Here is a 57,586-nt window from a genome sequence, read left to right as displayed (position 1 = left end):
GACCGGCGGGTAAGCACACTCAGGGGTGAAGGGGACGCCGTGGACCTGGAGACGGACACCTCCTACAACAACCGGCCCCAGACCGGATTTGAAGCAGCGACGCAGAGCTTTAGTCCCATGGTAGAGGCCAGCACACCTAGGAAACTGGTTGTGTCCCTGCAGGCTGCAAACAAGTATGCTGCAAGAGGAATTGTGAAAATCACCCCAACTGTAAAAATAATTACTACACCGAGGACTCCATTTCCTCGGGGAAAGCAAAACTAGTACTGCTGCGGAAGAATCTGGATTTCATTCAAACAAGAATATCTTGACCCCCCCGCTCAGTTACCCAAGTGAAAAAAACCATCAGAGACTATTCGGAGGACCACAACCTGAACATAAAGCACTACCACTGCTTCATCCACAAGCTTAGGACCCTCCAGAAGAATCTCCGAAGCATTCGACTCAAAACCAGACTGGCTGCGGGACAAGACCGAGAAGCCTTTATCCAGCGACTAGCCACCTGCATCCTTGCCAGGATCAGATATGAGCTGGTGAAGATTCGCAGACTGTGCAGGGTGGATGCTACATTTCTACGTCATGCACATAATGCTGTCCTCAATGTGTTACCCTGCTTTTCGGGCATACACGACAAGTGTAGAAGAAGTTTATTTACCTGGTGTACCCATCTTCCTGTCTACACTACCTTCCGTATGGAAAACACATGGACCTGGACTTTGCCGACATGGATGCCATTCAGTCCGTCATCTGCAAGCATTTCCGCGATGATGGTCTCCGGAAAGTCTGCAAGCTGGCAACCACTAACAGGTGTGAGAACCTCCACCAGCGTGTCTTCACGTACGCGCCCAAGAACACCACGTGGGCCAGGAACTTCACAGCTATGTGCCACTCTGCAGTCCACTCCTCCTCGCATGGCACCGGCAAGTCCATGGTGATCCTAGCGGGAAAAATGGGGCCTGAAATGGAAGAAGACAAAAGAACCATTTTACAGGAATGTGCTGCAGAAAGACCAACTTGCAAGCTACCACGGTCAACGAAAACAGTCCTCACTCTACAGAACATCTCGATACCTGTCGAGAAAGAAGAAAACAATTATTAAGTTATAATGATATGGTTTTGCTGGGAAAATATTCATCTAACGGTTTGGCAACTCTATGTGACTGACTTGAATGATGTTAATATTGCACATATTTTGCATGAATTAGAAATAAAAATAATTATTTGCGCAGTACCCTTCATGTTAATAAAATCCATTGAATGAGTAAAATGCATGTTTCACTTAATTACTTGGCATGATAAAAATTAGATGTTTTATTTCCAGTATTAATATATCACATACTCCTCTCTTCAACACAAGATTGAACATTATTTACAATGAAAGAGCCAAGAAAAATGATACATGAATATTTTGCATAACCAACTCAATTTCAATAATTAGTTTGAAAATATGCACTTAGTTTGAAAATAAATAAATCTATAAAGAGGGTAGGGGGTTATGCATAAATAGTCAAATATGATTTATGATAATTGATTGTCCTTTTTTTATTATGTAGTTACCTTTAGGGGTCTTGGCCAAGAATGAAAACAAAATGAATAACATGATCGAGATACTCAGATATCTACAAAAATATGTCCCAAATGAAAGAACTTTAGAGGAATTAGACAATGTGAATGTGCGGTAAACATGCATAGAAAGATATAAGCAATTTTAGAGATAATGAATCGGACACATTAGTTTGTTGCTGTTTTTTTTTTTATTATGTTTCAGTATTTATTGAAAGAACTGTGTTTAGTTGTGTAGTTTATAAATTAGGGATGACACAAGTGCTGAAATGCGACAAATACATGTAGGAGGTGATCAATTAACATGTGAAAGAATTCGAGGAGCTTATATGGCACGATTAGATGGAGATACACCAGAAGAGAGCCTGGAAGGCTTGTTTCGCATGGTGGAAGATTTTCATGAAGGTAATTTTTAGGCCATTTCAGAATATACCGTCTGTTGCATTTTTGTAGAGGTTGATAAAAATTAGGCTATCTAAGAATTGTTCAATATAATTTATTATTTATATAAACTCGGTATAATATACAGTGTTTTTGCACCCCTGATATGAGCAGTGGCATGCGCTTTTTTCACACAACCTGAATCATCACCCTTTATTACACCTTTCGTACCATCTCGGATTACCTCGGACCTTAACAATCTTCGGTCCACAAGCTGATACATGTATTGGAGTCTTGTGTTGATATGGAATATGAGATAGATTTTGTGATTTGTCATGTTTATTCTCTATATATTGATTTTTTCATAAAACATAAAACTTTCATAATTTTTTTTGGAAAAAATGCATTTTTAAAGAAAAAAAACTGTCGGTGACAAAATGTTCTTTTTTTAATACTGTTTCAGGTAACTGATCATGTTGAAGATTGCACTGTATTTAAATGGTCTGAAAATTATTTAAGAGTGGAACAAAATTGATAATTTGGTTTTTTAAATTGTCTATGGGCGTCATCACTGCAAGTCTTATCCTTGATGCTGTTTTTGTACTGGGATACTTGGACATATTTTTTTCAATAAATTTATTGATTTTTTCAATGGAAACTCATTTTTGATGAATCAATACAAAAAAGTTAATGTTAATGCTCCATAAACTATTGACAAATGCATTGATACGTTTTGATAAAAAATTTGAAGGTTGTTTACAATTGTTCGATATGATAATTGATATAAAATACAAATGCCTGGCACTGACTTGCATATCTTAAATAAAAATTTCTATATTTTTTAGCATTGTGTCCAAACTAATATAAAATAAGAAAAAATATATTTCAGCGAGTATTATTATAAGTCTCCAATTAAATTACATCACTTGTTGGGTTCAGATCACATATCTGCTTGTTTGGTCTTGCTAAATATATCGAATGTGCTTTATTAATCCGTAATTACTGTTTGCGAAATTACATGTTACTCATTAAATGTATATTTAAGAAATATATTCTCTTGTGTGGTGACATCTGTTATGCATTTATACTACTAAACTACTTTTGTGTAATGACTGTTGACTCAAAACTGTAATTCAAACCAGTATATATGCAAATTCACATTTAATTTACTTTATGTAATGTGTGGAACTGTAAAACACTTGTTCAGGGTATTCAGGTAATTTATCTTGTTTCATACAAGCGCAGAAGAAAGCATTCAGCAGCGCGTGCTGAAGCTTGAAGAGAGCTTGGAAGCTCTGAGACAGGAGCTGCAAGGGAGGAGAATCCTCCGGAAATTAAATGTATGCAATTTTTGCAAAAATTGAAATGTAAAACAAATTCAACATGTTTTTTTCAATTCTATTAACTGTTGAAACAGTCTGTAGCAATGTACTCAAAATTTACAAAAAACTACTGACACAATAATACAAAGATTACAAATAATTCAAATATTTATATTTCGTTTAATATGTTTTACGGTGCGACCGTTGGGGCGAGCGCAGCATGTGATCAAATAATGAATTATGATAAATCAATATAAATAAATGTATCAACGTAACGTAAATGAATTTGAATGCAAAATAAAATATAAACATGCCTATTTTTTCTAGTAAATTTTCATTATTCATAATTTATAAGATTGTTTATTTATTTAGATAGAATTTATCGCAGATATAATGTTATTGAATAATAAAGATTTTAACATAATGTTAATTGCAGTTTATTTCCTCTTTTCTTGCAGCAAACATTTTTCTTAAACTTACATATAAAAAATTGACATATCAAGAATTTCCCTGATTTTGAGAATTTCTTTTTCATTTTGCTTGTAAATATTTTTTGAATGATGCTGCCGCGCCCCTTTTAAAAAACGTTCCTGGAAATTAATTACTGTAAATATATAGGGAATTTAATAAATGTGAGCATTCATCCAAATGAGAGCAAGTTACAACTGCGTTAGCTTTGCAAGATTTTGAAAAGATTTTGGTATTTATATTTCAGCAGATGTACAATAACTACTTAGAGTTATTTCCTCTTATTGTGACGTCAAAGTTCACGTCGGTCAAGTGTGTCTCTTTAAAAAAAACCTGTTATGTTTACTTAAAAAGCATGATATATCCATACAATACCCAATTGTGTTTTGGGAGTTCCTGTTTCTTGATCGGGTAATCGTAAGTCTAAAAATAAGCATTAGTCTTGATTTGTTGCCACGCTGTTTCTTGGTCGGGTAATCGTCAGTCTAAAATAATCATTAGTCTTGATTTGTTGCTACGCGGGCACCTGTCCCCAAATGTAGGTCAACCCCCCCCCCCCATTGTTCTCCATTTTGTTCCCTCAGAACAATAGGCTCCAATTGTTTTCAGGATCCATACGGACGTATATACTACTAACAACATCCCGAAAAGAGGAAACTACATAGTTCTATATCACTGCTAGAAGAACTTACGATCAGAGAAAAGGCATTCATTTTCCAAATTGAAAAGTTTCATCAAGAAAAAATGCAAAGGATGGATAGATTTTTCGATTTATTCGAGAAAAGTCTTGAGAAGAAATCGGCTCCAATAACTGAATGTGAAACAACGAATTAAGAAAGGTTGAGAGCTTTACATGTTCAGCCGAGTATACATTTATTTTCAGTATTAATGTTCTCTTTTGTTAAAAGAACATTATAAATATCCCAGGGGTTTTTTGTTTGCGTTTTGCTAAATAGGTTTTTACAATCATACTATTTTGTCATTTTTGGTTTCCAAGAAGGTTTGTGCAATAAAATTTCTTATTTCTTTTATTACAAAAATTGTTGACATATTGTTGAATGTTGATTCAATTTGAAAGTCTTGATAAGTGTTCATATTGTTCAAAATTATTCTCTTTAGTCTACATGGAATATTTACTCTCTTTCTTATTTTGGTTTCAAACTTAAAGAATTGTGTTTTTTTGAAATATTAGAAAACTAGAAACATTCATATATGTATATGCATATACTGTTATGGTCAAGAAGCGAGTAAACAGTTAATGGCTAACAGTTTCCAAATCGAAGGAATGAAAATAATTGACACAATTGCAGGAAAAATAAAAAGTGTATTTGTATTAAATCATTGATCATTATTAATGCACATTTGAAACATATTGCTATGTTAAGAAAACACTCAAATAGATGACAACAGATACAGTCCTTTTAATTTCTTTAAGCAATGTTAACCAACTGCAGTCGTCGTACAATTCCAGCATGACCATTTTGGTAAATGTTTGAAAATTGATTTTGATATACATTATTTACATGTCAGGCACGTAGCATCAAGGGGGGGGGGGGGGGGCACTTTTTCTCGCAGCAACAAATTTTTAAAATTTACATATAAAAAATGGAATGATCATGGAGTTGCCCCCCCCCCCCCCTTTTTGGGAGTATGTACAAAATTGATATGAGAATAAGGAAATGAGGAGTGAAATTGAAGTTATTTATATAGTACGCCCCCCCCCCCCCTCCCGATTAGGATTTTGAAGATTTTGGAAAACTTAAAATTTCCCTTTTTTATTTTTTTTGCTTGTCAAGATTTTTTGGATGAGTCTGCCCCCCCCCCCCCCACTTTCAAAAACGTGCCTGCATGTTCAATGTAACCATCAACATCATCATTGTACTGTACACACAAATTCTGTAAAATGCAAGCTGCATAAATCATAGTACATGTGTCTTTGTGGTCATGTAGTGGAACATCCCCCAATCTTCGGAATCTCCCCTTCATGTGATCGAAGGCTCTCTCTACATTTTGACGAACACTTCGAAGTCTTTTGTTGAACTTTCTGTCTAGTGAGAGTGCCCAAGTTTTAAAATGGTGTTATCAATCAGTTTCTAAGGGGATAAGCAGTATCACCTAGTATGAAATGAATTTGTAGAAAGGTCTCCATTCTCTGCCTTATGGTCCGTTGAAGAGTGGGTCGAGAAAAATGGTTTGAACAATCACCGAATAGTTGTAGAACAAGAGGCCCAGGGGCCACATCGCTCACCTGAGCAACTTGCTAGGTAGAAGCCGAAATGAGTTCAGTATTGAAGTGAGTGCAGGGGAGGTCCAGGTTTTGTACAAACTGAAATCTATAGTTCCTACCGATGCTTTTAATTGACAATTTGTAAGTATTTCTATGTACTGTAAAAGGTTGATCTTTCGACAAGCCTCGGCTTATTTCGTTACCTTTTTCTTACAGCATTTCAACCAATGAAATAATTCTAAAAAAAAATTTCATCATGCAATTTCTACCAATCTCAAAAGAGAGAAAATGCATAGGCCGAAGATTGTAATCGGGAAATGGCAAATAGAAATTATAGAATACAGCAGGATTTACATTAAAAATTAGCTTTTAAATACAAGTACAATTAATATTTTTCTCATGAACAATATATTTAACTTTATATCAAAATACTTATATAAAAGAATACAGCATGGAAATACACTATTATTTAACCACAGTCAGGCAGCTGACATTACTTATTTTTCTTTTAATAATAAAACATACCCATACCTAGTATATATTTTTTATTAAAAGAAAAATAGGTAACGTCAGGTACTTGTGGATTTAAGTTATCGTTGGTACATGTACCTATTTAGTACTGAATTTATCATGATAATAGATAGAGTTATTTCCCGTTGGCCGCCACATATTAGAGGTCGACTCGGTGAGTTTTCGTCTTTGTCTTACCAAGTTTAAGAAAATATAGCAGAAATATTTGCTTGAAAATCTTTAATATGTTGACAGTGCGACCGTTATGGCGAGCGCAGATATTTATTTTGTTTTTTAAAATTAAGATCAGGCTTGTCAAACTGCACGTGACATTCGTCTAGACTCTGGCGTCACATGACGTCGTAAGTTACATTTTTTAAAAAAAAGGCCCAGGGGCCATATTGGTCACCTGAGTGGAAGACATTGACTTGCTAGAATTATGCATGTAGATGTTAGAGTATGGACTTCCCCTTTTTATTCATTTTCTTTAATTGGGCTTGATCTAAGCACAATGGCTTTCTTTCCAACCAGTGCTTTTAAAATGCCTACCTCATTATCAATTTAGTCATAAAGAGGTCAATCTCAGTATTTCTGCAGAATATAGCACTTGTACTGTCAACTCTCAAGTGTAATATTATGCTTTAACATTTCTCTCCTTTTTTTGGGGGGGGGGGGTGTAACATTACCTAAGATAGTTATAATAAAAACAGAAAATGTGAATAAGATTTTACTTTTATTTATTTACAAAATTCAAGAGATTTGGTGAAAATTTATCAGACAATAAGTACATGTAGATAATATAATAAAAAGTAAGAAGCATTATTTACTAACAATGAACTATCTAAATTTTATATGACTTAAAGACATTTTTATGTACACAGTATCAAATAATGCAATATTGCAACAATTTTGTGACAGAAATGCAAAAGTTCTTGACAATAACATTACATGTAAACATAGATGCTTTTTAAACAGTTAAGGTATTAAAAATTGAAATTAACCAAATTCACAAGACTCATAAGATGAAAGGAGATGCATGGTCATTTTGCACATTAAAAGTTTTTGAAGACGTTTTGCCCTTGATGAAAAGTAGAAAAATGTTCATTTCTCAAAATTTCTGCGGTAAAAAATTCATTTATTTCATATTTTAATGAGGAGGGTGTTTATGCATATTTCCAACCAAGAGATTTGTTTGAAATTCAAATCATATTTTACAATATCATATAATTCATGCACTGCCCATAGACTTCAATGCAAAATTCAATGTGAAATTATTTGGCCAATAATCAAAATTTTGTAAAGTCCTTTGGTGGAGCATTTTTATTTGATAACATCTTCAAAATGCTACCATGATTAAAAATATTGGACCATTCATTTATTAGGTACGAAATATGGTGGTTATATATTGAATACCTTAATTCAAACATTTGTTTAGAGAGAAGTTTAATACATCAAAGTAATGATTTGAAAGATATGAAATATACACTTTTTTTAAAGTTCTCTCGGTAGTAAATCTTTCCTATACATAACGAAAGCGAAAACTGGAAAGATTGCAACTGAAAGTAATTAATTATATGATGGTCAACAGACTTTGACTTTGAATATCAAATATTATTTTTAAAGAATTTTTAATAGGTAACATTTAATTGGAGTACCTGCAGGAATCAGATCACCTAAACTTGATGGTAATATTCCAAGATGGAATGATTAAGATCTTTCTGCAATCAATAATTTTGATTTTAAAGACCAGTCATGAGAAATTATAGTGATCCACCTTTTTTCCTCTCTTTTATAGGAAAAATTGTAATGTTAAAAAGAGGTAGGTTTACCTCCCTTTACGGGCTGTCCATTGACCCCCTCTTTTGATACTTACCTGCCTATACGTGTTTAATATATAGTCGATTCTCATTAGAGAATAATATAATGGTGGTCACATATTAAATATCTCAATGCTGGAGAAAATTAAATATCAATTAATATGGAGTTAACTGAAATCAGCAATATACTAGTAACTTAGAATGAGATGTAGGTATCTCTCTGATTAAGCAGGTTGCATTCCTATTCTACACAGGTAACTAGAGCTAGTAAAGGTAAATGTTTAAAGGAATTTCTGACTGTTTTGAAATACAAAAATACAATAAACTTAAACATATAAGTTCATATATACAATGAACATTATTTCAAAATAAAATGATGTAAATGATATATATGAGAAAAAAAAATCTCTAACTGAGCTGCACGTGCTTTCAAAATTCATGTATCAAATTCTAATTTAGCTTCAAGAATAAACAAGTGACTTAAACAAAAATCAATAAGTATGCTGGATGGTCATGATAAGTAATCTAATTTCTGGGAGCTCTGAATAAAATCAAAGATAATGGTTTTTAATATAGTGTGTGAACTTTTGCAAGTACATGTATTTCATTTTCAGGTGCATCTATTGAATTTGGTTAATTTGTAGACCACACAGCCTGTTTAAAGCCTCAGCAATTGGGATTTGTACCATACTGCATTAGGTTGATTACAAAGTAATTACATAAAGACTTGAATTTCATGTATGATAAGAATATTGACACTGAAATTGTTATTATATTTGCTCTGGAAGAAATATGAATTCACATACACTGTAAAAGTTTATATTCTCATGTTCTCTAGTATTGTTCTGCAGGGACTAAATGACACATGACACAGTAACATTAATAAATTTACAATTTTTCTATACAGCAATTATTTCATGAAGAGGTAATAGTCGGTGAATTTACTTCATAAAACTATAGAATACAGTGTTAAACATATATCAAAGATACCAATTACTTGATGCAAGTGTATATTTCTAGTACAACTCTAATCATTATTTACCAGAAGTCATTAATTTCTTGAAATTAAACTTTGTAAACAATTCATGTAATCTCAAAAAATTTCATGTATATTCAAAGTACCAAGTTCATGATATTCATGTATCATTAAAGAAAAGAATATAAAAAGCAAGGGTAAAACTAAGTCACAAACATCAATACAGTATATTCATAATTTATAAATATTAATTAACATATAATACAATGATCATCATTTTTTTTACATGAATGATTGTCATTAATGGCACATGAATTTTCAGTAACATACAATATTCAATTATTTTGTACATTTATTAATTGTCTGTTGAAAATTAATAAAAAGTCATATTGAAGAATTCCTGTTTAGTACAACTGTTTTGTGATTATTAATGAGTTGTTTGCAATTTTTTAAGCTATTCCATGCATGCATATAAAATTAGTTTAAGGTCAGATGACACGTTCCTCAAGAATCTTTTTTCTATCTCCTCGTAATAAAGAGTTCCAATAAAAAATATTAATTTTATAATTACTTTAAGAATGTTCAAAATTTACTTGGATTTGGTTATGTGTCTAGATGGTCAAGTGGTTAGAACCGTGGCCGCACACAACCAGAAGTGTATAGGTTCTAGAGGTCGTGAGTTCAAAGCCTAGCCCCGGTGGAGATATAATTCTTATATAGTAAAATTCATTGTGCTGTACATGTATTTATTTTTATATTAGCAATTCAAGTGTATTTTCAAGAAGATTATACAGGAAATTGCATACTCAAGTATTTTGCAGAAATGCGTGGTAAGGTACCCTAATTTTTTGCAAGAAAGCTTGTCAAAGTAGTAGTAAATCATTAACATATTCCTGGAAAAAGTTATCTGAAATTGAGGAACGTGTCGTCTGACCTTAAAGTATACATATGTTTAATAAGAAACAAGATTTTACATCAAGTAATTGGTGCCTATCAGATACTGTATACAGGGAAATATTCGCCCCATTTTATTTTCCCCCGTCATCCATCTTAGAGGTAAACAAATTTAAAACGGGGTAAATTAAAAGAACATGGTATGATTTCTTCAATAAAACTGCGACTGGGGAGAATTTTAAATGTTGCAAAATTACGTGAAAGGGTGAAAATAATTAACACAGCTAGGGCGAATATAACCCTGTATACAGTAATCAATGTACCAAATGTCACTAAGTGACACTGGCACTTGGTAGGTGGGAGAGGGGACAAGATGACTTATCTCTCCCAAATAAATACTTGTGCGTCCCTTATATCAGATTTAAAGAAGTAAATGTACAGTAAATCATTTTATGGTCTGACCAATATGCCTCAATCACATCAGTTTCACAATGAGGAAAGTTTGTGAAAATCAAATCAAGTTGTGAACCCGACTCATGAGTTACCTTTTTTACCAATTGTGTGCATTTTAAATTCAAGTTCATAAAGTTCAGAAATTCTTTGTGACCTGTAAACAAATCAAAATTGAAATCTCCAAGAATTATCAATTTCTTCTCTGTGTCTACAAAAGGTTTTAAATGCAACATAACTTCACGTTCAAATTCTTTAAAAGAACATGCAGGGAACCTGTATAAAACAATTATCTGCACTTCTCCAAGGTCTCTGAAATGTATTAAAGCTATGATGAATTCAAGCAAAGTGTTGCTGAATTTTGAAATACATTTCATCAAATGGTCTTCTTTAACGTATAATGCTGTTCCATGATGAGGACGATAGCTGTGACTTCTCTTTTCATGATTAAACAAAGTCAAGTAACCTTCCATCATAAAATTCTGTTCATCATTGATGGTTAATCTTGTTTCTGAAAAACCAATAACATCTGATGCTAAAACATTGGGTTCATTTTTAATTTCATTGAAATGTTTATGAAGAGATCTTGCATTATTAAACATAATTTTTAGTTTGTTCTGCTCTGTTTTGTACAATGGAAGATAACACAGTTTTAGAGGTGCTTCCTTCCTCATTCTTTCCATTTCTTCTACAACTTTTTTATCAACAGTTAATGCTTGTTCATTGAAATTCAGAATATGCAATTTGTCAACAGATCTAACTCTACTAAGAGCTACATAATGAATGTGGGGTGTTTTCCTTACCCTTGATTGAGACAAATCTACTACAATTTCATCAACAGTGCAGCCCTGAGCCTTATGAATTGTCTTACCAGCAGCTGGTCTTAAAGGAAACTGTATTCTTTGATATGTAGTTGAATTGAAAACAAAAGATCGCTGACAGTCAAATATTGGTGTCCAATCATCCATAACATCATCATGGAAAAGATGTCTGTATTTCTGTCGAGCTATTCTTCCTACTGCAGAATCTAAAAACTTCACCCACACAATACTTGGCCTTGATACACCAGGTAATCTGTTTTCAACAAGAAATACAGTACATGATGAACCATTTGTCAAGCCATCAGTAACATCAATATTAACCGTAATGTCATATATCATTCCAATGGCTAGAGTTAGTCTTGTCATGAGATTTGCAGTTTTGCTTACATCATCTTGATATTGCAATGATCTGAGTAGTCGGTCTTTCACAGTTTTACTGTGGTCTTGAAGGACACTGTCAACAGCTTTAACATTGACTTTTTCACCAGGAAGTTGCTCTATAAGTTTATTGTTATATTCATCTACTTTTGCATTCATTGTGAAAAGATGGGGAGCATTGTGTGGATAATTTGGACTATTTTCAGGAATGATGCGCCTGTGAATTATATCCAAGTCCTCAGAAGTCATCTCATTGTGACGAAGACGGTTCAAAAGCTGTGCAAATTCTAAATCATCCTTTTGTCGCATTACTTCATCTAACTCAAATAAGGTGAAGTTTTCTTTCCAAAGATTACATGCAAGTGCTTGGGCATTTTGTTTTAAATCTTGAAAAATCCAGCCATCCATGATTGGTTTAAGTTGAAAGAAATCTCCAACAGCAATAATACTAATGTCTCCAAACGGCCTCTTCAAACCAGTAAGAAGCTGAAGTCTGTCATTTATAAATTCCAACTTTGCGTTGCCAACCATTGAAATTTCATCGATGATGACTACTGACAAATTTCTATACTTAGTTCTAAATGTGTTGAGTTCATCACAATGCATGTTTTGCTGCCTTTGGTTAATTTTCTGGTGAAATGCAGAAGCAATTGTTTGACCACCAATGTTAAATGCAGCTTTTCCAGTGTATGCACAAAGAAGAATTCGTATATCATCTGGATTCTCACCCTCCTTAGCAGCTAAATACCGATGTAAAGCTTGATAAAGCGCTCTGATTAACACCGACTTTCCAACTCCTGCACCTCCTGACAGATATGCATGAATAGGTTCCTGTTTAGACTTGATCCATTGCATAACATGATTGAAGAATTCTCGTTGCTTCAAATTTAAACTGGCTACAAGCTTTAAATACTCATCATCAGGTAATCTAACAGAACTCTGCTCATTCAGTTGTCTTGTTGATGGAATTCCAACATCACTTCCTATATCATACTCTCTCTGTTCAATTGGCCTTTCTGGATTAAAGTGAACAAATGTTTCAGAGTCAACAGTTCCTTCATATTCATCATCTGCATCAGTTTGTTGAGCACCAGGAGCTAATTCATCATATGCTTCTGTCAAATCATCCTGCGCCATCTGTTCTGCCTGCTCAAGCATATCAGCATTATGTTCATACTGTTTGATTTTCTTAGCTAAGAAAAAATTTTTCTGGTTAAATGATTGCTCAAAGCTCTGATGTCCACACAGAAGATCAGAAGTTTCATTTCGCCATGGAGTGAACAGCATTAGTTTTTCTCTATAGTAATTTTCTGGGTTTGTCTTTAAGCTATAGCGCACATATCGTATAACTCTTGGTGTTTTTCTGCGCTTAATTTTAATTCCATTTCTCAACACAACTAATGTGCTGTCGTCTTTAAATTCACCCTCAGTATCAGATCCACTATCTTCATTTTCTGACTGGTGTCTTTCATCATCATTTGTTTCCATTTCAGATAGGTCAGTTATACTTTCCTTTGGGAAAACTACATTTAACTGTGACACATAGTCAGCTAAACACCAGTTTTCAAGTTGTTTTGGACGTTTTGCATATCTTTTGACTATGTTACTGCATTCTATGTCTGTGGAATTAGCATTCAACTTTTGAAGTTCTGAATCAGGTTTGACAAGTATTACACGGTCATCAACTGGAGATGTGTTTATAAACATTACATCTCTTGATGCTTTTGTAAGGGGCATTTGCAAAACTAGATATGCTGCTTCTTGTGCTCCAATTTCAACACTGTTAAGAAATTGATTTCCAATATGTCTAACTTGTCTCTTAATGTCAAGATTGCCATCTCTTGCTTCTTTTGCAGCTCTACTCAGCAGATCACTCATGCCCCTTTGGGATTTACTTATGTATGAGACAATGTACATTGCACAAGCATATGGATCCAAAACATACTGAATATCGATGTTTGCTGCCCATCCATGAAGAAGAGTACTGTTGTAAGCATTCACTCTCAAGTCACAGAGTTTACGTTTTAAAAATACCTTGGGTGTTCTTAAAGAACTTCTGATGCATTTTATATAATCATCTTCAGATAGTTGTAGTACATTCTGCAAAAAGTCTTGGAAAGTGCAGCTGATGTCACATCCATTTTTAAAGGCATTCACTTTGTCTTGCATAGTCTTATACAATTTTTTGTATTTCTCAATGTCACTGTCCAAAGGTTCCAATATCATAGTAGCTTTGAGTGGGGGAAGTGGAAATCCAAATCTGCAAACAGCCTTTCCTTTTTTTTTGCATGTTTGTGAGTGTTTATGAACTTGCAATTCTATCAAATTGTCTTCTGTATTCCTTTCACACTTCAAGTAGCTGTCAACAAATGCAACAATTTCCTTGTTATCATTTTCTAAGTATTTTGGAGCATTTTCAATCCAAACAATCATGTGAACATGTGGTGATCCCCTTTGTTGAAATTCAACTCTATAGAAAAAGTCCTGTATCTTGCCAATAGGATGATGATCACTCTTAAGCACAGTATTTAAAAAAGTTCGAAAACGATGATCAAAATATCTTGTACATGTAATTGGGTCTTTCTGAACTAACTTTGACTTTTCAGTCCATGTCATGCTCTGAATTTCAGAATCTGTGTACTCTTTGCCATTGTTTAAAACTCCTAGTGCTCTGATCAGATCATTCCAACGTGTATCTGCAGCAGAAAAGGACATAAACCAAGTTGGTAGACCAAGTTGTCGTATCATTGCAAAAACATCTTTCTTTCTTGTTTCAAGATAAGGAGGAGAATTTCTCAATTGTTTGAAAACATAAAATCCCTCATTGTGTCTAACAATGTCACTGATTTGATCAGGATTTCTTATTTCATTTGCAGTAAAGGTTTTCCCCTTTGTTTTGCACTTCCTAAGGGCTAAATTGCATTTGTCTGTTACCTGTTTTAGTTGAATCTTTTTCAATTTGAAAAACAAATTTGGTACCGACTGTGCAGCACGTCTATCAGCACTTCGTAATTCCCACTTGGCAATATCAGCATATGAAACAGGTACTTGACGCTGATCGTTTTCTACTCTTCCTTCACCACAAAATATTGTTGGAAATGACAAATACTCAGCCATTTGATCTTGATACAAACTAATTGGACGCTGTCCCTCTCCTGGAGCAAACGTGAAGATCTGATTCATGTCATATGAGTCACTGTCTAATAGAGTATCACGATTTCCATCCTTACCACTATCAACTTCACAGAATTCATCAGAGTCTGATCCATCTGATTGGTCATGCATTGCTGAATCTTCATTGGTGTGACCCTCTATAAACTCTCTCATTAATTCGCTTGCAGATTTGGTGACCTCATGGAACCAGTTGTCATCTATGTTTATGTTTGAATTCTTATAATATTCACTGTTTTTCATTAACCAATGTAAAGCAATCAGAACCTTTGTAGGTCGGATATTTTCATGACAATAAGAGTGCTGAAATGATAGTTTTCTTTTTAACTTCACAGGTATTGTAATATTTTCATCAAGTCTCCTTGGAAGACTATTGATTGTTGGTTGAATGTCAACTGGCACATTTACAACATTTCCTTTTACAGAATACTGTCCTCCTCTTGGTAATTCTCTAATCTGCATGAAGGGAATTCTTAAGGATACGAGTCTTTCTTCCAATGGTAACAGATTCAATTCACTTGGTTTTTGAATCCATATCATTCCATTTGCAATAGAGAGTTTTGGAGTTCGACTTTCTTTTAAACTTGAATTGCATGTGTTGCATATCCATTCCTGCTCGTTTACAGACTTTGTATTAGTAAAATACTTACTTTTGATTTCAGCATCCAACAAAATATTATCTACATTTGAAACACTTTCCTGAAACCATGTCTGTTGGCAACATGTGCATACAAACACCGGACCCAATCTTACATTGTTGTGAAAATTGTCAACACACTCAATTGCATCAACTCCAAATTTACTTTTTCTGTATCTTTGTTTTTCAGTTTCAATATAGTCCAAATTCCCCCGTGAGTGTGCTTTTGATTGTTTTGCAGCAATATTTTCTGATGTTCTATAGTGTTCATTTTTTCTCTTTTCTTTCATCTTCAATCTCTCTTTTTCTAACTGGTTAGAATTTTGTCTCATTTCTTTTTTCTTCTTTAAATCTCTTATTTGCTCATCATGCCTATATTCTTCTTCTTGCCTTTTAATTCTCTTACTGTCCCTTTCCTTGCTTTTAAACTCTGGATCTTGTCTCTTGTTTCTCTTTCTGTCCCTCTCTTTTCCTTTAAACTCTGCATTTTGTCGTTTGTTTCTCATACGGTCTCTTTCATTGTCTTTAAACTCTGGATCCTGTCTCTTTTTTCTTTTACTGTCCCTTTCCTTGCTTTTAAACTCTGGATCTTGTCTCTTGTTTCTCTTTCTGTCTCTTTCCTTGCTTTTAATCTCTGGATCTTGTCGTTTGTTTCTCATACGGTCCCTTTCCTTGTCTTTAAACTCTGGATCTTGTCTTTTGTTTCTTTTACTGTCCATTTCCTTGCTTTTAAACTCTGGATCTTGTCTCTTGTTTCTCATACTGTCCCTTTCCTTGTCTTTGAACTCTGGATCCTGTCTCTTGTTTCTCATATATTCTCTCATGTAATACTTTTTATCTTTCTTTATTGCTGTTGTTTTTAAGTGACCAGTATTGGTGCCATCAGATTGTTTGTTTGTGAGAGCAGTCGTTGTTAACTGATCTAATCTATAATATTGATGTGTACTTTGATTATTTGTAGGGAAGCTATGAATAAGTGTACGGAAAGAGACAGGCATCACTTCAAATTCAGTTGCAAATTCAATGTGCATACTTTCATACATTGCATACAGAAATCCTAATAAATCATTTAAGCAGCAACTGTGTCTCATCAGAGACTTTCCATCACATTCAGACAAACCATTTTCCCCATGAGAATGCGAGTCAAAAAAATAAAAATCATTGTCTGAATCTTTGTACAGTGCTGAACATATTGAGCCAATCATTATTAAAACGTACCTAGATAATCCCAATGCTTGTTGCAGACATTCATGTAGAGTTTGAATTTGATTTCTCTTATCATCTGTAACTAATAAGCCAAACAATGTATCAAACTTATCAACCATATGGTGATTTTCACCAGAATCAATATGAATTGGTAATTCATCAAACATCAGTAATCTACTTTTAAGTTTTCCAACACTCTGAAGATTCCCAACAACCGTGTTGTACAAATTATCTCCCTTGAGCAGAGTCTGATCTAAAAAGGAACTAGTAAATGAAAAATTTTCATATGAATTTGACAACATCATAAGTGAATTGCATGTACACTGATTACCTCTTGAAAATGATGAAAACCTCATGCTTCCCTGATGGAAAGACCCAAACACCACATTATCTGAATTCTGATGCATACAATTACCTTGCAGTGCATGTGTTGTTTCATTTGGTATATTGTTCATTACAAACGGAGTAATATTCTTAGTTGTAATCTGAGAGATATTCTGAGTAAGCAACTGAGAGGAATTCTGAGTAATCATTTGAGGCAACTTTTGAGGCAACATTTGAGGCATAGTTTGAGTCAAAGTGGTCTCAGGGAGAGCCGCAGAGACCACTGTCACAGGGGTGGTAGAGATCACCCCTGCCGGTACAGATGTCATAGGTGATAGGACGTGGCCTACACCCAGAGGCACAGACAGTTGGACGTGGCCAACATCTGTGGGGTACTTGTCACCCACATCTGCCTTACATGTATTCTTTTTTACAGCAGCTTTCTTCCAGCTCTTCTTCCTAGGCATTCTGTGATCTACAAAAAATATAACAATGTTATAATTTATACTAAATAATAAGGATCAGCATAGCCTTCACTTGATTCTAACACACTTTCTAAAAATAATAATGCTGTCATCAGACACCTTCAGATTAGAGAGCAGTTGTTGGAAACTACAATGCAGATACTTTTAAAAATATATACTTATTTTAAGTTTGTAGCACAAATCAAATTTAGGAAAGCAGAAAGTTGAAAAAAATTAAACCCTGAAAGTAAATTCAAAATTACAGGCAACACATATGACAACATTGATTTAAAGAGGTCACTTGTGTGGCACAGAGCGTCTGCTCTAGAGACACAAACTAAGGAGTTTATCCTTAGTTCGTTGATTCGAACCCCACTGTGGGATGTGGAGACTGGTCCTTTGGACAAGACCGTAACAACAGAGGTCCTGTGTCTCTGAAAGTGATGGCATGAAAAAGATCCCTCACTGCTCAATAGCCCCGAGTGCCAAGTATAGGACAAAATTTGTAGATCTCCACCTGCAAGTACTGGCGTCTTATATGAGTGAGAAATTCAGAGGGTTTTTAAATAACATACAATCAATCATTTTAAGAGAGACGGAAGTTACATGCAATTTGTATACCATTTTCACACAAGACTTACCTTGAACATGTGTCACACATTTCAAGAAATTATATGTACTGTATAAATGTATACAACATTTACTGGCATAGCTTTTGTGCAATAATCCAAATTACATATCTAACCATTATGGTATTTCATAAAATTTTATAGAATTTTTTTTGTTTATTGAGGACTGTGTGTACATTGGTATTGTGGTTAACCTGCAGTCAAAATTATGAAAGCAACCGTTTAAGCCATTTCAAGTTTTTCTATGTTATGCCACCACATGCATCTTTATTTTTTCATAACTCATATGAGAAATTACAAAGTCAGTATTGTTAAAATTTGGCTATTTTGGTCAAAACCTTTTAATTCTGCCATTTCCTCTAAATATTCCTCTAACATGTGTTATAATTTGGTAGCATTTAATACTTTGAAATTTCTTTAAAATGAAAGATTAAGAACGCTCTCTACACTGCACACTAATTAAGAACGCTCTCTACACTGCACACTAAAGAGTTCTGATTCTAAGCTATTTTCCTGCAGTTAGAGTGATCTGCCCTTAGATCTAAATTATAAAAAATAGAAATTTGCAATATATTACTCAAATTGTAACTAATTCAAGTATTCTTAACATTTTAAAAGGCCATGATAAATTGACTGAACCTGTTATTCACATGTATTCTCTATATTGAAGTAATTAACAGTGATTTCTTTTCACTGATACTGTGTTGTCTTTGAACATTTTTCCTGGTGGTAAATGCCACACACCATACAGTTAAAATTAGATAACTAAGCTCAATATTAACTCCTTTATACAATATATTTTTCTCGATGTCCAAAAAAATTGTGTGAGAGGGTCTTTAAATCAATTCCTTTGAATTACATTATTTTTATCAGCATCTAAGATGAATTGTAACTCATAAATCTGCAAGGAAAAAGTTTGTAAATTAAAGTTTGAAAAATTTTGCGACAGACACACACACTTGTGTAAAACAGTACACCCTCTTCATCACAACTATTTGCAAATGTGTGTAATCCATAGTAACTACATTTGTCTTTGTAACCTTAGACTATCAGAATGATTTTATATTTGTTTTTATTTAAACGGCTCAGGAATTTCCGAATTTATGTACGTACGGTATCTTAATTCTGATGCAAGGGATGTCTACAAAGGAAGAAAATATTTCTATTTTGTCATAAATATGGTTTTTCAGAAAGTTGAATTTATTAGATGTAGTAAACAAAGGCTTAATAGTGTAACACCATATAAAGAATGCAAAATAACATTTTCGAGAAGTAATCAGGTATAAAGTTCTGAAATAATTATAACAATAAAACAAATTGTGATCGCCACAAGGGTTTCACTGTCATAAATATTAACAAGTTTATCTTTTAAAATGATAGCGCTGTGGCCATTATAAAATACAGAAGCAGATTTCTAAAACATTGGTTTAAATGAATCGATTAATAAACAATAGGAAAACACAGTGGAGTGGGGTCTCTATTTAGAATTGTAAATCTAGAGTGGGCTTCACATTGGCAATGACATAGCTCATTGACTGTGCCTTAATCATTATGCATCTACTGTTATTTTAATTTCGAGGTGAAAATTTTCCATAACCATTTGTACTGTTTTGTAGCAATCGTATCTTCTCGGGCCTCTGGCAAGCTCGGAAAACATATTCGAGATTGTTAAAGTTAGCTATTTATTATTATAATATTTATAAATATTATAAGACCTAAGCTAGAGTAAATGTTAATCTTGCCATTTATAATAAAACACAAAACTTCATGTGAAGATGAGAAAACGAAATTCAACTGGTACAGTGTATCTAACCTACACAGTACAGTTTTCCCAGAATCCCTTACTATGGAGTCGAGCATTGGTATTTCAGTGAAACAGACTAACTGTTGCCAGCGCTCGAGAGTGCTAGCAATTAGACAAAGTTCAACAAAGAAACTAAGTCCCATATGGGTCACAATTAAAGCTAAGAAACATATTAGGAACTTGTTAAATGCTAAAAAAACCATTTTATGAATACTTTAACTTCGTCAAAAATGATCACCTCTTCTAGGTTAAGAATGGTTGAAACATATCAAGGCCCTGAATGAACACTAAATTTTTTATTAAATTTTATATCGCCAGAATTGAATATAGGGTCAGACTAATAACAGGAAATGGGACTATACTGCAAGCCAGTGCAAGGTTTTACTATACAAAAGAGAACATTTTTAGTCTAGACAACCCTTAAATGTAATTATAGCAAGCGCAGCAAAGGTCACAAAGCAAGCTAAATAGACTAACGTGTAAGAACAGAGGAAATTTGGAATGAAATCTGTACATATGTCAAGCAAATTTTGTTGTGACAGCTTCCCAGAATTCCTTTGCTACCCAATACCCTTTGCACCAATAAATAATAACATAAGGCATAAAAGACTTTCACTGTCTTTCAGTATGTAGAAATCTTAAAAAGAAACAAAAAATAACTCTGAAATTTCTTTCAACAAAAATTGCACTAGGTCTATTAGTTTCAACTAGACGCTCGGCTGTTTCTGTTAACCCTGACGATCTCTCATGTGACATAATGATCTAGATGTCTCATGCGACTTGCGTTTGAAGTGGCAGATCAACATTTCAGGTGTATTTTTTAAGGTACAACTGCGCTCGCCCAAACGGTCACACCGTAAAACATATTAATGAAAAATACAAGTCTTATTTCTGGATAACTACTTTTAAACCTTGTAATCCTAAGAAATAAATACATGTAGTTATTCTAATGAAAGATAGGACTAATATCAGTACTTTACCCATTGAATGCAATTTTTAAAAAATATTAATTCCCATTCTGTTTCAATATATCATGATATATTGTTTAAAGTTAACTAAATATTATTTCCAACTTTCAATTACGAAAAGAAAAAATAATAAACATTTATGAATAAGTTTAACTTTTCTGTGTTTATTTTATTTGAATTAAAAATTTCGATTATAATTCATTACTAATCAATTATGCCCAGCCGAATATTACTGATATAATTGATTCTAATTTCTTTTCGATTTCCCATCACTAGAACTTAAATCAGACTGCTAATTATATAAACCACATAGTCATTATTACTATTCTAGTATCATATAGCACCTTATCTAATTATCTAATTACCCTAAAGTACTTTACATGTAAAAAAAATAAGTACAATATAAAACAAAGAACAAGTGCAATATAAAATGCAGAATGGTAAAATCATATGGCATGAAAATAACACCTTCCTATTAATTTATTTTTAAATAAAAAATGCCCATAACACAATTTTTTATAATAAACTGCATGTAAATCTATAGTCTTTTTATTCTACTGTTGTCTTTTTTTTTTATCATTTTACACACACTACTAAGCTTTATTTTAGCCAATTGTCAGGAACCTGTGTAGGTGATATTTCTCATCTCCGCGATTGACACAAAATCACAATTTATATAGTTTCCTTTCTGCAAACTTCGATAAACACTTTGTACTGCTACTTTTACTAACAATAAGTTATGCTTTATAAACATGTTCTGATGACAGGTCTGCCTATATGCAAGAGTTGTCCCTGTAGACGACTTTCATATTTACAAAAGTTATTTCCCTTTGTGGGGACTATCCAGGGTCAACCGGCGTAAGGCACTGTTTTCCCTCTATAACCTTACCAACTTTATAGGTCAGTATCTTAGTAATTAAATATGTATGAATATGTTCATAATTTACATGTTACCCTATACCCTGGCAATACAGGTACAGATTGAAATTGTCCGATAACGTTTGAAGATTAAAAATATTAACACGTAACTTACAAAGGACAGAGACAGTGGGAAAAGGAGCGAAACGCTGACAACGGGAGATAACTCTTAGGCATGTAAAATTCGTCTATTTTTGTATTGTACAATGACAAAATATTACTCTTCCTTCTACTAAGTAAATTTAAAAATAGATCATCTTCTCAATCTTCTTCAACACTAGAAAAATAATACCGAGCGCAGCGAGGATTAATGGTAACACGTATATATAAGAAAATCAGTGAAAAATGAAAGTTGAATCAGGGGTACTAAGGCCAAAACAAGTTTCTTCCAGCCCTGGGCACCGCCATCTTGGCAGCCATTTTGTTTATAAAAAGTTAGTTCGATCATTGATTGGTCAGTACTTATCGATGTTTGTTGCCCCTAAACTCGATTAAATAAGTTCCAGTGTTTCAATAGAAGGTAATTCGAATTAAAAGAAATTAAAAAGGAAACCAGATAATTTTCAATAGTGCTTCAATCAAAAAACACGACATGTTCTATGTTTGTCTTATCAAATTATCAGATGGAAAATCAAAACATTAAGGTCAAGGAACTGATCTTTTAGATACCGAATAAAGTATTTAATTTTATTACAGCGGCATTCATATGAAATAAATTGATAAACAATGAAAGAAGAAATAAAAAATAGTTCGGAATAACGTTACTCTCTTCGGCTATTTCCGAAGACAAAACTTGAACGTTTTATGTCTGAAATATGACGTCACAATGTAGACTGAGCACATGACGTTAAGTAAAACTTTGGCTAATGATTTGAGTAGGCAACCAGGCGGATCCTACTGTGTGCGTTTCAAATAAATTTTATTCTACAAAAATCAAACTGCACTGTGGTAAATCTGCGCTCGGTCCAACGGTCACACCGTTTACATATTAACAGTATCTAAATGGAGTTGTTTTTCTCCGTGTGACTTTATTCCGAGAGACTTCAACTGCGCAGCATGATCGCATGATCGAGCTTAAACACTGCATAATAACAAATTACTGCTGCATGAGGAAATATACGCAAGGTTGTAATTATTCAGCTAAATCCTTAACTATTCAAACCTTACAGAATGAAAACAACAATCAGCAATGAATACTTTTGTTTCAGATCCGTGTAAACACTAAACTTCAGTTACTTCTTCACCGTCCACATCAAAAATGACTGAAGGAAGCGAGCCTCGTTTTCATTTATTTGGTATACCGCGCCCGATCGAAAAAAAAATAAACGAAGGTAAACCTAATCTGTTGATATCATTTCGTACGGCCATAAACTAGACAAAATTGAATGCGCACTACATAAAGTTCCTTGCATATAGATGTAACTAATCACAGCTCTGTTGCTTATGGGAACTGGAGAAGATTTTTAAAGTTTAAAGGTTTTCTGATGTATTCGTATGTAAAATTTACTCATCCATTACAGCCCCGCCCTTGCCCCAGGGGTCATGATTTGAACAAACTTGAATCTACACCACCTGAGAATACTTTACTATGAGTTTCATCTTTCCTGGCCAAGTGGTTCTTAAGAAGATTTAAAATATTGTTTTTATTAGTATTTCCATATGGTCTGTGTGTATTCATTCGGGTTGGTTGCATTTACATGGTTTTACAATTCGTCTCATTACTAGCAAAAACACACCACAAACGTGTAAAACTTTAGTCATATAGTTTAATAAATTCTCCTTATCCAGTGACATATATTACGCATTGTAGGCAAAAGTTTCATATTGAAAATGAAACGTAGCCAAGATGTGGCGATTTTTAGTCTGCTCTATGAGAAAATTCGAGTTAACATGTGGAAATTTTAACCCCAATTCATAGCCTGAAATTTGGCTCAGACGGCTGTTTGTTTCAATTAAATTAGGTGAACTTAATATTTTCTTGATTCAGGTTTTCACTTTGGTAACCTTTCAACTCCTCATTTGTCAATTTTTTTCTATTTTTACAGGGCTTACATCCAACAGAATATCAAGTTGTTGATTTAAATTGTTGACTTTCACGAACTGGAAGTCGTACATAAAATTTCTTCTTAAGTGTTGCAATTTAAATGAAAAAAAGGATATAATATTCCTTGAAAATAAATAGGGTTTGTCCTTTAAACATGCTTATGAAGCGTACAAAGTTTGATACACATTTATGGGAGGGTTTTCTTTGAAGTTTGCTAAAAAGGCTGAAATGGACACATATACATACACATACATATGCACAACGGTGATGCTATAACCCCTTTACAACAAGTTGTGCGAGGGGCTAATAACCTTGTGGAATGTATCACAAATAAATTACGACGAAATAGTTTAAATTTTCAACTTTATTTTCAATTAAACACCCTTACAAAAAAATTAAATTGTTTGAACAACAATTTTTTACAGAACTTGCTTTTCTGTAAACTAGTATTTGATACTTAAACAAAAGATTACCTTTATGAAAAATATGTTAGGAGAAAGACATCTTGTACATTGTAAAACTACTGCTGTTGAAGAAAAAGATGTTTTTGAAGGGTGAAATAGAAACACACACACAAAAAAAAAAGTAAACTACGTCAAAAAATAACTACAGTTGTGAAATACAAACAAATTTGCTCTAAACTACTTTCAACCAGACATTTTTAAATTTTCATTAAAAAACTATAAATAAAACAAATATGCCATAAGGCATTTTTTTCAAAACTAGTAGTCTTCCTTTTGTAGCCTTTAAATTATAACCATATCTTGGTGAACATAAGAAGAAAAAACTAAAACCTACTTGTCTAAAATAGTAATACAGATAAAATAACAGTCTTAGTTTTAAGCACTGCTAGGAAAAAAACGTGTATTCACAAGTTTTAAAAATATCTGTAATTAACAAACATTCAAAGTAACTTGTAAATTAAGGCAAGGAAAAAGCTTCTAAAAATGTGTTGCACTCAAAAATATATCATCCACAAGTCTTGGGCAGATGCAAGTGGATGATGTACATGAAGACAAATATTGTTTTGTATTTAATTTTTTTTTGCTCCAAAATTAACATACATTGATATTGCTTTTCCACATTTAGAACGAATTACTTGCGAGAACAAAGTACGAGAGTAAAAAACATACATTTAATTTTGAATGGAGCTTTTGCACACCTGAATAAGAGCAAAATTTTAAGCATTGACATTAAAAAGTATTATCATAATCGTTACAAGAGGTTGACATATTTTTTCAATAACACAAGTTCAAAACATATTATTCATAGAAATAAAGGCAACACAAATAATATTAACAATGGCAAAATTCTATAATACCGGTACACTAATTCTAATGACTCTAAATGTCAATAAAGAATTTTTTTCATCTGAAGTTAAACTTTTACTTAATAATAAGATTTAAAAAAAATCACTGGTACACACAGTTTTTTTTATGAAGAAGTATATGAATATTAATAATAGACCAATTCAAATTTGGAATAATACTCACATGATTTGTACCTTAACAAAATTAGCTTGAATGAAAAACGAAAGATGAACATTTTTGGCTGAAGGGGAGAAAAACAAAATGTACTTTAACAAGTAGTTAAGAAGTAAACAAATAGTTTACAGAACTACTTAAACAATACAATATTATAATCCTGATGATCGTTTACATTGTCATACTGGGTTTTAATCAGTAGAAAATCCTAAAAAGACTGTCTGGGGTGACATAAATTTACACCGCCTGAATAATTCTCAAAATTTGACTCTTAGAAGGAGTCATCTCGACCTTCAATTTTTTTGACAACAAATAGTCCTCAATGTCATCAGGTGATTGCATCTTGTTTGTGTCGGTGAAATTTTTTAGCACTGCGTTTGAAATTGACAACTTGTGCAATGTTGGCTCATCTGATAATTTACAATTTATTTGTGCTTTCAGTGAGCTCTGCAATTTTGAAGTGTTTTGCCTCATATTGCAGAATTTGCATTTCAGTGTGGGAACATTAGAGTTATATGTTCCCACATCTTTGTTGCACACGCCACAAAGAGTCATTGACACACATGAAACACTATCAACTGTTATTGTTTCAATAAGACTAACGGACTCAACTTCAACATTCTTGACTGGCCCAATATCATCAACTAAATCAATTCTAGTATCAGGGCAGGTAGTCAGGGTTTTGACGTTGTCAAAATTTCTTAAAGACACATTACAGAAGGTGTAACATTTTGCTAACTGAATTTGTTCAATATGTTTATCCCAGGCACACAGCTGAATGGAGTTTGTTGCATCTGCTATTGTTAAATATTGCTTTTGGATAACTTCTCCAGATTTAATTGTTTGGAGTGTCGGGTCATTTTGACTCATGATCTTGGCTTTCACAGATACCTGTTTGAAAATCAAGAGGTAAACAGTTGAACATGTTGAATATTAATTATTAAGATCTTTAAATTATATATAACTAGACTTTGACCCCTGCGTGCACAGGTTGACATTGCATATCGGATATTTACAAAAAAGATACATTGACACAATGTATTGTTGACATTTAGATAACAAAGCTATAAGCCTGCAATAATTGTATTAATTTTACCACACTTTCCTTAGTAAGAATAATCTGTGTCTTGGGATGCCCTTACCACAGTTAGAATGCCTCCCATATACCAGTAACATAACAGAAAATTGAAGTTGCATTGAAAACAAGAGACGTTTGTGAAACGCTTATCCCCCCCCCCTTCTTGGAAACAATCACACAAAAAATGAACTAGAACTGCAAATAACTGGAATTTTTCTAAGTTCAAGGATTATAACTCTGTCAAAAATTGCTCCATCATACCCAAAATAATCAAGATTTTTAACATACTGTCTTAGCCCTACAATAACTTTTAAATTTCCAATTTGAATAAAAATAAATCACATTATCAGAGCTCTTTATGAAGACAAAAACTGTAGTACCATGTTGCACAATACACAATGCAAGTGTACCTGTACCTGATTTCAAGATAAATTTTTATTTAAAAATTTAATTTGTGAAATTTACCTTCTGAAAAGCTTGCAGGGCCTTTACTTCTGTAATGGTTAGAACTTTGTCCTCTGGTTGCTCGTATCGGAAATCAAGTTGACGAGAAGCAACAGATATTCTAGTGGCTGATGTAACTTTGAGGTCATATAAACCTGGCTTTCTTGTACTAATTGATTTGTCAACTTTTGCAAGACAAACTGGACTCCTAAAAAAAATGTTTGCACTTTAAATATTCTTTCTTTGGGGTAAAAATAAAACAATTTTATTTAATGAAGAAAACAAATTGGTTTGAAGTAGTTTAAAGTATATATTGAACATATTAATTAATCTAAATTCAGTTTAAGTGATAATCTAGAAAAGCAATTGAACTTGACAACATTTGTAACCTGTTAAAATTATATGAAGATTGATCCATCATTTAAAAAATACAAAAATTGAAGAAATTTCAAAATTCAGAAAAAAAATTCTTTCTGCTTTAAACAGTCTTTGAACATATTTGACAGGTTAATAATTTGAAAACAGTAACAGTGTGTCCCTAATTATAATAATAAAACATTGTTTTATTTATTTCAATTTGCATTTGAAACAAGATTAGTATGGTTGTTTACAAACAAATCCACTACACGTGCTATCTAAAATGCTTGACCAAATGATTATCGTGTTTATTTATAGCTTTCATTTAATTTGGAGACAGTGCTTGATAACAAATGAATTTACATATCTAACTTTATTTCTATCAGGCACGGTCTGCAATTAAAATGTAAACGATAAAGTAAAATAATATTTAGTTAATGTTTATTATATTCATTTGTCATTTCTTCATAAGCAAATATATACTTATGCAATGAGTTGTCATAAACCAGAGAGGCAAAGTTGGGTTGTTTTTTTTACACAATTTAGTTGAATAAATGGAATAAAAATCTTGTAATAGGTTTCATTCTTTAAGGAACTTATTTCTTATGCGCATTTAAAAGGCAGTTTCAGAGCATGAATCTTTGGACAATTGCCAGAAACATGCTGAACAAAAACAAAAACTGTTGTCATTAGTTAGTTTCTCAGTATTCTAATTTACTATAAATATTTTTTTCCCCAAATTTTATGTTGCTATTTTTATGCAATTCAAAAGGAAGGGTGCTAGTTTTGCAGAAAAAAAATCAGTGCACTGTAGGGTGTATTTATTTTGGCAGAGAAAAGGACATGACACTGGAATGAATTACGTGGCGGCGTCAAAAATGGCATGGGTCCGCGATATGCCAGTTTGCTTAGATTGAACATACGAACAACCAACATTACCGGAGTACTGTATGGTAAAACGCAAAATTTGTTAAAGTAATATATTTAAAAAAATCTTTTGTAAACACATATTGGTAATAAAATATGTAATGTTTACCTCACTGTCAAGTAAGACGAATTCATCAAATTGGTTGAAAAATGATTGATGAAATATGGGGAAGGGGGTTTGTTTACTTTTACAAATTTGGCAATCAACGGGAAATAACTCTTGCTAGAATCATGATTATGTATACTACGTCCATTATCCTCTCTTAACTACTGATTTTCGTTGATAACGAAATCACCAAGTGATAGATGCACATCGTTAAGTAAGTTTTGTAACAAAATATGTCATCGGAGCAATTACTGACAATAAAAAAGTGCTTACTTTGCCTTCTGCATTTCCGTCAAGATTTGGTTGTATTCTGGGACAAAGCAAACTAGATCGCTGTACTTCTCGTGGTCCTGAAACACTGCGTTGAAGTACTTGTTGTTGTTTCTTGACAACTTGATGGGGGACACATTGTGAATGTATCTCATAATTTCCGATGGTTCTTCCTCAACTCTTGCTTTCTTCGCGGCAGACATTTTAGCGGGAATAATAGCGTCTACAGGAAGTCCACAAACATGGGTTAACGCATGCGTAATGATTTAACGAGTTATCGTTCTTCGTTCTGTGCATCAGCTTGTCCTTACCCCCATCCCCCCCCCCGGCCCTGTTCCTGTTCCTAATGGTATATTGAAACTTTTTTTTATTTTTATTTTTTACTAAAGGACGGTTTAATATTTGCACAACTTTTGTTAGGAGGTTTTGTGATCTTGTTAAAATTGATGTTGAGATTTTCATATTGTAAACAATATTTAAAATGGAAATTATATAATTAGATATAATGCAAAATATTACAAATTAGAGCAGTATTGTATACTTTGAAAGACCTATGACTTTATCTTTTCAATATTTCAAGTTTTTGAGAAGAAGATTTTTAAAGATTTTCTCTATATATTCCTATGTAAAACTTGATCCCCCTCTTGTGGCCCCTCCCTACCCCCGGGGACCATGATTTGAACAAACTTGAATCTACACTACCTGAGGATGCTTCCATTTTAATTTGAGCTTTCCTGGCCTAATAGTTTTTGAGGAGAAGATTTCTAAAGATTTTCTCTGTATATTCCTGTGTAAAACTTGACCCCCCTCTTGTGGCCCCACCCTACCCCCAGGGACTATGATTTGAACAAACTTGAATCTACACTACCTGAGGATGCTTCCATTTTAATTTGAGCTTTTCTGGCCTAATAGTTTTTGAGAAAAAGATTTTTAAAAATTTTCATTATATATTCCTATGTAAAACTTGATCCCCCTCTTGTGGCCCCTCCCTACCCCCGTGGACCATGATTTGAACAAACTTGAATCTACACTACCTGAGGATGCTTCCATTTTAATTTGAGCTTTTCAGGCCTAATAGTTTTTGAGAAGAAGATTTTTAAAGATTTTCTCTATATATTCCTATGTAAAACTTGATCCCCCTCTTGTGGCCCCTCCCTACCCCCGGGGACCATGATTTGAACAAACTTGAATCTACACTACCTAAGGATGCCTCCACAAAAGTTTAAGCTTTACAGGCCAAATAGTTTTTGAGAAGAAGATTTTTGAAATATACCAACAAATTTTCAATAATTCTCAATTATCTCCCCTTGAAAGAGGGCGTGGCCCTTCATTTGAACAAACTTGAATCCCCTTCACCTAGTGGTGCTTTGTGCCAAATTTGGTTGAAATCTGCCCAGTGGTTCTTGAGAAGAAGATGAAAATGTGAAAAGTTTACAACGACAACGACGACAACGACGACAGACAACGGACAAATTGTGATCAGAAAAGCTCACTTGAGCCTTTGGCTCAGGTGAGCTAAAAACGACACAGTTTCAAGATAAGTCCTCTACGACATGACATCTCATACAATAGAAAAAAGTGATGATAGGAACATTTTTTTTTTATATATAATGGTATTTATGTCTAAAGCAAACTCATAAATCTTACGGTACGCCTCTACAATGATGGTTGACACCCATGAAAAGCGTATTTTATTTCAAATTGCTTTTTTGATATAATACAAGAATTCGAGTCGACCTTAGAATAATGAGTAATCTATCACACACAAAATACTATTTGTTTGGCTTCAGTAAATATGATTGCGTGGTGCAGACTTTTAGGCATCCTCTCCAATCCTGTTAACAATAAGATTCATTTTTACAACGAATCTGATTACACTTTGACTCAAAATAGATGTCATTTTATCACGAAAAAGATCGATGTGCTCTTTAAGAATTTGAACCAAAATATATACTTTAAAATTTACACCTGTAAAAAGATGTTTCGGTAAAGAAATTAAAAGTTACATTCATAAAGTATTTAAAGGCAAATATGGTACTAATACGAGGGTCATGTCTGACAAGTATAATATGTGGCTAAAGGTTTTTACTGTGACTAAATAATAAAGAAAAAAAATAAAACAATGTTATTACACTTTTAATTAAACCAGAATATATTTTGTGATTTCAGTATCTTCTGAAATCAAATTTACAGTCTCACAAATGAGTCAAGGCTAGATTTGCGCCAATGGGGATATTTTGTGATTTCAGTATCTTCTGAAATCAAATTTACAGTCTCACAAATGAGTCAAGGCTAGATTTGCGCCAACGGGAATATTTTGTGATTTCAGTATCTTCTGAAATCAAATTTACAGTCTCACAAATGAGTCAAGGCTAGATTTGCGCCAACGGGGATATTTTGTGATTTCAGTATCTTCTGAAATCAAATTTACAGTCTCACAAATGAGTCAAGGCTAGATTTGCGCCAATGGGGACTTCCATTCCTACTACACTATCTTCTGAATCACTCAGTTCTTGGTCTAATGAATAAGAAAAAATATATGAAGTTAGGTCAGACATCAGAATTTAAATACACACACTTGATCATAAAACAGAAAGAAATCATAAAAAACAAAAATATATTTACATATATAAAATTCAAACAGAGTAAAAAGAAATAGAAGTAGTTTTACCTCTTAGCAGGACGGAGGTGGTATCTCCCACCACCCCTGGCTGGTGGTGGTGTGGGGGCCACTCGAGGAGCGGGGCAGGGTGCCGCCCGGGGTGGGTGTAGTGTGGCCCCCGCCCGGGGTGGTGGTACTGTACTTACTGCCTGGCGTGGAAAGGGACCCATCTGGGGTGGTGGGGGTGGTTGTCTTCTTCTCTCCATTTCCATCTAATATAAAACAAATGCAAAATTTAGGATACATTGATGGAACATTTTATTAAGAGGAAGCCTCAATACACAATCTTAAAATAATATGTAACAGATTGTATAATAAAGGTATTTAAAATATGAATGTAAAACAAATTATTACTTACAGCTGTCTCTTTAGGGACAGTGTCCCCTCTCCTCCTCCTGATCCGGGCCCACCTCCGGAAGAGGGTCTTGATGACCCAGCCAAGGAGGAGGAGGAGGGCCAACACTAGACTGGTGACACTTATCTCAAAATCTGAAAAAAGGGACATGAAATTAATTCTCCTTTAAAAATGTATGGAATGACATCTAAAATATTAACACATGAATATATATACATATATATATATATATATTAAAATTAGTTTAGTAACTCAGTTACTTACATATATATGACTTGCTGCAACAGGTGTTATTATATCATGCAGAAAAAGAAAAAATCATGCTAAAAAAAACTAAAACAGGATCCAATCAATACATTTTTTTTTCTTAAATATTGAGTGACTCAGTTACTTATATGCACAAACCATTCAGCAACAGGAATTAGTACAAAAAGAAAAAAAAGCATGGAAGAAATAAAATTAAGACATAATGCAATGAAATGAAAAATTAATAACATGCAATGCATACAAATTAAAGGTAAGGCAATCTTTATTTCACATGAAAATTTTAATATATTATATACAAACAAAACCAATAATTAAATCCAAGTTTCATTTGTTTTCATGGATTTCATGTCTCCTAAAGATTTTTTCCACTCAAAAATAATGTCTTCATTATCATTTTGTATTTCATCATAATTGTCAATAATCACATTCATTGGAAAATCATCTGGAAGAGTTAATTGGTGTTTATTTTTATTTTTTTTGACAGTAGATAAAGCAACACAGGAAAATAAATATGGGAAGAATTAAGAAGCTAAAGAAAAAATAAACATATTTACTTTGATTATTCGATGTGATAGTGTTCTTGTAGGTGGAAGTCTGGTCACTAGCCTGAGTAGTGAGGGGGGTGGTGGTATGTGTCATAAACTGAGTAGTGAGGAATGTCCTGACCTTAGTAGTGAGGGGCATGGTGGTATGTATCCTAGTCTGATTAATGAGTGTGGTGATCACACGTGTTATAGCCTGAGTAGTGAGGGGGGTGGTGGTACGTGTTCTAGCCTGAGTAGCGAGGGGGGTGGTGGTACGTGTTCTAGGCCGAGTAGTGAGGGGGGTGGTGATACGTGTTTTAGCCTGAGTAGTAAGGGGGTGGTGGCACGTGTTCTAGTCTGAGTAGTGAGGGGGGTGGTGGTACGTGTTCTAGCCTGAGTAGTGAGGGGGGTGGTGGTATGTGTTCTAGCCTGAGTAGTGAGGGGGGTGGTGGTATGTGTTCTAGCCTGAGTAGTAAGGGTGGTGGTGGCACGTGTTCTAGCCTGAGTAGTGAGGGGGGTGGTTAAGGGTGCCCAAGACTGAGTTCGGAGGGGGACGGATACATGCACACGTGTCCTAGACTGAGTACTGAGGGGGGTGGATGCGTGTATAGTAGACCAAGTAATAACGGGAGTGGAAGTATGTTCATGAAATCGGGAAAATATTGATGACTGTGTATTGTAAAAAATGGATGTTTGAGTATGTAGCTGAGTAGTAGGCATTGGTGTGGATCTAAAATGTTGTGTCCGATCAATGACGATTGTTGTACCCGTCGAAGTTGAACGGTGCGAACTCGTATCTACAGTAAATATTAAATAACTGGAAAAAATAAACAGTAACAAAATTCCAAAATAACAATAAAAATAACATGATAACGAAAAAAAGGAACGAGGACAGAACAAAACTAACTCAACAAATAATGACTTACATTCGTCTGTTTCCCCAGGCATCTGGGGTGATGGTGTTACTTCTGAAATCATAATTATTTCAATTAAAAACGTAATCATATCATCGTATTGAACACATGTAAGTTATGCAATTATGATATGTACCTGGCGGACAGATAGGATTCCTGTTCACTAGCTCGCAAGGCATCGTTACGAAATGAAATCTGAGATCACGAGTCGCGCACACTCTCCTTTGTAGTCAGCAGTATTTTACAAGGTAGCGATTGGCTGAAAGTGTGTAATCGGACAGGAGGCGGAGTTTTCCCACGAGACGGTACCCTTAGATGTTTAGAGAAAGAAAGAAAAGATAGATAGAAAGGATGATTTTATCTGACCCCCCCTCCCTCCTACACTTTGGAAGACGGAGTGTGTTTTTAGGACAGAACGATTTGTTAACAAAAAATTACCTGAACAAATGAGAGGTTCTGACTTTGCCTCCAGCATCACAATTTCCCGTATGTTATTGTTAAAACAAAAATGTACAAAATTTTCAATGGAAGCACACTGTCCATTAATTAATAACTGTCCGATGGGCTCACTGGAAATAATTTCTTTCACATAACACTGTACAGTTACAACTTTAGTGTGTGTCGGACAAACAATTTCACCCATGCAATGTGAACCTAAGGCAATAGGTTGACAAAAATCACACGCTGCTATATTTCCGATTAGAAGAGCACAAAGTATAAAACAAAACATGTTGAAATGAGCGGTTTAAGTTGTTACTTGAATGAATTGAATGTAAATGATTTGTATGTGTATGATTTTACTTAAAGTCCACGCAACGTATTTGTTTAACTGATTAGAGTTGACACCAATAATGAGAAAAATGGAACATTTCAATGTGTGACCCGCATAGCTATGTAAGGTGATGTCAGGTTACCCTGATCACCTTTTAAAGTGATGATGTATCGCTAAAGGTCGTTACTCAATTTGATGGAAAATTTCAAATTTAATGTGAATACTCCATTTTTGATTTTTTTTTAGCGCAATTCAATGTCAGTTGAGTAAATGGTTTTTTTATTCATATCACGTAAAAACCAGTTAACCCCCCCCCCCCCCCTTTGTTGAATGTAATTCCACACTTTAAGGATTTTTTTAAACAAAATTATTTGTGGTGAAAAGAGGGTATGTATCGAAAATTTACCAATGAGATACATCCAAAAAATCACATGAGTTTTTTTGTATAAAACGGAGGAAACACCCCAAAATTACGTCTTTTTTTCTCCAAAATCGACTTGTATGTATTACTTCAAATTAATAGTTTAAAATACTTTTATGTGGGCTCACTCCGTTTAAAACTTTTTATTGATCTATATATATATATATTTATATGTTTAAGGAGGTGTATTTGTGCCGAAAAGCGGGAAATTGTGGAAGAAATCACAAAAATCGAAGGGAGACTTCGAACACTACTTCCACAGATTGAAAATATACCATGCTCGTGAGTGCTAGAACAAAAATGATGAAATTTCTTTAACATTTACATTTCAGTACACCTATCACGTGAGTAATACATGTGATGAAAACTAACTTTATGGTATTTATAACTACATTCACATACTTAAAATATTGCTTTCATATGGTATACTCATAAATATATCTTTAATTTGTAGCACGCCGAATAAACGTCCTTGTGGACTAGGGTTAGTAATCAGTAACGAAACATCCTAATACAATAAATAAAATCACATATGCAATTTTACAACAACAAAAAAAAAAAGAAAAAAAAATATTTTTTTAGGTTACCACCCAATGCCCCGAGAAGATTGATGTTAGTATCATAAATTTACAAAATATTATGATTTTTGAATTTTATAATTGCTTGACTAAATTTCCTTCGAGTTAAATTCATATAACGTATTTATTTATTATGTAGTAATGAAGAGGAGGTCATCACCATCAGTGTTGAGTAAGTAAATATCCTTGATATAGTTGTTTAAGATCTGGTTTTTTACACCCCCTCACTCATATTTATGCTTAGTGTCAAATTCAAATTATTGATAACATTTTATATTTAAAAGAAAATATATAGAAGAAAATGTCAGCTCGACGCCTTTGTTGCCTTTACGGCTTTTGATTGATAACTTTTAGTAACGTTGAAAAAAAAATAAGTATTTCAATAATACAATTTTTGTTGCATGTGGAACAATCGTTATTTATATTTTATATTAATAAAGTACTGAAGAACTGACGAGAGTTGATTTTGTCGATGTTTATTTAATTTAAAATCAATGATATGTTATTTTGCATGACAAGTACCCGTAGTTTCTAATATTTGAATTACGCACATTTTTATAATGTAAATGTTTGGACCTTTTGACAAGAATATCGAGAAACTCTCAAATGAATCATGATAAATAATATTTAAAGATAAAATAAATTCAATCAAACCATGTATCAGTAATAGAAATATTTCTCGAAAATTGTATGGATCCAAGCAATATTGAACTCTAGTCTCGTTCAACCAAACGCTTGGCTGACACCGTAAATCTCCGACAAGGATTTACGGGGACATCCAAATGTCGAGTTGAACGAGACTATATTGTCCTCTGGCGTAGGATTACATACGACTACAAAAAAATATTTAAATTGTTCGTACCATTTAAAATCTGACTATTTTCAATGGATTAATAAATAAGTTTCCTTGAAAAACAATGATTTAGAATACACTACGAGGGTTGTCCCAAATAGCGTAGACAGAACACATAACTTAAACCTGTTCAGTGCAATTTTATTAGACTTCCATAATTTTTTCCATGGCCCTTTGGCAAACAATACTGAAAAATTCAAATCTGTACTTTATTTATTTCTTGAAAAAATGAATAATTAGTAACAAGTTTTGTAAGGCGGCGCAATGTGCGACGTGGAAAATTTCCAGTCTCCACATCATATACGATAACATTTACGTTTTAGTTCTGAAAATATCTTGAAAAAAATATTTTCTTTGAAAATGTACCCTGAGTGTACATTCAATATAAAAATTCAAGTATTGTTTTTTTTTTTAAATATTTACTAAGTACAAAAACATGCCGACTCAAACTTTCCTGTGATACGTGTTGTCTAAAGTTCGTCCTACTCAAATATGTTGTTTAAACAGTGCGACATTTAAGTCCGGACATGACAAGGTCCGGGCTTTTAGCTACCCTTTCCGTTGGACATAGCTTACTTTTGTTTATATATCTTGGTGGGACATTTTACTTTGATCATATCATGTTAGCATGAATGTACACATTGCTCTAGTTTTCTTATAATTGTCTCTCAAATATCAAAATCCCATGGGATTTTGGTGGGATTTTTCATCCAATTTCAAACCCCACCAAAATCCCATGGGAGAAAATAATCTTTGTAGGATATAAACTCCCATGGGATTTTTTCTCCCATCTTTGGTGTTGATAGGATAATTAATCCTATAAAAGGCTTTTATAGGATTTAAAATCCTATGAATGACCATGTTGGGATATTTTATCCCAGAGGATAAAAAGTCCTCTAAATATATCATCTTGATTGATTGTATGTTGGGGTTAACTAAACACTTATGATTCAATTGTCTGATCATATAGTCTAGTAAAAGCAATATTCAAACAACCAATGTATTGATTTATTAGATAATGTCATTATATCCATCTAATGAATTACACATGCTAAATTATATGTACCATCAATAACATATTCTTCTTGAAATGACTTAATAGAGCTTATAACAATAAGATTTAACAAATTCTGAGAAAATAAATACCAAAAATTACCAATTCTATTGAATATTAATGAAAATATTTCTGTTTATGTAAACCTATAAACTCTTACTTTTCACTGCTGCAAGGAGACTCATTTTTGTTTTAATTTAAATTTTGATTGATTGATATGATTTGATTTGATTTGATACTGTACATCAGGTGAACCGGCATGACCCAAGGAACAAGAATATATATGATTTATGGGCGGGGATCTCAACTGTTTTCAAGATATTTGGGCATTTCCTGTTCAAAAGGGGGGGGGGGGGGGTCATGACCACCCTTGGGGCCCATGACCTTTATACTATTTGATGCTCCTTGACACAAGGAACAAGAATATATTTGGTTTAGGGGTGGGGATCTCAACCGTTTTCGAGATATTTGGACACTTCCTGTTCAATGGGGGTCAGGACAACCCCCAGGGCCCATAACCTACATACCATTTGATGCCCCTTAACACAAAGAACAAGAATATAAGTAGTTCGGGGTTGGGGATCTCATAGGAATTTAATGAGATATTTAAATTAGGGCACTTCCTATTTCAGGGGTAGACGGAACCACCCCCATATGGCCATAACCTATATACCATATGATGCCCCATTACACAAGGAACAAGAATTTATATGGTTTAGGGGTGAGGAGTCACGGTTTTTTAGATATTAAGTAATTTCCCAAACCTCGGGGTTGGGGAATATATATAGTCCCCAGAGATCATATCTATAATGTACCATGTATTGACCATAATTAACACTCAATATATTTAGCATTTGAAAAATCCATGTCAATATCTTTAACGGTTTTCAAGTGATAACCATTTACAATATAGTGTATAATTTTTCCCTACGGATTCAGTGTTAGACCCCACCCCTATTTGACCCCAAAACTATGGTTGCCCAACCCCAATTTAAAAACAATAAATTTAAAATTTAAAACAGGGTATGCAGGCCTATCATATTTTAGATCTAGAGTTGTGTACAACTCTGTTCATGCAGCCATCTCTAAGAAAAGCGATAGACAAGTTCAGAGGCAAGAAAGAAGAAAAAGAAGAAACCGCTTTCAAAAACAATGTCTCCAAACTTCTTTTGGGAGACTTAATTACAAAAGGTACAATGTAAACAATTATTTTTATATACATACAGAAGGAGAGTTTATTAATACTCCCTCTGTGGTTTATTATGTAACATGTGTAGTAAAATTTGGCCTACCCAGAAAGTTGGAATTTCCTATTCTGATGACAATTTATAGGCTTAAGTTAATTACTGAGATAAGAAAAAATTAATACTTTTAAAACAGTTTTTATCAATTTAATCATTAAATTTATAAATCTGCAGTGAAGTTGCTCTCTGGTTTTATGAAATAACATTAAGAAACCTGACAAATTATATAAACCCATTTTTTTTAAAGAATATGTTTCTTTCAAATGTAGTACAAATGTAATTACATGTAAACAAATGTAGTTATGATAGTATCAACCTTAAAAACCCAAGTGTATGTATCCTGTGCAAAAGTGATATTTAAGATGTTTTTACATTAGTTAAAAAATCATCTCCCTTAATTCTTTCATTACGTATACATGTATGATAATATATGTAAAGGTACACTTTACCTTTCAAATAACATCTAGCTACTATAATTACGGTACTACTATTGAAACGAACAAGAATCAACATATTTTTACCCTTTTATTGTATATATATATGCGTCAAAAATGTAGAAATACATGTAAAAATTGAACATTTTTCATGAAATTCTTATATATATATCCATCTCCAGCGTAACCCTGGTGTGTTTTAATTTTATTTAAATTAAAGGTAGACATATCATACTTGCAGGTCCTACTGTTTATCAAAAGGAGACTAGAAACCAGAATAGATAAGATATTCACTAAATATGATTGTTAACTTCCATTTTCATGGGAAAAAAAGAAAAAAACACATGTAGGATGGCATGTTTAGTTGTGAATAAAAATGCTACAAATCATCCAATTTACCAAAAAAGAGCAATTTCTTAGCATCAGTGATGATTATTTCAAATATGTGTAAAAAATAACCCAAGAAAATTGCCACAAGTTTCATAATATTACTAGGTAAAATATTTCAAACTATAAATGCTTTTTCTGACAATCAAAATACGGGGAGTGTAATACATGTAAGAGTATTTCTAAGTGATTTGATGCTTTTATCATGGTAATATTATGTAGATGTATGTAGTACTGAATAAGGTTTCTTATTCAAGGAGGTTGAACAACAACTGCTGTCTAAAAGATTAAGTTAATATGTTTTACTAAAGGAGAGCCCCATGAATCTGTGTTGAATAGAGGAGTGGGGAAATGGTAGGTTCACTTAAATGGCTATATTTTTCTTAAACCTCAATGGAATTTGCAATATGATGCATATTTTTTCTCAGAATTGCATAAGCTTTCTAATTTCATCTTTTCATTGAATTTTAGTGTAAATTAAAGAGAGCAAGTCAGACAGTTTTGGATAATAATGGGAGTAACTCCCTCCTAAATTATTATTTTTTTTTTTTAAATAAAATATGTTTAAAGATATTAATTGTTCCTCTTGAGTTGGGAATTGTAACTTATTTTTAAAAAAGTGTTCATTCCACGGGTACTTAATTAATACTAAGGAAGTTTTTGTCCCATGCTTTTCCTTTATGAAAAAAGTCATTTTTGCTCATCTGACTTATATTGGAATCATTATTATATGATTGACATTTATTAGTCAAGATTGTTTTAAAATATTTACTGAATGGCGGGTCAGAGGCTTAGAACCCATTAATTTCTTAAATAACATTTATTTATTATGCAGTTGTATTATGTTGGTCTCAGTGGTACTTTTATGGATATTGTGAGGTTATACTACAAACACTTAAATGTTTATTCAATAGTTATGTTACATATTAAATTTTTCCTAATACTCTACTCAACAAAGCTCAATGAGCTTAAATAAAGCTCTGAATACATACCAGGTACATGTATTTTTAACCAGTGAACCCTAATGTTCAACAACTCTCTCTTTCTCTCTCTCTCTCTCTCTCTCTCCTAATGAATGATTTCGGTTTGTTTCAAAGTTAATTATGAACATGATTATATATACCGGGTATGTTCTCTTTCTCTCTCTCTCTCTGAAAATTTTTGGCCATAGGTTTTAAAGGATTAATTCTGATTTTTAACTTGCATGCAGTTACCTACATGTAGTACTTAATTATTTCTGATCGACTTCTTCTATTCATTGACAAGATGTTTTAGTAACTAAAAGCCTTGTATTTATGTTACTCATTATTTACTGAAGTTGTTGTCTTTCTGGGCAGTCATATGGTATATCATGTACATAAATTGTTGTTTGACAATACGTGTATTACATGTAGTAGTGTGACAAGGACTATTCATAAAAGCACAATGTCTATTCTATATGATGTAGATATACTAGATGGCAACCTATGAAAATATGCCCCCATGTACTTCATGTATATATTAACTCATTTTATTAGCAAACAGCAGTTAGAACATGAACTAAGATGGCAAATGGATATCCACATTAAATACTCCTAAATTAAGAACATACAAACTATCAAAGGAAAATTTTTGCTTAGAAAATAACATCTCAATGAACATTCCTAAACATATTGTAAGCTAGATCAACAATGGCACAGTTTCAGTGTGGGGTATACTACCCCTGAAAATAGAGACTGCACAATTTCAGGGTGAACTTGTCTAGACTGAGTGCACATGAAAACTCTGTAGACGAAATACATGTAGAGGACACATTCCAATTTCTTCTAAAATTAACTTAGATTACAATCACAGAAAAAACCTATATCAAATTGTTATTTTTCCAAATAATCTCTCTAATTTCTCTAGTTTCTAAATTCAAACTCTCATTTGTAATTTCCCAAGACAAGCTGCAAATTTTATTCATTCTGCATTTTAATTAAGACAAATTAAGTTCTTGCCCATGCATAAAATCATAACTTAGTGTTAACAGTGACTTATCATAGGTCCAATGGGCAGGTGTTTGATTTTTGTAATTGTATACTACTCAGTTGTAAAAGATACACATGTCACAATAATATATGATTTACTTACTTACATATATAACTTAAATCATTCAACGGACTTATATAAATTTGAATTAGTTTGGTAAGACTATCTTAGATGTCCAGCTCATTCAATTAAGTTATTCAAGTTTTTACAATCATCATATGGTATATGATATACATGTGTATATTACATCAAATTAATAATTTTTGGTAAAAATATGCTTTGCATAAAGACATTAATAATTGATAATTTTATACACATGTATGATATTTTTGGAAGAATATAAGTTGACATATTAGTTTACTTTGTAATAGGAGTAGTAAAATAATTTGACTATAATGACAGAAACGGTTCCTAAAAAAGTCTTCAGTCTTCACCCCCCCCCCCCCGCTCCCCCAAATGAGATAATGCAACAGTGCACAGTCTATAATAGACATGATGCCAGACTATATAATGTTTTTTAAAATGTTGCCAATTGTACTAATGACAAAATTGAAATGTGGATCTGTTCATATTACTTATAAATATTTCCTTAAAATGAAAACAATACAAGTGTAGTAACTAAACTGTATTTAAACTTTATCAATATAGATCAATGCATATAGTTTTGTGAATGCAATGATCTGTATTACATTGACTATATATGATAATCTACTCTTTCAACATTTTATTACTTGCACATTCCTCTCATATATAGTATCGTTTTAATAACTTTTAAATATTGTGTTGATGTCAATTACAAATAAGCTTTACATGTGCCAGGTGTACACATAGAATTAAAAACATAGAATTAAAAGTCTTTGCTGTGTTCATTATGAATTCCTCATAGATAAGTCAACTGACCAAGGAGACACTTTCTGTGTATATCTAATTACTATCCTATTGTCCTAAAGCATCTACCAATTCACATGGCAGTATCTACAGGTGTCAGTCTGTGTATATTAATTAGCACCCTATTGTTCTACAAAGAATGGAGATATACACGTGTAAGACACGTGCGAGCAGATACCAGATTGAACAGAAACACGTGACACAGGTGAACTCGCTCGAGGCTAAAATTGGATGAAGAAAATAATTAAGAACATACATGTACTTACTGCTCATGATAGCAAAATTATTCCCCTCGTTTGTCTTCACTCCACTTCCGAGTTTTGAAAACTGGCTATGAACCAGTTTATCAAGTTGCATGATAAAATGGAAATTTGGCACATACAAGGAGTGAATTGTGAATCTTTATATTAATTTTGGATTGTTTTTCATCCATTTTTAAGGTTCTGCGTTCTTATTTATTTTTTTTTAATGGAAGTTCAGAAGCGAGAAATTTTTACCGAACACTTATCATTAAGGTCTTCCGTCTCTACGAAATCAAACACGGTTTTTATTACGTGAATGTAAATATTATTAACCAATTTTGTTAACTTTTAATCTTTACTATCAATATTAATGAATTATTGAATTAATTAATCAGATAGCTTTTGGCATATAGAAGATATTTACGTAGATCAATGCGACATATATCATTTTAAGTAAATGGTGGTTGTCTTGCCAGTGAGACACCAGCGTCCCTGGTTTTGCTAAGCCCGTTACAATGCCATCCCGAAACGAAGATTATTATATTCACATTTTGCCAATCAATACAAGTGTGCTTAAGTTTTAAAACACTGTTAATTATCGGACTTCTTAACATGTATTAAACGGGATGCCACAAATTTGGGCTGATCATTCAATTAAATTATTTCGTGTAAATCCAAGTTAAATGCAATACATGCATGATTTTGAGAATCATTTTCAAGAATGAACAAGTGCTTCGGCTATAATGAAAAAAAAATCATTGGTTTCTAATTAGAACATATAAATGATAACGAATTTCAAAGCTAATGCGAAGCTGAGTATCAAACCGGCAGTGACAAAACGCGTATCATTGACCGGACGGACCCCCTTGAAAATTTAAATTTACATAAAGAAATATCGAAAATATGTCTCTGACCCCCTGGCAAACTAAAATGTCACTCCGAACCCAACCCCCCCCCCCCCCTCCCCAAGGAAAAAAAGCTGGATCGGTACATTCCATGTCAGGCGGTGATATACACACATCAAAAAGTAATTATTCAAATTTTGAATAAAGAACCATAACAAGGGGCGAAATACTCTATATATTTTAGAATATATTATTCCGAAGAAAAAATTAGCTTTACTTTTATTAATTTTTCAGTTTATTTCCTTTTTAATAAGATAGCCTTACCTTATATATAAAAAAAACAAACATGTACAATTAAAGCGCGAGTGGCGCAGTGGCTGCGCGGAGGGCGATGTAAGTAGCACTATTGTACTAGCGTGGGATCAAATCACGCTCGCGGCACTGATTTTTCTCCAAAATTTCTTCATAACTATTACAAGTTTATAATTAAGCAAAATTAATCACAAGCTAAGCAAGTCGAGAGAAAACAAAAATCTAGACAAAAACACTGACTTGTGTGCTGTGTACACAATGACCTTCTCGATATACATGTACATACAAAACGACATGAATACAAAATATAAACAGATATACAAAGCAAATATATAGGAATTGGTGTAAATATATTTACTAATTGAGCATCACAAATAAAGCTCTATGAAATGGAGAATTTACGGCATGAATGCTAGCAGTTTGATATTATAGAAAATTTGTTGTACTTACATAATATAACTATAATTAAGGCGACATATTTAACATTATTTTATTAATTTGCTTATTCAACATGCGGAAGAGAGGTTACGAGATCAACAGGAAGGGAATTACCTTTAAAAGCATTACAAAATAAATTCGATTTTGCAGTCAAAAATTAAAAAAATTGATATAGCTCTGATGATTTGACGTATCTAGTTATTTAAAGTATTGTAGCTTTAGAGATTTGTATCCGCAATTATTTTGTTACAATCAAGTTTCTTTTTAAAGGATTTTGGCTATTCTCGTCGCCTTTTTTACCGATGATTACGATATCTTAAATGCTTGCATTGACAGATTGATGTTCATTATTTCAGTTGATTACATAATCTCCCTTCACACACGATTGACCCGAGACGATGGCACAGGTACACTAACGAAACTACTGCTCCAGACACGTGTCTGTCTGGGGTATGTATACACATGGTACACGAGTCTGGTGAACAAAGAGGAGGTTTCACACCTCTAGACTAGTAAATTGATTTGTGTATAATTAGCTACTCAATTATTAACAGCTTAAACAGAAATTAAATTAGACTGTGTAAAATAAGCATCCATTAGCTAATACACAGGTGTAGTCCGTCAATCAGTGGTCAAAGAATCATGCATGAGACTATCAAAAAGAAACTAATGTTCAAAATATGCCTTAATTGTTACTTATCTTTTAAAGAAATGACAAAACTCACAATTCAGCAATTTAAACCTTGTTTAAAAAATGCAATCAAGTAATAATGAAGTCTTAATTTCTTGTCCAATAAATAACACCTTTCTTTCGAGCATTATAGTCAGCAATTTAACTCCAAATAGCTTAATTAAATTGTTATACTGACACTGAATCATTATTAAAACTGAAAGAAAATTTAACATATCTTGACAAAGGATGTAAATAAGTGTAAAATAAAATTTTTTCAAAGAAGTTACGAGACAAACTTCATCATGCGGCCATCTTGGACTTTCGCCTTGATCCGTTAATAATCCCTCGATTGTTTGTTAAAATGTGCATGCTATTTTGATTGTTATAAGTCCGAAATTAATATTAAAATGAATAATCGGGCAATATTGATGTAATTTTGGGCAGGTAGCATCGTTTTTTATCCCCCCCCCCCCAAATTCAAAAACGATGCTACCTGCCTGAAATTACATCTCAGACTCATCCAAAATATCTTGACAAGCAAAAAAATAAATAAAGGGGACATTGAAAATCTTCTATATCCTTATCTGTGGGGGAGGGTGGGAGCTGGCGTGGTATATATCTGTAACTTCAATTTCACTCTTAATTTCCTTAATTAATATACTTACATACTCCCCCAAAAAGTAGGGGGGGGGGAGCTCCATGATAATTCAATTCTTTATATGTAAACATGGTAAATGCAAGGCCCCCCCACCCCCCGACCGATGCTTCGTGCCTGAATTTTATGTCTCATACTAGGAATAGACCCCCACGTCACCTTTTACGAAACATATAAGTTTATCAATATCATTATTAATGTCATGAAAAAACATCCGAAAAATGTTTAAATATAGGTTTCTTATAACAATAGTGCCTTGGTTGATTGTCAATTTGCTACATAGAATACACATGTGATGCAAAATGTGTCACATATTTGACTAAATTCATGAAGCAAACGTTAACAAGTTTCCGAATTCGGCATTTTTGTTCGATAAAATATGGGTTTAAACTCAAACAACAGTATATTTAGTCATTCAGTGTTGATAAGGAAATTTAAAAAAAACCGTTCATATATCGAAAAAGCAATGCAAGAAAACAAACAGTTATCATACGATATTCTTGTTTCTCATATTATAGTAGTTGACCCCGTGACGCCAGTTCATCCCGCGCCAAATCGGCTTGATTAAAAATCGTTCTGAAGGTGTGAAATCGGGTTTTCCCCAAATATCTCGAAAAGTACTTATGCGACCGCAGTAAAATTTTCAGGATGTTTTTACACATAGATCTCCATTATATCAAAAATTGACCGCACTATACATGTAGGTAGTCTAGATTCCGTTTGTCCCTGGTATACTTTAAAGCAGTACTTAAGCAAGCAAATAATGAGAGAGATAAGGGGAGAGAGAGAGAGAGAGAGAGAGAGAGATATTTCAAAAAATGAAACACTTGGTAAATAATTAATTCATATATAATTTCTTTTATAGGGAAATAATATTGTAACCAGTAAATTGAATTTAAACAAAAATTTCACTTTTGTGTTATCCTAGAACCGTACATCGCGGATTTAATTACAGGTAACAAGTCTTAAACATCCGGGGATATAATTACATGTATATCCAATACGAACCACCGAGGGGTAAGAATATTAATCAAGGTGACAGTCTGGCAATTTACGGGTTGATGTTTGCAACTTTGCCACCTTTGGTCTTCTGTACTATGTATGTGCATGTATTTTAAAATACACTTATTTGATCTACTGTTACTAACACGTATGCAGGTAATATACACAAGTACAGAAACTCGCTCAAGCTGAGCTCGGTGCAACCAACCTATAGAAATAGCGTTTGTGAAATTTATTAAACTTAGCGACAATTTGAAGTTTTGTTACCTTCTTACATGTATCAAAACAACAACAATCACATTGAAAAAAAAACCAAACAGTCTCACTATAATGACTTAATTAAACTACAAAACTTGATACAGTTATTTTAGCATGATTTTGAAGTCAATATAAAACATTTTTTTTCCAAATGTTATATTTTACTCTCTTTTATTAAAAAAAAATCCGTTCAATGGGTAACAATGCGGCGTAGACAATCGCCGTTATTGACGATGTGGTGATGTGGTTCTTGTTCTGTGCACCTGACTCCATGAAACATGATATGAGATTGTCTTAGTATACCGAATTCTTTAAGGGGGGGGGGGGGGTATTTAACAATCGGGTTCGTAATTCAACATAATTATTACACTCCAAGATGGAAACTAGGAACATCACTGGGAACATCAGACTGATCAGAGTTGAGAAATGACTACATGAAGTTTATGAGCATTAGATATGAAAAAACGTCATCATTGGGTAAACATTTGGTTGCTTACAATCTGCATAAGGTATTTTTTGAGCGTTGCATTAGTACTGCACAGCAACAAAGGTCATTCTTATCTGCTGAGGTAAAGAACTGCACCTGTTAGACGCTCACCATCTATACATCATTGTGCCAAATATTCATCTCTTTTCGGGATGGATTTTTTATACACTGATTTTAGCTGGGAAGCGCCTATGGTAATTACCAGAAAGAGCTATATCATATGTAATGAAATTATAAGTTCCTAAGAGAAAGATAACAAGAAAGTCTAATTAGATGGATTAAAAATGAAGAACCAAATAATAACTATTAATTGAGGATTAGAATCTGCATTTTATAGCAAACATGCACCTACAGTATTTTGGAAAATCAACACAATACATTCTCACATGTCTTTAAAAGATTAATATCAGATGAAAACATGAAATGTTTGTACAGTTGTTCATCCAATCAATTACTATGAGACAGAGTTTAATGTTATGTGCAACTTAAGGTGAAATAACAAAAGAAAATAATTTATTATGAGAAATCATGAGAAAAATATCTGTGATATATGGGAACATTTATCCTATGTGAAAAATCATGGGATATATCCCATTTTCTTTATTATGTGGGATTTTTTGTCCTATATGGGAGAATTAATCCCATCTTTTAACAATTATGGGATTTTTTCTCCCACATGGGACAATTTATCCCACAGTACTTTTTCTCCCATGGGATTTTGGTGGGGTTTGAGATGGGATGAAAAATCCCACCAAAATCCCATGGGATTTTGATATTTGAGAGACAATTATAAGAAAACTAGAGCAATGTGTACATTCATGCTGACATGATAGGATCAAAGTAAAATGTCCCACCAAGATATATAAACAAAAGTAAGCTATGTCCAACGGAAAGGGTAGCTAAAAGCCCGGACCTTGTCATGTCCGGACTTAAATGTCGCACTGTTTTTAGCATTTTGACTTCCATTTCTAATGGTCGGGTTTACTTACCTATTGTAATCAGACTCGTCCGAATATTTTCAATGTTGTAGGACTACTTATTCACAAAATGCAATTCTAAGCGATTTTGTTAATTTTATTTTTTTCAAAGGCCGCTTTGGATTTGTTTCAAGGTCTTTACACAATTTTATCAGTTACAACTACGCCGCCTTAAGCGCTGACGTCGTCATTTTATGACGAGTTAACACTTCAACTTGTTACAAAATGCGCTATAAAACCTTAAAAAAAGTTGTATTATAGCCAAAACGTTTTCTGAGTAAATAATACATTTATTAACAAATTTAAATGCATTTTTTATTTCAAATTTTTCATTCGAAAAGTCCTTTTCCTAGCAATTTTCTTTTTATTATGCTGATTTTAACTTTTCCTTTTTGACATTGCGCCGCATGTCGGATTTATGATCTAACAATCAATTATTTCACTTATTTAATCTCAAACAATATTTGATTTCAAAACATTATTTGACTGAACATTTCTTAAACCCTTTGTGGTACAAGTTTCATCTTCCTGTGTCTTAGATTACATTACATTTATCTATTATTTTCAAGAACTATATATGTGTTGTCAGCGGTATTGATTTGTGCTGAAATCCATACACTGTTTCACTTTCGGTTTGTCTGAATAACTGCATAGGAGAGTTGATTAAAATACACTTTTCTGACGCTAAAATATGCTTTAGTTTACCCGATATCTCAAAAAGTGTGATGACATGTATGTTTTTTTTCTAACAGTTGATGAAATTTAAGTCTATTAAGTTGAAATCAGTTCGGTTTTTCAACTTTCATCAGATAATTTTACGAGTAGAGAGTTACAGTAAGTTTTGCAAGAATTCCAAAAGACGCCAGAATCAAATGGATTTTTTGCAATGTCTAATTTGCAATCCAAACGAGTAAAATATTAAATTGTGAAATAAAACATACATTGAGTGTGCTGAAAGCTTGTTTGTGTTCAGTGACATTTTTATGATAATATATGAAAAAAAATTCTTTCAAATTATATGTTTTTAAACAAGGTTTTAAAAAATTCTATAAGAAAACTTGTTTTGTCATTATTGCTGGGTTTTCAGATCAATTAACATTAATTATGCCAGGAAAACGCCAATACGGGCGCCATTACAAAAACTGGAAATTCGCCGCCTCCAACTGGAGGCAACGTTCTCTGATCGATTTTAAATATTTACGAGTTGTTTTACTCACAGCTAATTAATAAAAGGATGATTTAACTGCTCACTAATATCGCTTTAACAGGTTCCCGCATTCCATAAACAGACTGTTGAATACATTGTACGGATCTGTTGACATTTGTTATGAGTTTGTGCATTTTTTAAATCTCGCGAGAAAAAAGGCCAACAATATTTTTATGATTATCAGTGTGTTTATCAAAATCTGCAGTGAAATTATATTTTAAGCTGTATTTTGAGTTTTAATATACATTTATCTATTTATAAACGTAACTAGAATGCCAAAGGACAAAAACTTTTGTGTAGTAAGGTTTCCTATGAATGACCGGTTTTATTTATAAAAATTAAAACTGTCTGATTATATAATTTTTGTTTTGAATTTCTCATTTGGCTTTATGATTTAAAATACTGTTCTTTATCACCACATTTCATTATCCCTTTTTCTTACTTGTGAATAATTACAATCAATAAAAACTTTCAAATAATTGTTTTGTACTTTCACACTGTATTTATTATTTATTTTATTTAGCAAAGATAACACTATTAGGTTGGGTTTTTTTTAGTGTCTGATTTATTCCAGCTCTATGGCGGTTGTCCAAGAGACATACGTACACTTCGGGTGCACGGCTAGCAACAGGAATAATTTCCATTACGAAAAAAGTATTACGAGTTATAATCAAAACTGAGTTTAACATAGAAAATATACCCATGGTATCTTCTGTTTATTCAGCTTAATTGTGCATAGGAGCAAACATTTACTTCAGAACTAATGACGAATTTAAAGTTTATAGATTTCAGCTCAGGTAGCAAGGGACAGTTTCGAATAAAGTACCCGTCAATATTTTTGTAAAATTGAGAGTTGCTGTACTTGAAGGCTTATGAGTGTTGCTAAAATTCATGAAATGATTTTTATTGATTATCATTAGTTAGAGGGATGTCTGTTGTTGAAATTGATATGCAATATGTAGGCCCCTTATGTTAGGTACATAAGAATCAGAAGTAAAATGCGAAACCTGGGGCTATGACTGTTGTGCTGACTTTACACAGTGAAATTGCAAGTTACAGACGGGAGGTAAAATAACACGAAAAGTAGGTGGATGGGACATTGTAAACTATACACCGGTAAGTTTCTGACATGTGATAGTTCAACATGCACGCGGTACGGAAGGTCAACCCTCTGCAGGGAATTAGCTGGGGGAGGTCTAAAAAGCTGAAAAATCATGAAAAATTAGCAAAATATGAAAGGGTCAAAATCTCATAAAAACCAGTATGTAGAGAATTTTACAGGTTTTGACTAATAATTTTCTTCAGAAATTGGTGATTGGCCTTATAAAGAGTGAATTAAAGGTATTTGTGCTGAATGGGAACTGAGGAAATTCTAGTTACAGAGTTCCGAAGACATGCATCCCTTGGCTACAATAAATTGTATCAAAAAAACTGTCCCCTGCCACCTCAACACTTCTTTACAAGTAAATCGTACAATTAACCGTTTGTAATTATGTAATTAAGAATTTAGCATACTTTCTTTTCCATGTAGAAAAAAAACTTTCCCGGAAGACAGTTATCCCAGGGTATGTAGTTAAAAGGTTCAATCTTTACTATAGTTTTACGATTTTTTTTTCTACAAAATGGGTTTTCTTAACTTATAAAGAACCATGAACCTTTTTCTCTTTCGAATTGTGAAAGCCCTTATAGATATTCACCCTGGTATTCGCTGTTAAACAAACATGCCTAGCAAGTGATTTCCGAGACTTTAAAAATATGTCTTAATAACAAATTTAAATACCTTAATAGATAAAATTCACGACACAGGTGTCAATATTCATTCACCTGTGAAAGAGGCGCTAGAAGGATTACTCCACCTTAAATGAATCCGTCTAACATATTATAAGCATTTAGGGGTACTTATTTTAAACTTACTGATCAATATACATCATAAGCAATGAAGAACGAAAACCATACACAATGAATTGATGACACCTAAAAATAATTCGGAAATAAAAACGTTGACAGAAAGGTAAACATACTGTAACGTGTTATCTACTGAGTTCTTTTCAAGAGAATAGGGTATTAAATATATTAATAATTTTCCTTTACTCTGCCTGAGTATGAATGATTGGATTTAAAACAAAATAATCAATGTAAGGCGAGGTGTGTGTACGTGTCCTAGAGCCGGGCACCCTGCACCGTGTTACTTGTCAGAGTTCTTATTGTGTTCTTTGTCTGGTGTTTGCTCGGGTGCCTTGCGTTTGACTCCAGGCAGTGAAGGAGACGTCTTCTTGCGAATGGTCCTGCCGGATTCAAGATTAGGCTCATAGATAAGGTCACCAGGGTCTTCAAGCCATTCTTGGTCATCATCTGACTCTGTGATGACAGTATTCATAAAACTACTGGATGTCTCTGGTGCGTTTACCGCGTCTTTCGAACAGTGGACTCTTTTCTGGTGTCGAACGAGAAGTGAAGATTTGGCAAAGGCTTTGTCACACTGACTGCATTCAAATCGCCGCCTCTTAAAGTCTTCTGTCGCACACGTGATGAGATGTTCTCTCCCCTGATCATTAGAGGGTAATGACCACGAGTTCGGACATGTCATCTCACTGCTAGGTGGTGGGCATACAGTTTCTTTCAAGCTGACATTGAAACACCCCAAATGTCCCTTCAGTTGAAGCTCATGTTCTGTCCCTTCTACATACATCTTTGCTGAGGCCACGTCTACTAAACACTTATTCCGTTTCAAGAAATCCAAACCTAATATGCCATCAGCACTGATATCAGCTACAACAGTCGTAACTTCAAATTCAGAGTTACCAACACTGATGAGAAAATCACATTTTCCTTTAGCGTGTAACAGTGCACCATCAGCTAGTATGATGCTCTGGGTACTTGGAGCAAGTGCATTTCCCTTGTATTTTGTAATATTCTCATAAACACTATGAGAAAGAATTGTCAAACTAGCTCCTGTGTCAACTAAAAAGTTACAGAGTATACCATTCACGGTAACTTTTACAAATAGACCTGACTGAAGATCGATGCGAGTCTGAGTAAGGAAGCTTGAACCTGGTTTTGAACTATGTTGTTTCAATGTATTTTCAGTTTCATCTTCAGATTGACTCGATGTCCTCTTCTGCCTCTGAGAAATGCATTGACCACAACCTGCCCTTTTCTGAGCAAAACAATCTCTTGCTCTGTGTCCTCTTGTACCACAGTTATGACACTTGTAAGGGAAACCGTCATTACTCTGTTTACTCTCAGTGTTCATCGTGTTTGTAGTTCTCGTGTTTGACTTGCGATCTGTTAAAGACGCTATCTTGAGCTCAAGTTCTCGAAGAGATGTTCTCAGTTCATCTCTCAGTTCTTTGAACTCACCTCTGACATTAGTTTCTTGTGTATCTGGTTTTTCTCCATAGGCTCCCCTAGCGTAGCTTATGTCGCATCTTTGTCGCTCAGCCCTACAAAATGCCTCTATCTCTACGGCGAGTCGTATAGACTCATTTAGCGACTTAGGTCTTGACTGTTAAATTCTTAACCTCATGTCAAAGTCAGTGAGCGCATCAACGAATTGATCCTTGGCTATCATTTCTGTGACCTCACATGGTGCACTAGGGTAAGCTAAATGTGTTAGACGTCTTATGCTCTCACCTAGTTCAGGCAATGTTTCAGTTGATTTTTGGCGCTTCTCTTTTAACATAGCCCTGTACAATTCTGTTTGGTTTGCTGGGGCGAACCTTGCCTCTAACGCTTCACAAAGGTTCCTATAAGCGCATGCATTGTCTTGACGCATATTCCCCAACACCGTTTGAGCTTGTCCTCGCAGAGATGCAGCAAGGTAAAGGCCCTTTTGTCTGTCATTCCACATGTTTATGTTACCACATGCCTCAAAATGCGCTCTATAATCGATCCACGAACCAGTGCCATCGAAAGTAGCTGGCTTCATCACAGTTTTTCCAAACTGCTGATTATCAATCATTTCATTTTTCATAGGTGTGACATTAGGACCCCAAGCCCTTGGTATACTAGGCATTGTGTAACTGTCCTTAGCCAAGCTCCAAGTAACGCTTGTCGGTATAGACGTGCTTCTGGTTTCTGGCGACGAGAAATGGACACCAGGTGTTGAAGTCCTTTGGTAGAATTCCTTATCTCCCTCTATTAACCGCAGTGTAGACATATCTTCACATAGATCATTTGCTCTAACTTTTGGACGTGCACCCTTTTCATCTGGTCCATATAATTCATAACTTGGACTTCCATGCAAATATCGTCTGTTCAACTCAGCCATGGTATCATCTTGCGGTCGTTGTGCACCTGCATCTGTACAACTCAAATCACTCACCATAGATGACTTAGTTACCTTAGCAGGAGATTGCTTATGCATCATCATCTGCAACTTTTCTTTCAATCTTTGTCTCTCCGCATCAATCTTCTCAAGATCTGCTAACAACTCCTGCTCAACATCCATCTTTAAATGTGTACTGATTCACCTAATGTCTCAAACTGATCACAGTTCCTTGTACCTTGTTCACGGGAACCAAGTGCTCTCTAAGATACTTTTATTAACTCTGTACCTTCAATTCTGTATACAGTAGCCCGGTGCACAGAACACAGTACCCTTTATTCAGCACACAGTATCTTTGTGCTCAGAACAAAGTAACTTTCAATGCGACCTGGTAACTTTACTTCACTCGGTATCAATACACGGTACCAAAACTATACTCGGTTACCAACTGCACTCAGTCACCAGCTACACCAAGTCACAAAAATACGTTAACCACACACAAAAACAAAAATTTCAAACACAATGATTAATTTATCAAAAATCAAACGATCAAATTTACCCTATCCCTTGACCGGCTGCCACCAAAATGTAACGTGTTATCTACTGAGTTCTTTTCAAGAGAATAGGGTATTAAATATATTAATAATTTTCCTTTACTCTGCCTGAGTATGAATGATTGGATTTAAAACAAAATAATCAATGTAAGGCGAGGTGTGTGTACGTGTCCTAGAGCCGGGCACCCTGCACCGTGTTACTTGTCAGAGTTCTTATTGTGTTCGTGGAGTACCAGGTTATTTCACCCTTATTCAGGATTACTTCTCCTGGTACCCCACCACAATTCCTCTCGACTTCTCTAACCACTGGCGCTACTTACTTCGACCCTTGCTCTTTCTTTCTCTCTCGCTTCTTCTTCTATAGCTTTGCGTTCAGGCGTCCTTTCACTTCAGCTGCTAGATCAATTCTCTCTGAGAAACTCTCAGCGCGTCATTATATACGATTGGGTCGTTCCACCCGTCAAAGGGGTAACCAGCATTCTGGGAGAGTCCACTCTAGTCTCCTAAGTTACATCCCTTTGAAGTTACCGATACCCAATCTTTCACCGTTACAATACACTTATTATTAATTCTATCCTAATTATGTCGCTCGTTTATTTTTCATTAAAAATGTATACTCAATTTTTATCTTCATTGATTTAAGACTGTTTAAAATGTCAAATTACTGATATGAGTATCGGTCGTATGTGATAAGCGTGAACATTGATCTAAGGTATGAGTTAACATTTAGCGAAGCTCTTCAGATTTGTTAACCCGTACATAATATCATATATCAATTTCTCCGTTTTGCATAAAAGGTCTCACACCAATACATTTCCAAGTTTCACTTCAAATCATTGTATAGACAAAATATTTTCCCCCTTCGATTTGAGAGATTCCCTGCCAGCAACAGGGTATGTCTGTAATATGAGATAGAAAACAACATGTACCATGCATGCTTGATTGTGAATATCCGAGGCTATTTTAGTTGTTGACTGTCTGTTGTTAAACACAGTATGATATCTGCACAAGCGCGAGAATTGACGTATTCTTAATCTTAAGAAAACTCTTAGCTGTAGGTTTGTAGCTCTCGGTCTGTAAAAAAAAATAGGAGGTATGACCCGGGAGCTATAGTGCCACCCATTGAAAAAAAATGTGTATTGCGCACTAATAACCTACAAGTACAGAGGTGTTACCAGTAGTGAACTGCTTAAAGAATTTAATGGTACTAATTGTTTTCCCAGAATTTACGTATCGGTAAGGTTAATCACTGTTTACAATGGGTGGCACTGTAGCTTCCAGGTTTTCCATGCGAATTTTCCAGAACGGGAGCTACAGACCTGCAGCTGAAGAAATTCTACCCGAACATGGACAACTATTAAAAAGGTAATTAGTGCCCCCCCCCCCCCCCCCCCAATTAACTTCCTCGTTTTATGCATGCATTATTTATTATTAATATGTATCTGTTCATTTTTGACAAATTAATTTATACGTTTAACTACCAACCTGTCGTGTTACAAAATGTTTGAAATAAAAAATGCTAGTGTATGCATATTTATTTGCTTAATTTAAACCAAAGTGTCAGATACAAAGTATCCCCGCCCTGCATGTTCCGCCTTGACGTTGATTAGTGTGTAGGTTCTTAAACTAAAACTAAAATCGCATCAAATTAATCCATTTTGTTTATAGCATTTTTATTATACCCCCGCTCCGAAGGAGAGGGGGTATACTGTTTTACCCTTGTGTGTCTGTCTGTCCGTCTGTCTGTCTGTCTGTCCGTCCGTAACAAAAATTTCTGTCGCATTTATCTCAGCAACTATTTATAGCCACAGGATGAATCTCTGCCATTCAGTCAACTGAATGATAACTGAATGGTCTGGAAAGGTGACTGAATGGCACACATATGCCATTCAGTCACATTTCAGTTACCTTTCAGTCACCTTTCAATTGACTGAATGGCAGAGATTCATCCTGTGAGCAGATGCTTGAAATTTTAACACAGTGTTTGTTAAGGCATGCCATATCGTGGGATATATTTTTGTACCAATCGGACGTCAACCACTTGTTAAATGACGACTTTGCTTATTTTTTAACCAAAAGGACTATGTGCGGTATGGTCAAATATCTGCCCCCGATTTCAACCAATTTTTAAATAGTATCGTATAAAAATAAAATCTTCACAAATTATTGTATAGAGGATGCCTATAACTATAATAATGATTTTAGTCATCATTGCTCTTTCGCTGTGTATCTATGACGTCACCTAAATGGCCCAATTCCCGCAAATTTGCAAACAAATGAAAATATTCTCATTTTTGCTCTATATTTTGCATTCGGAAGTATAGAGCGCAGATCTGCTCAAGTGCGGTTTTAACATATGTTTTTCTTCAGATAGTTATACACATTATACTAAAATATGGTACTTGAGCAAGCCTGCGCTCGATGTTTCCCAGTCGAAAAACCATCGGAAAACACCCATATTTTGCTACAAAACATCAATTTATCAAAATAATGCAATATTCATGACGTCATTTCTACATTATGACGTCACAGTGGTGATAACCTTTTACACCTTTATTTCCAATATGATTTTAACTATCTTTCACCTTATTTTAAAACTCTTTCTAAAACTTTGATTTTGGGGGGCAAAAATTGCATAAAACCGCACGTAGTCCTTTTCAAACAAATTTTCGTCAAAGAATTCTCAGCAACTGTTTATCGCAGATGCTTGAAATTTTAACACAGTATTTGTATAGGCATGCCATATCGTGGGATATATATTTGTACCAATCGGACGCCAACTTCCTGTTAAATGACGACTTTGCTTATTTTTTAACCAAAATTTTCAAACAAATTTTTGTCAAAGAATTCTCAGCAACTGTTTATCGCAGATGCTTGAAATATTTACACAGTATTTGTATAGGCATGCCATATCGTGGGATATATTTTTGTACCAATCAGACGTCAACTTCCTGTTAAATGACGACTTTGCTTATTTTTTAAGGAAAATTTTCAAACAAATTTTCGTCAAGGATTTCTCAGCAAATATTTATTGCAGATGCTTGAAATTTTAACACACTATTTGTATAGGCATGCCATATCGTGGGATATATTTTTGTACCAATCGGCGTCAACTTCCTGTTAAATGACGACTTTGTTTATTTTTAGCCAAAATTTTCAAACAAATTTCCGTCAAAGATTTCTCAGCAACTATTTATCGCAGATGCTTGAAATTTTAACACACTATTTGTATAGGCATGCCATATTGTGGGATATTTTTTTTAATCAATCGGACGTCAAACTTCCTGTGAAATGATGACTGTTTATTTTTAGCCAAAATTTTCAAACAAATTTCCGTCAAAGATTTCTCAGCAGCTATTTATCGCAGATGCTTGAAATTTTTACACAGTGTTTGTTAAGGCATGCCGTATTGTGGGATATATTTATGTACCAATCGGACGTCAACTTCCTGTTAAATGAGTACTTTGTTTATTTTAGCCAAAATTTTCAAACAAATTTTCCTCAAAGATTTCTCAGCAACTGTTTATCGCAGATGCTTGAAATTTTAACACACTATTCGTTTAGGCATGCTATATTGTGGGATATATTTTTGTACCAATCGGATGCCAGCTTTCTGTTAAATGTCGACTTTGCTTATTTAGCATATTCACATCAGAGCGGGGGTATCA

At 33.8% G+C, this 57,586-nt stretch overlaps 2 protein-coding genes across 3 annotated transcripts; both read right to left on the bottom strand.

Moving 5' to 3' along the window:
• Window positions 1–25,372: 25,372 nt before the first annotated feature.
• On the bottom strand, window positions 25,373–28,915 carry LOC105341968 (hypothetical protein). The gene is made up of 3 exons (XM_066072442.1): window positions 28,642–28,915; window positions 27,000–27,186; window positions 25,373–26,347 (listed from the first exon to the last, which is right to left on the bottom strand). The coding sequence occupies exons 1-3, from the start codon at window positions 28,839–28,841 to the stop codon at window positions 25,694–25,696; spliced, it is 1,041 nt and encodes a 346-aa protein (XP_065928514.1). The 5' UTR covers window positions 28,842–28,915; the 3' UTR covers window positions 25,373–25,693.
• Window positions 28,916–30,943: 2,028 nt separating this feature from the next.
• Window positions 30,944–34,438, bottom strand: LOC117686880 (uncharacterized). Of its 2 annotated transcripts, XM_066074394.1 has the most exons (5): window positions 33,373–34,438; window positions 32,477–33,243; window positions 31,659–31,789; window positions 31,310–31,512; window positions 30,944–31,156 (listed from the first exon to the last, which is right to left on the bottom strand). In XM_066074394.1, exons 2-5 carry the CDS (start codon window positions 32,604–32,606, stop codon window positions 31,141–31,143), a joined length of 480 nt encoding a protein of 159 aa, XP_065930466.1. In that variant the 5' UTR covers window positions 32,607–33,243; window positions 33,373–34,438; the 3' UTR covers window positions 30,944–31,140. The 2 variants fall into 2 exon arrangements, 1 of the variants encoding a protein (XP_065930466.1); XR_010710588.1 differs by lacking the exons at window positions 32,477–33,243; window positions 33,373–34,438 and adding an exon at window positions 31,920–32,192.
• Between the last annotated feature and the right edge of the window lie 23,148 nt (window positions 34,439–57,586).

This window comes from Magallana gigas, chromosome 1 (genome assembly GCF_963853765.1).
Source record: "Magallana gigas chromosome 1, xbMagGiga1.1, whole genome shotgun sequence".
Lineage (NCBI taxonomy): Eukaryota > Metazoa > Mollusca > Bivalvia > Ostreida > Ostreidae > Magallana > Magallana gigas.
The sequence above is the reverse complement of the archived record's forward strand: the minus strand, read 5'-3'. Positions and strand labels throughout refer to the sequence as shown.

Coding starts and splice junctions, on each gene's coding strand:
- LOC105341968 (XM_066072442.1), bottom strand. CDS start 28,841: ATGTCTGCCGCGAAGAAAGCAAGAGTTGAGGAAGAACCATCGGAAATT. Junction 27,187..28,641: donor ACGGAAATGCAGAAGGCAAA/GTAAGCACTTTT, acceptor CATTTTTTTTAG/GAGTCCAGTTTGTCTTGCAA. Junction 26,348..26,999: donor CCCTGCAAGCTTTTCAGAAG/GTAAATTTCACA, acceptor ATTTTCAAACAG/GTATCTGTGAAAGCCAAGAT.
- LOC117686880 (XM_066074394.1), bottom strand. CDS start 32,606: ATGCCCCTCACTACTAAGGTCAGGACATTCCTCACTACTCAGTTTATG. Junction 31,790..32,476: donor TATCACATCGAATAATCAAA/GTAAATATGTTT, acceptor CCCTTTTTTCAG/ATTTTGAGATAAGTGTCACC. Junction 31,513..31,658: donor CTGTCCCTAAAGAGACAGCT/GTAAGTAATAAT, acceptor GTTTTATATTAG/ATGGAAATGGAGAGAAGAAG.